Source organism: Lactuca sativa, chromosome 2, assembly GCF_002870075.4.
Source record: "Lactuca sativa cultivar Salinas chromosome 2, Lsat_Salinas_v11, whole genome shotgun sequence".
NCBI lineage: Eukaryota > Viridiplantae > Streptophyta > Magnoliopsida > Asterales > Asteraceae > Lactuca > Lactuca sativa.
This window is the reverse complement of record NC_056624.2, coordinates 67654035-67726123: the sequence shown is the minus strand read 5'-3', so window position 1 is coordinate 67726123 and position 72089 is coordinate 67654035. Positions and strand designations below refer to the sequence as shown.

At 40.8% G+C, this 72089-nt stretch overlaps 1 protein-coding gene and 1 long non-coding RNA gene across 2 annotated transcripts; one reads left to right on the top strand and one right to left on the bottom strand.

Annotated features, from left to right (window-relative positions):
* Positions 1-25096: 25096 nt before the first annotated feature.
* On the top strand, positions 25097-28493 carry LOC111875939 (putative disease resistance protein RGA3). The gene has a single exon (XM_023872467.3). It carries the CDS (start codon positions 25204-25206, stop codon positions 28420-28422), a length of 3219 nt encoding a protein of 1072 aa, XP_023728235.1. The 5' UTR covers positions 25097-25203; the 3' UTR covers positions 28423-28493.
* A 1274-nt stretch (positions 28494-29767) lies between these two features.
* On the bottom strand, positions 29768-31463 carry LOC111875938 (uncharacterized). The gene is made up of 2 exons (XR_006187963.2): positions 30264-31463; positions 29768-30179 (listed from the first exon to the last, which is right to left on the bottom strand). It is a non-coding gene; the product is annotated as an uncharacterized LOC111875938 (long non-coding RNA).
* Between the last annotated feature and the right edge of the window lie 40626 nt (positions 31464-72089).

The following is a 72089-nucleotide window of genomic DNA, read 5'->3' as shown; positions in this document are numbered from 1 at the left end:
CACCCTTGAACCTTTTGGTTCAGCTGTAGCTAGCAGCCAGGTGCGGGGTAGTTAGCCCCGTATAGATCTATACACTCAAGTCACGCTCCCTATCTAAGAGATTCTGGTTATAGTGGCGGTCCTCCACTCGTGTATCTTTGTGGAGTGTTCTCTGAGGACGTGTCTCCAATTTATAGGAATAACAAATTTACTAGTAATAATACAGAAAAATCAAATGACGATCCTCCACTCGCGTATCTCTGTGGAGTGTTACCGAGGACAAAACAATGTACTAAGTTTCATGTTCAAAGTTCAAATGTTATGCTTTTAACCATTATAATGTGGAAACCATTTGTGAAAAATATAAAGTACAACATTTTATAATGTTTTTCACAAATAATACGATAGTGTGTTCTGCATGTTCAAACGGTTATCTGTTATGATTGTCAGTGTTAAAAGCATATGTAATATGAAACACAACGCATATAAAACAAGTTTTGAGTACAAGTATTCCTTGTACTTTGCTTGTATCCCCCCCTGAAAACAGTGAAAAACGTTGAAAAAGGATAGGGGTATGAACTCACCAGACAAGAAAACGTGACAGTTTGGATGCTATGTGTCGGTTCGGGGCTTGATAACGCACGAGGTTCCTTTGTAATATGAAATGATATCCAAATGTATCTAATTAGACTTTAAATCACTAATTAGATATGATTATACACTCCAATATGAGAAAACACTTCAAATCAAGTGTTTAGAGTGACCCGGGTGACATCTACGGACGTATAGGACTTTGGATAATGTGTTTACACTTCAAGAGTAAACTCCTCATGGAGTTTTTGGCCCTAAGACCAACTCCACATGAGTTCATGGCCGTGAACTCATGGATGAGGGGTTTTATGGTGCTAAAAGGTCAATATCACTTGGTGAAGGTTGCTATGATTTAATCTAAGGCATAGGAATGAGTTTAACCACCAAAGGTATTACCAAATGGAGTTTACGGCTATAAACTAGGATTTTACGGCCATAAGCTCCTATATATCCATTCCTTTCATGATTTGGTGGCCCTAGATTAATCATATGTGATTCAAACAAATTTTACAAGCCTTAGGATGAATTTAGGGCATCATTTGACTTGTGTATGTGAGTTTACGGCCCAGGAACCCATTCTTGGGGGGTTTACATCTGTGAACTCCCAAAGGGAAGGTTTTTATCATGTTTAAGGCCCCTAAATCGATTGTGGTTGTTTCTAGACTTTAATCCAAGGCTATTGGTGTGTTTAAGTGGCATTTAAACACTTGAAGTTGAGTTTACTCTCCATGATAATGAGTTTACGGCCCAAGCATGTTCTTGGGTAGTAAACTCATGTTTACTCCCCAAAAGCTAATTTTAAGGTGTTCTAAGTCCGTTCCATTAAGCCATTTAGTCATCTCTAAGCTCCAAAGGTGATTTGGGAGGGTTTTTAGGCTCTAAAACCCAACTTATATGTGTTCACGGCCCAAGAGCATTCCAGGGCCGTAAACACATGTTTATGGTCCTACACATGTTTATGGTCCTAAATGATAGATTGAACACGGATTTGGAAGCTAGAAAGGTTGTACAACAAGTTAGGAAGGTTACCTTGATGAATTGGAGCCTTAATTTGATGATTTGGGACCTTAAGTTTGGATTGAGGAGAAAGGTTAGAGAGAGAGTACTGAGAGAGTGCAAAAGCTTCAAAATGAAGTCTTTTGAACTTTAAATATGTTCTAAGTTCGGGACACGGTGGAATTCTACCCGATATCGACGTTAGACGTGGCTTTTGGTTGCACCTAATTAAGTTGTCGTAACCCGATATGGTCAATTCTAAAAAATTTCCGATTACTAATATGGAGTGATAATATGAGTTCTAAACGCGCTAGGACACCCATTAAGTCATAATAGTAATCTCAAATTAAATGACTTAATTTAATAACGCAAACGGAAATGAAATTGAAAACGACGAATGTATTAACGGAAAGGGTTACAAATGATGGAACGAACTTCGGGTTGTCACACAAACTTCAAGTGGATCAGATTAAATTAGGTAGTATTTGTAATTCTATGAAACTTTTATACATTTCAAATGAATGTTTTGGTAAATGTTTTGAGATTGTATTATATTTTAATGTTTTGAGATTATATTGTATTTTAATATTTTGCAATTAAATTTATCGATTTAGCTATTTTGTAAATATACTGTTTTAAGAATTTGGGAAATTATAGTGGTTAAAAGGAGCTATATGGGCATACCTATAGAGACGACATGGGCATACCTATAGAGACGATATGTTGTCTCTACAGATACCTATAGAGACGACATATTGTTTTTATTGGGGAATCTATTGTCACACCCGCAAACCAAGGACGACGGAAACGTCCGAGGGTGAAGGACTTCATGTATAGTATCATAACCACAATTGCAATAGTAATTTAAGAAAACACAACCAACATACATATAATTGAAAGAGTTACATCATTGTATGAGTTACATGTTTCCAAATCAATTACAATATGTTAACAAAACATGAAATGTTGACGCCTTAACGTCCTATCCTCAAAATGCACTTTGGTACCTGTTTAGTGATTTCCTGAGAATACAAGGTGTTTGAAAAAATGTCAACACAAAGGTTGGTGAGTTCATAAGCATTTTTCTTCAAACTTGATAAAAGTCTTTCTCTTGTAAAAGTCATGTTTGTTTCAGAAAATCCGATATTTTCCTTAAAATTTGTGTAATGTAGTCTTATAATCGAAGACCAAAATGTATAAGTAACCTCTCTTACTAATAGAAAATAATATGTGTTTAAATCGACATAAACGCATTTGAATTAAATGAAATTCTCGTAAATTCTTATGTTTGTTAATACTTTCTGTGAGTTCATTATAACCATGCTATGACCTAGTTGGCCTGAAACGACGTTCTTCAGGCGTCGGAAATGTTTATGACATTTGTCACCGCAGACCTGTCGGTCTAACTGTTGCATACAGTTAAGGTGTGGGTTTGTCAAACCCAATATAGATCTATATAAAACTATCACGCTCTCCCTCCAGGAGACTCTGGTTACAATACAGGACTTAATGGTAAGTGTGAAGCGAATGTCTCACAAAGTCTTTAACAAATTTACGTGTAATGTAATGAAAATCCCCTATTGTATAAATGTACAACTTTTGTATGAGTGTATTATGTAGTGTATCATAAACCATACCTATTATAGTTTATCAAAAACAAGGGTAGTAATGGTAACGTACGTAATCTATATTCAACGTAGTTCGTTCAATTGTTTGAGTAAAATGGATGTACTTTGATTATAACAATCGTGTTATCCTTTATATTTCATATGTATATCTATATCAAAATCCATTTATTAACTGATGCATGTTCATATACCAAGATAAAATATCATTCTTTTGTAATAACATACATTCACATAAGGATATACACCTTGCTCAACATGATACAAGGTGAAAATAATATGTTAGCATTTTTCTGTTAGTAACAGCTTCGATCACTGTTATTAGAAAATTTAATAAAACTTCATAAAAGATCCAAATCAGAATCCGTAAATTCTGGGAGTTTGGATAATGAGTCTAGTTTGTTAATAAATTTTTCCATGACTTTTAGTGACCTCCAACTTAGGTGAAAATGTCCATAAACACAGACTGGTCCGGTTTGGTCCTTGAAATGATAGGCAGTTTTGAAAAAATCACCATAAATTGTATAAAAATCGTATGTAGATGTGCAAGTAGCCATTTTAAATCTAAGAACTTGAACTACTTGCAACTTGTACAGTTTTGAAAACAAAAATGTTTTAGTTGACCAAAACAGTCCGTGAATGGAGTCCAACTTTTCTGATGTAAGCTGTTAGAAATATTTAGTTGTGTTCTTGATGATTTAACTTGTATTCTCCCCCTTAAAACATAGGAAAATATGAAAATGTAGGGGTATGAACTCACCTTGAGTGATGTAAGTGGGTGGATGTTGAAGGAGAGAAGTGTTCAACTCAAGAACACTTGAAGATGCCTAGAAGATTTTCAAGAATCAAACACCAAAGTGATGGAATTTGCGTAAGAATTCTATGATATGAGTAAAGGGAAGTGTAATAATCATACAGAGGATGAATTATACTTACCAAGAGTGTGAGAAAGCTTGATAATCAGCCTTGAATCTCGAAATATGAGTGAGAGGGCTTGAGAGAAAAGTGATGTTTGATACTTGGTGGAAATGAGGAAAATTTGTGAAGTGAAGAGTGAAAGAGGGTTCTCAAGCTCTTTTTGGACGTGAGTTTGCTGGGAAAATGAGTGGGGTAAGGCCTTGAGGTGACTAGGAGTAGAGAGGAGTACAAGGATTGGTCAAAGGAATGGGCATGCGGTGGTGGTTTGTGTCAAATATTATGGCAAGATCCACACTCCACCTCAAGATCTCACTTAAAAGATTTTATTCTCAAATAAATATTTTCATGAAAATATGCCCAAATTATTATTATTTAGGGTCATATATGGTAAAATATGATTTCTGGAGAAATCCCGCGTTAAAATAGTTAAAAACGGACTTAAAATGGAGAATTAGCCAAAAACCGGGTGAAAAACGTACAAAGTCTAGGACTGAAGTCTCGGTCATCAGCAGCCAAAACCGGAGTGCCTTACATCGCCTGGGTACGGTCCAAGGAGAAGGAGTTTGTCACACCCCCAAACCAGAACGGCGGAATCGTTCGGGGGCGGAGGACGTCATATTCAGTATCATAACAGTTCATAGAAAGGAAAGTACACACCACCATAATATAAATATGTTTGAAAAGTTTACATGATTGCAGGTGTTACATGTTTGCAAAAGAAATCAAATATAAAATGGCGATCCAAAATATGTTACTAACGCCAGTGCGTTAGTCTTCAGAAGTAGTTGCTACCTGGCTAGCGGTTTCCTGTGAATACAAGTTATTTCAAAGAAAAGTGTCAACATTTAAGTTGGTGAGTTCATAAGTAGTGTTTTGAGAAGATGTATGTCATTCGAAAGTGTTTGCATGTTTTCCAGAAAAACCCTTATTTTCCCTATAAAAGTATGAGATGCATATGGATGTTCATGATGTAAATTGCAACTATTTGTACCGAGAAAATCCCTTATTTTCCTATTAGTTGTTTGTTTTGTATACAGGAAAAACCCTTATTTTCCTGACATAACTGGCAGTCTTGAAGACCGAAAATTGCAAGCAAGCGACGTGCTTGTAAGTCGTGTCATAGTTTTACATAGTAAAGCTATACGAAAATCACCCTTATTAAATGAAGAGTAGTTTTAATGACTACTTGTTCATAAAAGCATAATACCATAATAATTGTATATCCGAAGAGTTTTATAACCATACTAAACATAATATGCCTGTAGCGACGTTCTTCAGGCGTCGTAGCGTTATGACAACTGTCACCCCAAAAGACGGACTGTAGCTAACAGTCAGGGCGCGGGATCATGACTTCCCGTATAGATCTATACACATTTGACACGTTCTCCGAACGGGAGACTCTGGTTATAGACAGGACTTGTAGCATTATTTTCTAATAAAGAAAGTAACGTTTGAAGATATACACGACTCATGGATTCTCAACTAAGTCCGTAATAAGGTAGTAGTTTGTATGCAAAGTTTAACCTCTTTCACAATGTTTGACAAAGCATAATCATAAGTTCTTTGAATGCATGAAATGACTTAGTAAAGAATGTTACCCTTGATATGATGTGTTTGTATGTAAACGTACAAATAAAACATATTTCTATTTATAAACATATTATATCCCAAAGAGGGTAAAGCTGTGTTGTGAGGGGTTTTGTATCTTAATAACTTCACAAGATAGTTAAAACAACAGTATGAAAAGTATATCAAAAGGTTAATGTTTCACACGAATTTAGTCATGTGTTAACTTGTATTCCTCCCCAAAAAGAGTATAAAACATTTAAAATGTATTTAAAGAGTGTTCAAAGGGGATATGAACTCACTTGATAGTTTGAAGATTGTGAGGTGGAAAACCGAGCAGAGTTTCGTCTCGGGAAACTGATTTTTCTCGGGATTCTCGGGAATCTCGGGAGTAGAATCGGCCTTCGGGACTTGAGCCAAAAAGACCAGAGCTTCGGGTTTGAACGGACACGGAAAACGAGGAAATGCTGAGAGAGAGAGAAGAGAAATGAACCCTTTCTTTGGAAACCCTCGCATTCTATTTATAGGAAGGCAGGTCTGCCTCGGTACGCGGGGCGTACGCTCGTACGCGCTGCGTACGCGTACGTCATGCATGACCGAAGCCTCGACTGCCTCGGTTCGGATGGGACGGGTTCTTGGGTTCTCGGGTCGGATGGGACGGGTTGCTGGGGAGGTGGGTCGGATGGGACGCCGGGTCGGACGGGTCGGACGGGTCGGATGGGTCGGCTTCCTCGGATATGGCGACGTGGACGATCCGAGGCCAATCCTCTCGGTTACGCGGGGCGTACAGGAGTACGCAGCGCGTACTTCGGAGAAGGACGCTGACTCCTCTTCGGATAATATCCGAATTTTGAATTAAATAAATAATTAATTTATTTAATAAACTTCAAAAATCCATATCTTCTTCATACGAACTCCGTTTTCGATGGTCTTTATATCCACGCGTAGGTGAGACTACGATCTACAACTTTCGTTTAGACTCCGTTGGCAAATTCCAAAAATTATTTTTATTATTTATTTTATAACTAATCGTTTTTAAGGAATTTCTTTGAAAAATCATAACTTCCTCATGCGAAGTCAGATTTGGACGTTCTTTTTGTGTACGCTCACGGTTTAATGTTATCTATGACTTTCATTTAGATACCTAAGGCTAAATGTTATCGTATTGAAACTTTGCGTTTTTCGTTTGATCGGTGTTGTCGGTTTTGACAGAAATCTTAGAATGGTCATAGCTTCTTCGCCATAACTCAGATTTTAGTGTTCTTTATTTATTTGGAACCTTTAAGACGATATCTACTACATAGCGTACTCCAAATCAGAGCTTTTGAACAATTCATTTATCGATGATATTCCCATTACATTCAAAAGGGGTTACAAGACTCGGTTTATAATGCCCGGGATAACGGGTTGTAAGAGGCTTCGCTATTCGCGAGAAGTTCTGAATGAACCTGCGGTAGTAGCCAGCGAGACCTAGAAATTGGCGAATTTCTGTAGGAGTCTTCGGTGCTGACCAGTTCTCAATGGCCTTAATTTTGGATGGGTCCACGTGGATTCCCTCTTCGCTTACCACGTGTCCTAAGAATTCGACTCTTCGGATCCAAAATTCACATTTCGAGAACTTCGCATAAAGTTTCTCTTTTCGTAATATCCCTAGAACTTGTCGCAGATGATCGCCATGCTCTTTCTTACTTCGGGAGTAGATCAGGATGTCGTCAATGAAAACGATGACGAACTGATCCAAGTAAGGTCGGCATACTCTATTCATCAGATCCATGAAGACTGCGGGCGCATTGGTCAATCCGAATGGCATCACCACGAACTCGTAATGTCCGTAACGAGTTCGGAAGGCGGTCTTCGGCACATCCTCCTCTAGCACTCGTAACTGGTGATACCCGGACCTCAGATCAATCTTAGAAAAATAGTTCGCCCCTTGCAGTTGGTCGAATAGATCATCTATGCGCGGTAGAGGATAACGATTCTTGACCGTCAGTTTGTTGAGTTCTCTGTAGTCGATGCACATTCTGAACGATCCATCTTTCTTTTTCACAAACAATACGGGTGCTCCCCATGGTGAGAAGCTCGGTCTGATGAATCCTTTTCCCAGTAGTTCATTCAGTTGACTGGATAGCTCCTGCATCTCTGCCGGGGCTAATCGATAAGGTGCTTTGGCTACTGGGGTAGCTCCGGGAATCAGATCGATTCTGAATTCGACTTGTCTTACGGGTGGTATCCCTGGAAGGTCCTCGGGAAATACATCGGGAAAATCGCATACGTCGGGCACATCCTTGATGTCCCGGACTTCGCGTTTCACGTCTACAACATGTGCAAGAAATGCGTGACACTCCTTTCGTAAGTGCTTCTGAGCTTGGATACTTGAGATGATTCTAAGAGTGGTACTAGGTTTGTCGCCCAAGACAAGGAAGGTTTCGCCGGTTGGCAGATTAAGGCGAACGGCCTTATCGTAACATAGAATGTCCGCACGATGTGAACTCAGCCAATCCATGCCAATGATGACATCGAAACTCTTAATCGAGACTGGCATGAGGTTGATTTGAAAGGGATTATCGTTTAGAGTTAGGGCGCAGTTTAAGTATATCTCTTTAGTGCCTTCAGTTTTCCCGTTGGCCATTTCTACTATGAACGGTTCGCTTAATGATTGTGGTATTGGTTTTAGCATGCTTTTAAAGTCGTGACTCACAAAGCTCCTTTCTGCTCCACTATCAAACAAAATGCATGCATACGAGTTATCGAGAAGAAACGTACCCGTAACAACAGTAGGGTCCGCAATGGCTTCATCTTGTCCCATTGCGAAAACTCGGCCTCTTCCGCCGGTATTCCTGTTGTTTGCCTTCGGGCAGTCCTTGCGGTAGTGCCCTGTGCTCCCGCACTCAAAGCAAGCGCGGCTTACTCCGGTATTAGCAGTGGGGGCGGATTGTTGGGTTGGCTCCTTGCAATAGCGGGCTGTATGACCCTTCTTATTGCACCTGGTGCATTGAAGGCCATGACAGAGACCGTGATGGTGGAAGTTGCACTGGTTACATTTCGGTAGCTTTCCATTGTATGAACTTGTGGGGGCAGAGTTGGTAGGTACAGTAATAGCGTGGGTCGCTATCACTTGTTGTTTCTTGTGGTTCTCCTGGAGGATTTGTCCCCTCCTCTTGTTCCAAGGCCTACTCTGTCCCTGAGCCTCCCTAGGTGGATTTGCGGCTGTTGTGATGGTACTCTGTTTCGCTCCGTGATCGATGAGTCGTTGCGCCAGGTGTTTAGCGCTGTTGTAGGTGATAGGGTTGGAGGCTAGGACATGCCCTTGAATCTGGGGTGACAACCCCCAAATGTACCTTTCGACCTTCTTTGATTCTGGGTTGACCATGGTAGGGCACAAAGCAGCGAGATCGTTGAACCTAGCTGTGTAAGCGACTAGGTCAGACCCGACCATTTTCAAATTCCAGAGTTCCTGCTCAAGCTTTTGCACTTCACCCCTTGGGCAGTATTCTTCCAGTAGTAGTACCTTCAGTTCTTCCCAACTCATGGCGTTAGCGACAGTGAGCGTCACTGAGTTCACATGGCTTTTCCACCAAGTGAGGGCTCGATCTATGAAGGTGCAAGCAGCGAACTTAACCTTGCTTGTTTCTTGGCACGAGCAGATCTCGAAGACAGTTTCGGTCTTTTCGAACCATTGCATTAGTGCAATGACTCCGCCACTGCCATTAAAAGTCTTTGGCTTCGAGTTGGAGAACTCCTTGTAAGTACACTCTCTAACATGGCCCTGGCCGGTGCCACTATTGGGATGATTCGTGCTGCTTCCTGTACCTCCATTGGCATTGGAGTTTATTTGAGAGAGGGCTGCTGCTACTGCTGCTGTGATAGCAGCCTGGACCATTGCCGGATCATAAGTTAGTGGTGGAGGTGGTGGTGGTGCCGTGCCCGGCCTGGGCCTTAAGTTTGGACGAGGAGGCATCTTGCTGCCCAAAAGAAAAATATGGAAGAAAATTATAAGTTTTGGCAGTTCAAAGTTGAATGATATTGAATGAACTTCTAACAGTTCTAGGAAGTTGAGTTTAATTGACACTATATTTTAAGCTTGAAAGTAAAGTTTGAATAGATGCACCAATGAATCGAACTATTTGCGCAAGATTAACAACGGTAAGAAAAGCGGTATACCCTTATATATATTAAACATATAGTTGTGTTACAGCGGGGTCTAGACAAAATTCCTTGGCCTCTCTAAAGGCCTCCGGTTACGGAAAATTTTAAAGAAAGTAATACTTTTATCCGAAGTCCTAGTTTATAACAAAATTTGAGAGTTGGGCAAGTACTACTTGCGGTGCGCCTTGCGTTTAGAGCTCGACTCTGTGTCGGACTGCTTCGACTCCATGAGGCGTCTGTCAAACGCAGCCTGTTGTTCTCTTAATTCTGCGAAGGCCGCGTTTGCTTGTGCTTGAAACGCTTCGGCGCGAATGTGGATGTCGTTCTGCATCAACTCTAGGCGGTTGATATCGGCCGTGTGAATTTGCACATCCACATTGATCTCTCGGATTCGGTTGGCTTGCACTCCAGATTGATAGCACTGGTTGGCGAGTTTGCCAACCATGACCGGAAGTGCGCGATCGGCTGATCCCCCGCCTCTCACGTCATAGAAGTCTCGGCACATGCCATAAGGAGGGCGTAAGCTTTGTTGTTGGCTCCAATGATGGAGGTGACTTCCCCACACTGGAGTGGGTCCTTGGAAATTTCTCACGTGGACAGGAGGTTGAATGGGTGGTGGATCGATCACTTCAGGTTCTGAGTCAGTACCGGAGTCATCACCCAATTCTATGGGTTCCTCATCCTCTTCTGGATCATCTTCGATCCATCCTCCGTTGCCTTGGTTGGGAAAGTAGGGGTCATTGGGGTGGTGAAATCCAGCCATTTGACTGTACGAGAAATAGGGTCATAAGAATTGAATAAAGTCGGAACATGCAAAACATGTAAGTTAGTTTAAATAGCAATTACTCCTATAGCATTTAAATTATTGTGTTTGATTCTAATAACGGTTTGGTAAGTTTTTAAAATTTGTTGTCCACTGCAGACACCCCTCGGCACACGTTAGTCGGCTCTCGGACAAATATAGTTGATCAGGCTATATCCTTCCCAGTTCCGATTACGTGTCCCAAGGCGTACCTGTACTGTACAACTCATTAATAATACTTCTAAAAATCGTATGTAGATGTGCAAGTAGCCATTTTAAATCTAAGAACTTGAACTACTTGCAACTTGTACAGTTTTGAAAACAAAAATGTTTTAGTTGACCAAAACAGTCCGTGAATGGAGTCCAACTTTTCTGATGTAAGCTGTTAGAAATATTTAGTTGTGTTCTTGATGATTTAACTTGTATTCTCCCCCTTAAAACATAGGAAAATATGAAAATGTAGGGGTATGAACTCACCTTGAGTGATGTAAGTGGGTGGATGTTGAAGGAGAGAAGTGTTCAACTCAAGAACACTTGAAGATGCCTAGAAGATTTTCAAGAATCAAACACCAAAGTGATGGAATTTGCGTAAGAATTCTATGATATGAGTAAAGGGAAGTGTAATAATCATACAGAGGATGAATTATACTTACCAAGAGTGTGAGAAAGCTTGATAATCAGCCTTGAATCTCGAAATATGAGTGAGAGGGCTTGAGAGAAAAGTGATGTTTGATACTTGGTGGAAATGAGGAAAATTTGTGAAGTGAAGAGTGAAAGAGGGTTCTCAAGCTCTTTTTGGACGTGAGTTTGCTGGGAAAATGAGTGGGGTAAGGCCTTGAGGTGACTAGGAGTAGAGAGGAGTACAAGGATTGGTCAAAGGAATGGGCATGCGGTGGTGGTTTGTGTCAAATATTATGGCAAGATCCACACTCCACCTCAAGATCTCACTTAAAAGATTTTATTCTCAAATAAATATTTTCATGAAAATATGCCCAAATTATTATTATTTAGGGTCATATATGGTAAAATATGATTTCTGGAGAAATCCCGCGTTAAAATAGTTAAAAACGGACTTAAAATGGAGAATTAGCCAAAAACCGGGTGAAAAACGTACAAAGTCTAGGACTGAAGTCTCGGTCATCAGCAGCCAAAACCGGAGTGCCTTACATCGCCTGGGTACGGTCCAAGGAGAAGGAGTTTGTCACACCCCCAAACCAGAACGGCGGAATCGTTCGGGGGCGGAGGACGTCATATTCAGTATCATAACAGTTCATAGAAAGGAAAGTACACACCACCATAATATAAATATGTTTGAAAAGTTTACATGATTGCAGGTGTTACATGTTTGCAAAAGAAATCAAATATAAAATGGCGATCCAAAATATGTTACTAACGCCAGTGCGTTAGTCTTCAGAAGTAGTTGCTACCTGGCTAGCGGTTTCCTGTGAATACAAGTTATTTCAAAGAAAAGTGTCAACATTTAAGTTGGTGAGTTCATAAGTAGTGTTTTGAGAAGATGTATGCCATTCGAAAGTGTTTGCATGTTTTCCAGAAAAACCCTTATTTTCCCTATAAAAGTATGAGATGCATATGGATGTTCATGATGTAAATTGCAACTATTTGTACCGAGAAAATCCCTTATTTTCCTATTAGTTGTTTGTTTTGTATACAGGAAAAACCCTTATTTTCCTGACATAACTGGCAGTCTTGAAGACCGAAAATTGCAAGCAAGCGACGTGCTTGTAAGTCGTGTCATAGTTTTACATAGTAAAGCTATACGAAAATCACCCTTATTAAATGAAGAGTAGTTTTAATGACTACTTGTTCATAAAAGCATAATACCATAATAATTGTATATCCGAAGAGTTTTATAACCATACTAAACATAATATGCCTGTAGCGACGTTCTTCAGGCGTCGTAGCGTTATGACAACTGTCACCCCAAAAGACGGACTGTAGCTAACAGTCAGGGCGCGGGATCATGACTTCCCGTATAGATCTATACACATTTGACACGTTCTCCGAACGGGAGACTCTGGTTATAGACAGGACTTGTAGCATTATTTTCTAATAAAGAAAGTAACGTTTGAAGATATACACGACTCATGGATTCTCAACTAAGTCCGTAATAAGGTAGTAGTTTGTATGCAAAGTTTAACCTCTTTCACAATGTTTGACAAAGCATAATCATAAGTTCTTTGAATGCATGAAATGACTTAGTAAAGAATGTTACCCTTGATATGATGTGTTTGTATGTAAACGTACAAATAAAACATATTTCTATTTATAAACATATTATATCCCAAAGAGGGTAAAGCTGTGTTGTGAGGGGTTTTGTATCTTAATAACTTCACAAGATAGTTAAAACAACAGTATGAAAAGTATATCAAAAGGTTAATGTTTCACACGAATTTAGTCATGTGTTAACTTGTATTCCTCCCCAAAAAGAGTATAAAACATTTAAAATGTATTTAAAGAGTGTTCAAAGGGGATATGAACTCACTTGATAGTTTGAAGATTGTGAGGTGGAAAACCGAGCAGAGTTTCGTCTCGGGAAACTGATTTTTCTCGGGATTCTCGGGAATCTCGGGAGTAGAATCGGCCTTCGGGACTTGAGCCAAAAAGACCAGAGCTTCGGGTTTGAACGGACACGGAAAACGAGGAAATGCTGAGAGAGAGAGAAGAGAAATGAACCCTTTCTTTGGAAACCCTCGCATTCTATTTATAGGAAGGCAGGTCTGCCTCGGTACGCGGGGCGTACGCTCGTACGCGCTGCGTACGCGTACGTCATGCATGACCGAAGCCTCGACTGCCTCGGTTCGGATGGGACGGGTTCTTGGGTTCTCGGGTCGGATGGGACGGGTTGCTGGGGAGGTGGGTCGGATGGGACGCCGGGTCGGACGGGTCGGACGGGTCGGATGGGTCGGCTTCCTCGGATATGGCGACGTGGACGATCCGAGGCCAATCCTCTCGGTTACGCGGGGCGTACAGGAGTACGCAGCGCGTACTTCGGAGAAGGACGCTGACTCCTCTTCGGATAATATCCGAATTTTGAATTAAATAAATAATTTATTTATTTAATAAACTTCAAAAATCCATATCTTCTTCATACGAACTCCGTTTTCGATGGTCTTTATATCCACGCGTAGGTGAGACTACGATCTACAACTTTCGTTTAGACTCCGTTGGCAAATTCCAAAAATTATTTTTATTATTTATTTTATAACTAATCGTTTTTAAGGAATTTCTTTGAAAAATCATAACTTCCTCATGCGAAGTCAGATTTGGACGTTCTTTTTGTGTACGCTCACGGTTTAATGTTATCTATGACTTTCATTTAGATACCTAAGGCTAAATGTTATCGTATTGAAACTTTGCGTTTTTCGTTTGATAGGTGTTGTCGGTTTTGACAGAAATCTTAGAATGGTCATAGCTTCTTCGCCATAACTCAGATTTTAGTGTTCTTTATTTATTTGGAACCTTTAAGACGATATCTACTACATAGCGTACTCCAAATCAGAGCTTTTGAACAATTCATTTATCGATGATATTCCCATTACATTCAAAAGGGGTTACAAGACTCGGTTTATAATGCCCGGGATAACGGGTTGTTACAGAGTTGCGGTCCGAGGAGAAGGAGCTGCGGTTCGAGGATCCTGATGCAAGCGTGGCTGCGGCTCGCTGGCTGCTGTCGGGCTGTGGCTCGTTGTTGCGGCTCGCCTGCTGCGGCTCGCACGCTGCGGTTCCAACTCAAGAGGGTTCGGCCTCTAAGAGGCTTTGGCCCTAGGGGGAGGTTTCGGGTCCTTTGGGGTATTTTACCCGTTCTAACCTCATTTTAAGCAATTTTTGACAAGTTTAAGGGTTGGGATGGCTCAAATGATCAAAATAAATCGAAAGGGGTTTTGAGAGAGATTTTGGGAGAGATTTTTCAACCTTGGAGAGATTTCTCATATGGAGAGAGATTTGGGAGAGATTTCACATACTTGGAGAGATTTCCCATACAAAGAGAGATTTGGGAGAGATTTGCCGTTCTTGGAGAGATTTCTCATACAAAGAGAGATTTGGGAGAGATTTGTCGTTCTTGGAGAGATTTCTCATACAAAGAGAGATTTGGGAGAGATTTGTCGTTCTTGGAGAGATTTCTTGATAAAGAGAGATAGAATGAAAACGATTGAGAGAGGTTTCATATGTGGCATTTGTGAGTGTTTGGCTTCGCAACACAAGGTCCGTAAGCCCCATTGTGCCATGTTTTAGGATCTTACACACTCCAGATGAGTATGCAACATTGTTTTATCAGTTTGGTTCATTGTTTAGCACTAAGGCTAAGGAAAAATTAAACACACGAATTTTCCAAATGATGTTTTCTCATTAAATAGTGAACTATACAGAAATTACATAACGTAAACCCTAATATATAAGGTTTAATTGACTTGACTGGTTTGTCTCGTTGACTTTGTTTGACTTTCACTTGACCCGAAATTGACTATTGTCACATCATCCCCCCATTAGAGGGAATTTCGTCCTGAAATTTACATTTGACAGGGACTTCATGGGTTTAGGAAGAGATGCGGGTATTTTTGTTTCATTTAATCTTCGCGTTCCCAAGTGAACTTAGGTCCTCGTTTCGCGTTCCAACGAACCTTCACTATGGGAATACGACTTTGTTTCGTTCTTTTGACCTCCCGATCCATAATCTGAACTGGTTCTTCCACGAAATGGAGACTCTCATTAACTTCAATTTCGTCAAGAGGTATCACGAGAGTTTCGTCAGACAGACACTTTTTCAAGTTGGATACGTGGAAGGTAGGGTGTACGTTATTAAGTTCTTGTGGTAATCGGAGTTTGTACGCTACAGGACCAATCTTGGCAAGGATTTCAAACGGTCCGATGTACCTTGGGTTTAGTTTCCCACGTTTACCAAAACGTATCATTCCTTTCCAAGGGGAAACTTTTAGTAGTACTCGATCACCGACCTGGAATTCTAAGGGTTTGCGTCGCTTGTCTACGTAACTCTTTTGTCGATCACGAGACGCGTTCAGTCTTTCCCGAAGTTGAACAATCTTTTATGTGGTCTCCCTGATGATTTCAGGACTAGTAAGGGTGCTATTAGGGACTTGCCCCTTAGCTAGCTGGGTATCCCCCACTTCAGCCCAACATAGGGGTGATCCGCACTTGCGACCGTAGAGAGCTTCGAATGGAGCGAATTTAATGCTAGTGTGATAGCTGTTGTTGTAGGAGAATTCAATCAGCGGCAAATGAGTATCCCATGCCTTCTAATGTTTGTATGGTGCGCTCGCTTTTCCTGTCGGCTTGTGGATGGTAGGCCGTACTCATGTCTAGCCTAGTTCCCAAGGATTTTTGTAGGGACTGCCAAAATCGCAAAGTGAATCTACTATCTCGGTCGGAGATATTGGATATTGGTACACCATGCAGTCGCACAATCTCCTTGATGTACGTCCTGGTGAACTTGTCCATCTTGTCGGTTTCCTTTATCGGCAAGAAGTGCGTAGACTTGGTCAATCTGTCTACGATTACCCATATGGTATCAAGCCGACCTGAAGTCTTAGGTAGCTTGGTTATGAAGTCCATGGTTATCCGTTCCCACTTCCACTCAGGTATATCAGGCTGTTGTAGTAGTCCTGAGGGTTTCTGGTATTCTACCTTGACCTTGGCACAAGTCAGACACTTGCCCACATGGGTAGCAATCTCAGCTTTCATGTTCGGCCACCAGTACAACTTCTTGAGGTCTAGATACATCTTATCCGAACATGGATGGATGGAATATTGTGTCTTGTGTGCTTCGTTCATGACAACCTCTCGGAACCCACGAACTTTGGTGTCCAGATCCGGTTCATGAGGTAGCGAGCTCCGTCCTCCTTGACTTCTAGGTTTTTATCCATCCCTCTCAATGCCTCACCCATCATGTTTTCTGGTTTCAAGGCTTGACGTTGAGCTTCCTTGATCTGTGTAAATAGGTGCGAATGGATCATCATTGTTAGTGACTTCACCCGGCGACCCGAGTATTCTTTTCTTCTTAGGGCATCGGCTACAACATTAGCCTTGCCCAGATGATAATGGATTTCGCACTCATAATCGTTCAGTAGCTCTACCCATCTTTTTTATCGCATGTTGAGTTCTTTTTGATTGAGGATATGCTGAAGACTTTTGTGATCGGTGAAGATGGTGCACTTTGTGTCGTAGAGGTAGTGTCTCCAGATCATCAAGGCGAACACTACTGCTCCCAATTCGAGGTCGTGGGTGGTATAGTTAACTTCGTGGTTCTTAAGCTGCCTTGACGCGTAAGCGATAAACTTCCCCCTTTGCATGAGCACACAACTGAGACCTTGATTCGAAGCATCGCAATACACCACAAAATCATCAGTTCCTTCTGGAAGAGACAAGATCGGTGCGCTGCATAGGGCTTGTTTTAGTGTCTGGAAGGCGGCTTCTTGTTTATCTTCCCATTTGAACACCACACCTTTCTAAGTCAGGGTGGTGAGGGGCTTAGCAATCTTAGAGAAGTTCTGTATGAATCTTTGGTAGTAGCCTGCAAGTCCTAAAAATTGTCGGATTTCTGTTGGCGTTGTAGTTGCTGACCAATTTTCAATCGCCTTGATCTTTGAGGGATCCACGTGTATTCCTTTCTTGCTTACCACGTGGCCAAGGAATCCCACTTCTCAGAGCCAAAATTCGCACTTTGAAAACTTAGCGTAAAGCTTCTCGGCTCTTAGAGTCTCCAAAACTAGTCGTAGGTGTTGCCTGTGCTCTTCTTCGCTCCTCGAATAGACCAAGATATCGTTGATGAACACGATAACGAATTTATCTAGGAAGGGTCGGCACACTCGGTTCATCAAATCCATAAACACCGCAGGTGCGTTGGTTAATCCGAATGGCATTACTACAAACTCGTAGTGCCCATAGTGAGTTCTGAATGTTGTCTTGGGGACATCTTCTTCTTGAACTCGCAGCTGATGATAACCCGACCTCAAGTCGATTTTTGAAAAATAACTTGCTCCCTGAAGTTGATCGAAGAGGTCGTCGATTCGGGGTAGGGGATATCGGTTCTTGATGGTAAGTTTGTTTAATTCTCGGTAGTCGATGCACATGCGAAATGATCTGTCTTTCTTTTTCACAAAAAGGACTGGTGCACCCCAGGGTGAAAAGCTTGGTCTAATGAACCCCTTGCTCAACAGTTCATTCAACTGGCTGGACAGTTCTTGCATCTCTATCGGTGCTAGGCGGTATGGAGCTTTGGCAACGGGGGTAGCTCTAGGAATTAAGTCGATTCGGAATTCAACTTGTCATTCGAGTGGCACACCTGGCAGGTATTGTGGGAATACGTCAGGGAACTTGCATACTTCTGGAATTTCTTTGATGTCCTTGACCTCTTGTTTATTGTCTACGATGTGGGCTAAGAATGTGTGGTATTCCTTTCGGAGGTACTTTTGGGCTTTGACGCAAGACATGATTTGCAAATTTGCACTGGGTTTATCGTCATAGATGAGAAGGGTTTCGCCGTTTGGCAGATTAAGGAGAACGGCCCTTTCGTAACATAGGATGTCGGCACGATGAGAGCTTAACCAATCCATACCAATGATGATGTCGAAACTTTTTATGGTGACAGACATTAGATCGATTTTGAACGAGTGGTTATCTAGAGTGAGGGTACACCCTAAGTATATATCATTAGCGCGCTCAACCTTTCCGTTTGCCATTTCTACGATGTATAAATCTTTTAATGATTGGGGATTTTGCTTAAGTATATGTTTGAACTGGTGACTTACGAAACTTCTTTCTGCCCCACTATCGAAAAGTACGCATGCATAAGAGTTATTGAGGAGGAACGTACCAGTAACCACCGAGGGGTCCTTGACTGCTTCTCCATGCCCTAAATTTAGGACTCTTCATGTACCCCCAACATTAGTGTTTCGTGTTTTTGGGCAGTTTCTTTTGAAGTGCCCTATCTCTCCACATCCGTAGCAGGTTTGACTTGCTCCTGTGTTGGCGGTCGGGGCGACTTGAGGGGCGGATTGGGATGGTATTTTACAGATTCGAGCAGTGTGCCCCTTCTTGCTGCAATTACTACAGTGCATTTCCCGACAAGCACAGGTGTGGTGGAAGTTGCATTTGTTGCACTTGGGACGAGTTCCCGCGTATTGCTTCTGTGGGGCTGGAGTGGATGGACTAGTGGCAGCATGAATAGTGACAGTTTGTTATTTCTTGGCGGAATCTGGTGTCGACTGTTTCTTTTTGTTACTCCAAAACTTTCTCTTGTTGTTCCCCCCTTTTGTTTGGTCGGTGGTGGCTATCACGGTACCACGGCTAGCCCTGTGATCGATAAGTTGTTGTGCCAATTCCTTGGCACTCTCAAAGGTAGTAGGTTTCGAGGCTAGTACACTGTCTTGAATCTGGGATGACAGCCCCCAGAGGTATCGTTCCACCTTCTTCTCCTTTGGAGTGACCATTTTTGGACAGAGGAGTGCTAGGTCATTGAAGCGGGCAGTATAAGTTTCAAGATCTATGCCCGACATTCTGAGGTTCCAAAGTTGTTCTTTGAGTTTTTGTATTTCGCCCCTCGGTCAATACTCCTTTAGCATCAAAGCTTTTAAATCCTCCCAGCTTATAGAGTTAGCCACTGCAGGAGTAAGTGACTTAACTCGGCCATTCCACCAAGTAAGAGCTTTACCGGTGAAAGTGAATGCAGCATACTTGACCTTGCTTGCTTCGCGACAAGCACAGATTTCGAAGACTGCCTCGGTCCTTTTGAACCATTGTACCAGTGTGATGATACCCCCGCTTCCATTGAAAGGGTCGGGTTTGCCATTCGTGAAGTCTTTGTAAGAGCACTCCTTCGTATGCCCCGTGCTGTCCCCATGAATTGAATTGGTAGCTCCGGATCCAGAACCACCAGAACCATTTGTACCCATTTGCGACATTGCTGCCACCACGGCTACCGTTATTGCAGCCTAAAACATCGCAGGATTAAACTGCGGAGGTGGTGGCGGAGGGGGCGGTGCTGTGTTGCCAGAAGGCCTTGGTATTTTCCTTGGTGGCATGGTTCTGTCATAATTTAAAAAAAATGACCAGTCGGTAAGACTTCAATAGTAATAACGAGTCGAGTGTTACTTGTTTCATCTCATTTGTATTTTTATCACGATTTTATTATTTGTAAACTATTTGTGTTATCAGGTTATGAAGTCCAGTGCCAAACATTCAATAAAATAAAATAAAATGCATGCCAAATTCATTGATAAACTTTGAGTACATAATGTTTTGGGGAAAATTTGACCTCATAAGGGTCTACATTACATCAATGCAAAAGATAGTTTTGACAGCAGAAAAGCCCTTTGAATAGTGTAGTCACTTAGTCGCAGGGTCAACCTACATACAAAAGAGTAGCACCAACGCGTACTCATAAACTTATACTACAAAGATGTGAGAATAGTAATGAGTTCTAATCACGATGATCCTTCCCTGATGGAGACTGGGATGATGTCGATGCGCCCTGTAGTTCTGCCAATCTTCGTTCGGCTGCGACCATTCTCTCTTCGAGTGCCATGTACCTTTCCTGATACTCCCTTGCTTCTGCTCGAGTAGCGAGAAGGTCCTGAATGAGTTGGTCTCTATAGTGGGAGTCTCGTTCCAGGTCTCTGGTGCAAGCAGTGGTAGACTCTACGATGGCACTCAACTCTCTGACCTGATCGGTCGTCGTCCTACCACGATCATCCATACTCGCTATCCGCTGAGTCATGAAGGGGAGGGCTCTATCAGCCGGTCCACCGTGGATGAGGTCGTAATAACCTCGTTGGTCGCCATATGGTGACCGCTCGCGTTGTTGTCGGCTCCACCTTTCGATCGTTGTTACCCAACGGGGCTCAGGTCCATTGTATCCAAAGCGGTGTGCGGGCACCCTCGCGATGTAAGGAGGGTTGAATACTTCCGGTTCTTCTTCAATTTCATTCTCAACCATGACTATATCATCGTCTTCCTCCTCTTCTTCTTGTTCTTCATCTTCCTCCTCTTCTTCTTGTTCTTCCTCTTCCTCCTCTTCTTCTTGTTCTTCCTCGGATTCCTCTTCGGGTTCCTCCTCGGGATCCTCCTCGGGATCCTCTTCGATTTGTTCTTCGGGTTCCTCTTCAATCCAGCCAGCATTTCCATGATTGGGAAAGTATGGGTCTCCTAGTAGATGAAATCCTGCCACGTCGTCTGCACGAGAAATGGGGGGTAAGAAGCACATAACATATAATAATAATAACATTGCACTATAGCAATATACAAATACTCCTATAGTATTTTAAATGTTTATATTTGGTTCTTAGAGCATTCTTTGTAAGGTGAAGTTAGGTTATTACATTTGTCGCCCATTACGACTATCCCCCAATATGTGTTAGGTTATCAGGCTATATCCTTCCCAGAACTGATTATACATGCTAAGGCATACTCGTAGTGTTCAACTCCTCCTCTTTCACTTTATGTTCTCCTTAGTTATGACACTACACGAGTACGTAATGCATGTAGGTATACTTTTAAACAAGAAACTATTCATTTTCTAAAAGTATAACCCGTTAAAATGTTTTAAAATCAGAGACTCTTAGTCCCAAATGTGTTTATAGTTTGTATATCTTATATTGTTTGATATACTTAATTCACTATAAACCGTCCTCTGATACCAATCTGTCACACCCCCAAACCAAGGATGGCGGAAACGTCCGGGGGTGGAGGACTTCATGTATAGTATCATAACCACAATTGCAATAGTAATTTAAGCAAACACAACCAACATATATATAATTAAAAGAGTTACATCATTGTATGAGTTACATGTTTCCAAATCAATTACAATATGTTAACAAAACATGAAATGTTGACGCCTTAACGTCCTATCCTCAAAATGCACTTTGGTACCTGTTTAGTGATTTCCTGAGAATACAAGGTGTTTGAAAAAATGTCAACACAAAGGTTGGTGAGTTCATAAGCATTTGTCTTCAAACTTGATAAAAGTCTTTCTCTTGTAAAAGTCATGTTTGTTTCAGAAAATCCGATATTTTCCTTAAAATTTGTGTAATGTAGTCTTATAACCGAAGACCAAAATGTATAAGTAACCTCTCTTACTAATAGAAAATAATATGTGTTTAAATCGACATAAACGCGTTTGAATTAAATGAAATTCCCGTAAATTCTTATGTTTGTTAATACTTTCTGTGAGTTCATTATAACCATGCTATGACCTAGTTGGCCTGAAACGACGTTCTTCAGGCGTCGGAAATGTTTATGACATTTGTCACCGCAGACCTGTCGGTCTAACTGTTGCATACAGTTAAGGTGTGGGTTTGTCAAACCCAATATAGATCTATATAAAACTATCACGCTCTCCCTCCAAGAGACTCTGGTTACAATACAGGACTTAATGGTAAGTGTGAAGCGAATGTCTCACAAAGTCTTTAACAAATTTACGTGTAATGTAATGAAAATCCCCTATTGTATAAATGTACAACTTTTGTATGAGTGTATTATGTAGTGTATCATAAACCATACCTATTATAGTTTATCAAAAACAAGGGTAGTAATGGTAACGTACGTAATCTATATTCAACGTAGTTCGTTCAATTGTTTGAGTAAAATGGATGTACTTTGATTATAACAATCGTGTTATCCTTTATATTTCATATGTATATCTATATCAAAATCCATTTATTAACTGATGCATGTTCATATACCAAGATAAAATATCATTCTTTTGTAATAACATACATTCACATAAGGATATACACCTTGCTCAACATGATACAAGGTGAAAATAATATGTTAGCATTTTTCTGTTGGTAACAGCTTCGATCACTGTTATTAGAAAATTTAATAAAACTTCATAAAAGATCCAAATCAGAATCCGTAAATTCTGGGAGTTTGGATAATGAGTCTAGTTTGTTAATAAATTTTTCCATGACTTTTAGTGACCTCCAACTTAGGTGAAAATGTCCATAAACACAGACTGGTCCGGTTTGGTCCTTGAAATGATAGGCAGTTTTGAAAAAATCACCATAAATTGTATAAAAATCGTATGTAGATGTGCAAGTAGCCATTTTAAAGCTAAGAACTTGAACTACTTGCAACTTGTACAGTTTTGAAAACAAAAATGTTTTAGTTGACCAAAACAGTCTGTGAATGGAGTCCAACTTTTCTGATGTAAGCTGTTAGAAATATTTAGTTGTGTTCTTGATGATTTAACTTGTATTCTCCCCCTTAAAACATAGGAAAATATGAAAATGTGGGGGTATGAACTCACCTTGAGTGATGTAAGTGGGTGGATGTTGAAGGAGAGAAGTGTTCAACTCAAGAACACTTGAAGATGCCTAGAAGATTTTCAAGAATCAAACACCAAAGTGATGGAATTTGTGTAAGCATTCTATGATATGAGTAAAGGGAAGTGTAATAATCATAGAGATGATGAATTATACTTACCAAGAGTGTGAGAAAGCTTGATAATCAGCCTTGAATCTAGAAATATGAGTGAGAGGGCTTGAGAGAAAAGTGATGTTTGATACTTGGTGGAAATGAGGAAAATGTGTGAAGTGAAGAGTGAAAGAGGGTTCTCCCGCTCCTTTTGGACATGAGTTTGCTGGGAAAATGAGTGGGGTAAGGCCTTGAGGTGACTAGGAGTAGAGAGGAGTACAAGGATTGGTCAAAGGAATGAGCATGGGGTGGTGGTTTGTGTCAAATATTATGGCAAGATCCACACTCCACCTCAAGATCTCACTTAAAAGATTTTATTCTCAAATAAATATTTTCATGAAAATATGCCCAAATTATGATTATTTAGGGTCTTATATGTTAAAATATGATTTCTGGAGAAAATCCCGCGTTAAAATAATTAAAAACGGACTTCAAATGGAGAATTAGCCAAAACCAGGTGAAAAACGTAAAATCCGAACTCTAGGACCGGAGTCTCGGACATCAGCAGCCAAAACCGGAGTGCCTTACATCGCCTGGGTGCGGTCCGAGGAGAAGGAGCTGCGGTCCGAGGATCCTGATGCGGGCGTGGCTGCAGCTCGCTGGCTGCGGTCGGGCTGTGGCTCGCTACTGCGGCTCGCACGCTGCGGTTCCAACTCAAGAGGATCCGACCTCTAAGAGGCTTCGGCCCTAGGGGGAGGTTCCGGGTCCTTTGGGGTATTTTACCCGTTCTAACCTCGTTTTAAGCGATTTTTGACAAGTTTAAGGGTTGGGATGGCTCAAATGATCAAAATAAATCGAAAGGGGTTTTGAGAGAGATTTTGGGAGAGATTTTTCAACCTTGGAGAGATTTCTCATATGGAGAGAGATTTGGGAGAGATTTCACATACTTGGAGAGATTTCCCATACAAAGAGAGATTTGGGAGAGATTTGTCATTCTTGGAGAGATTTTTCATACAAAGAGAGATTTGGGAGAGATTTGTCGTTCTTGGAGAGATTTCTCATACAAAGAGAGATTTGGGAGAGATTTGTCGTTCTTGGAGAGATTTCTTGATAAAGAGAGATAGAGTGAAAACGATTGAGAGAGGTTTCGTATGTGGCATTTGTGCGTGTTTGGCTTCGCAGCACAAGGTCCGTAAGCCCCATTGAGCCATGTTTTAGGATCTTACACACTCCAGATGTGTATGCAACATTGTTTTATCAGTTTGGTTCATTGTTTAGCACTAAGGCTAAGGAAAAATTAAACACACGAATTTTCCAAATGATGTTTTCTCCTTAAAATAGTGAGTTATATAGATATTACATAACGTAAACCCTAATATACAAGGTTTAATTGACTTGACTGGTTTGTCTCGTTGACTTTGTTTGACTTTGACTTGACCTGAAATGACTATTGTCACATCTATAGAGACGACAAAGCATACCTATAGAGACGACATGTCGTCTTTGCAGATGCATCAACCACGACGGAACACCGTTGCTGTAGCGTTACTGTTGCCCACTGTGTATCCATCTATGGAGACAACTAATTGTGTCTATCGTTGCATCTATGGAGACGACAAGTCGTCTCTATAGCTGAACTTGTGGAGACGACAAGCTGCTTGTATAGATTAATGTATAGAGACCACACGTCGTCCCTATAGCTTCATCAAAGGGGATCAACAAACTTACAGTGACGAATCAGAATAACGCGACATATCGTCACAAAAGGCTACCAATTTCAACAAGTTTTTTAGTGACGACAATCAAGATCTATTGCGACGGGGCTATAGACACAAAAGTTATAGGGACGACATGTCGCCTCATAAACCTGTAGAGACAACTTTTTGAACCTATAGAGACGACAATAGTCGTCTCTATAGCTCTCGTTCAGTCGTTTGTTGTAGTGTAATAATGAAAAAGTAGAAAAGAAATTAAGTGATTACGTGTTTCAATAAAATGCTGATATTAACTCAATTATTGGACACCTTTTAGATTGGATGCCATTTTCCAGCACACATGCCCACAAATTAATACCCGTTTGACTTCTTTCCATTCATTGAATCTCTCTGTGTCCCAGCATCTCATATCTTATCACTTCCTCTCTTTCTTTCACCATTCATCCACTCTGCCTCTCTCTTCTCTACAGTGAAAATGGCTGAAGCTTTAGTTACTATTGCTGCTGAGGGGATACTGAAAAAGGTGTTGTCTATTGCTGCTGGCGAACTTGCCATTGCTTGGGGTTATGAAGAAAAGTTGACCAGTCTTCACAGAACACTGGAGCTGATTCGTGCCAAGTTACACGATGCAAAGAGACAAAAGGGCACAGAGGCTGTGATGGTGTGGCTGAAGCAGCTAAAAGATGTTGTGGGCGAAGCTGATGATGTGTTGGACGAGGTTCATTATGAAATGTTGAGGCGTCAGATAAAGAAACGAGATCAGGTGGCTAGAAAGGCATCGTGCCTTCCAAGCTTGAAAAAGTTTTCATTTCATAATGAAATAGGTCATAAAATCGAAAAAATCAATGAAATGTTGGATACGATCTATACACAAGCAAATGGTTTAGGACTACAAAACGAACGCCCTGTTGACCCTGTTCCAGATCATCTCTATCGAGAGACTATTCCACATTCAGAAGAATTCAAAATTGTTGGAAGAGATGATGATGTACTACGTATCATACAGCTTTTAACCCAATCAAGAACGGAAGAAAAACTTACGATTGTTCCCATTGTGGGAATGGGCGGTATTGGAAAGACAGCTTTGGCTAAGTCGGTCTACAATGATGAAAGAATCGAGCACCATTTTAATGTTAAAGCTTGGCTATGTGTGTCAGTTAAGATTGACATCATAACTCTTCTTAGAAAGATCTATGAATCTCTTGCTGGAAAGAAACCTCAGTCGGACTCTAAGGTCAATTTAATCAAAAGTCTTGAAGAGGAGTTGGGATCAAAAAGATATTTTCTGGTCTTGGATGATGTTTGGGTTGAAGAGAGGACATATTGGGAAGAGTTTAGGAGATGTATGCTAGGTGTAAACTCACAAAATGGAAGTGGCATTCTTGTCACTACACGGAAGCTTGAAATCGGAACAACCGGAATGAAGGCTGATTTATGTCATTTAAAAGGTCTTTCTGATGATCATTGTTGGGACATCTTTAGAGAAAGAGCGTTTGTGGCTGGCACGTCACAGTCTCCAGAACTGGAGGAGATAGGCCGCCAGATTGTAAAAAAGTGTGATGGTTTACCATTGCTATTAAATGTAATAGGTGGCATGTTGGCAAATTACCATGACAAAGAGAAGTGGTTGTCCATCAAAGATAGCAATGTTTGGGATCTAGAAGAAGAAAGGGATAGAGTTCAAAAGAGTTTGGAACTGAGCTTTGATAATCTTCCCAATTCTATCGTCAAGCAATGCTTTGCATATTGTTCCATCTTCAAGAAAGATAAGGTGATGAAAAGGGAAGAACTGGTCCAACTTTGGATGGCTTTAGGATTAGTTCAAGCAGACGAGGAAAAGAACAAGGAGATGGAGGATGTGGGAAATGATATTTTTGAAATGTTGGTAAGCAATTCGTTGTTCCAAGATGTTGAAAGGGATGAGCTGTATGGTCACATCACTCATTGTAGCATGCATGATCTGGTGCATGATCTTTCGGTATCACTTTCAAAACATGAAAGCCTACGTCTGGTGGATGTGACAGATGCTGATATTGCATGTATCCCTCAGGTTAAACATCTCTCTTTTTACCATGAACTGAATGACGATGATGAATTCAAAGCCAAGGTTTCTATGTTCATTGAAAGGAATACAGTGGCTAGAAGTTTGAAAACATTGTTCATCAAAGGTAAAGTTGAGAAGAAATTTTCATTTCAACCATTAAAGTGCATGCGAATCCTAAAGCTCAATGGATGTGGGACAGAGAAGATAGACGACTCAATTGGAGAGTTGGTGCATCTCAGGTATCTTAATTTGTCAAATACCAAGATCCGTGTTCTTCCAAAATCTATTGGGAAACTATACCACTTGCAAACTCTGAAGTTGCAAGGTTGTGATGATCTCAAATTTCCAGAAGCCATGAGAAATTTGATAAGCCTGCGGTATTTCATGTGTGATGAAGATATTCCCACCTATGTCCTGGGACAGTTGATTTCTCTTCGAAAATTGTCTTCCGTCAAAGTGGTTGGAAGGAAGGGACATGGTATTGAAGTGCTACGCCATTTGAATAACCTTACTAGAAGCCTCTGTATTTCCAATTTAGAAAATGTTAGGAGCAAAGAGGATGCTGTCAAGGCAGACTTATCTAGTAAGAAAAATTTAAACAAGATTGAATTCATTTGGAGTGAGTACGACAGAGGTGCCAACAGAAACGACAAGGAAGTATTGGGAGGCTTGCAACCCCCTGGAGGTGTGAAAATATTGACTATTAACAATTTTTGTGGGGACAATTTTCCGGAATGGGTAATGAAGATGGCAGTAAATATTGATGGGAAATGGATGCCACTTGACAAGCTGGTGAAGATCAGATTATCTGGATGTAGTAGCTGCCTCTCTCTTCCGACGCTTGAGCATCTACCACATCTTCAGCATCTTTGGTTGCAGAATATGGACAGCTTGACATGCTTAAGGAGCTCTGATGTTACCGGATCAACGAAGCCTTTGTCTCCATCTTTGAGATCCCTCCACCTATACAGTATGGAAAGACTGGAAAAGTGGATAGACAGAGAACCCAACAGCTCAAAAATGATATCGCCTGTCCTCGAGGCCTTGTCCATTTGGACTTGCCCAAAGATTATTCTATTAGATGAATGCCATCCCCATCCTCTTGTTTTCTTAAGGATTTGGGACTGCACAGGTCTGGTGTCCATTAAGAGCTTACAAGGCCTCACATCTCTTGAAAATTTACTGATCGATGATTGTCCTAGTCTTTCAGAAATAACCAATCTGCCCAACCAGTGTTATTCTTTGAATACTTTGCATATTACCAAATGCGGGAAACTGACTTCCTTGCCTCAGAAAATGTTTGACTGTTTTGCCTTCTTAAATAAGTTGGAACTCGGTCCGTTCTCAAAGGAGCTGGATTTTTTCCCGAGTCTCCAAGGCATCCAGAAGTTAAGGAACCACCTTCACTACTTGGAACTAAGAGGTTGGGATCATTGGGAGTCAATACCTGAAGAAATACAACACCTCACCTCAGTGTATTGGTTAGAAATAGATGGATTCGGAATACAAGAACTGCCCATGTGGTTAACCAACATGTCATCTATCCGATATTTGAGCTTCTATGACTGCAATCGGCTAAACAAAGAAACAGTTAGACGGGGAGCGCCACGGGAATCAAATTTTGTCAGATTAAATAATGAAGTGTGTTAATTAATTAGTTATTTGAGTCTGTTGATTATAGATATGTTGTATCACTCAATAAACTATCTTGTAAGTTCTAATTTTCTCCTCCTTTCTGATCCAATTGTTTGCAGACATTTGTCTTGTTCAAGTATAAGAGACAAGTACAAAAGATGGGTAAAGTCCAAACATTTTATAAATTTGATACTAAATATCCCCAAAACTCTTCTCTCACTTCAAAACATATAGCTACCGATTTTTAATCGCAATTGATCGACGAATTTTGTAACCTTCAGCTGCACTTAGCATTCTTTCATGATTCATCGTTTGAGTAATTCATTGCATGATGGCTCTGGTCCATTGTAACTGATTTGTACTATACGACTAATTTGTTGTGTTGAAATATACCTTGTAATGCAATCTTAACAGTGATTAAATGTCCATGTTATTTGTGTTATTAACATGTAAAGGTTTATGCAACTGAATTAATGTCAGGTAGTCATAAAGCTAAAGTTTAAGCTCTTGGCATGTTAATCTAAAGAACTTGAGGGCCACATAATAAAGCAGAGGGGCTGATGCTGTCAAGTGCTAAAAGTTGGAGGTGTCTAATGATATCGATGTGTACAGTCGACAGTCGTATTGTATGCTTCTTTATATGTTATAAAAGATAAAGGAAATGTGCAATATAGATTAAAAATTATAGTTAACAAACAACAACCCTCAACTTTATACCAATTAATTTCAACATGATTAAAAATTATAGTTAAGAAATAACAACCCTCATCTTTATACCAATTAATTTCAACATGTGTTTGTAGGTTTCACCTCAATTGCTTGGACCTTTTAGAACAGAGCATTCTTTCTCTTGTTATAGTCAAACTCACTCCACCGATAAACATTTCATCAATATATGAACGTTTGTATGTCATTCATTCAATAAACCAACATTGTAAGACTATACAAAAATGCTTACAAAAAAGAGAATATTTGTAAATAAAAGTTAACATTAGTAAATTTCAATATAAACTAAGAGCACAAGCTAGAATATCTTGTCAAATTACTTTTTGGTTTTTATCAATTATTTTATGTAATTGTCATTTAACATTTTATACCTTATTTAGATCATTATAAAAAAAATATCATGCATTTGGAAACATTATCATATCTTGATCAGCATCAATGTTTAAATTTTTTATTACATGGTCTCATGTATATGATATTAATTAGGTTGTGGTTTCCTTTTTAATCTTACAACTCCAGCCTTCTGCAACATCACAAATTATAACAACTGCTATTTAACTAAAATGTCATATGATCTACAAACAAATAAAAACAATGAGTGCTTTAATAAAATTTTACGATTTTTAGCAACCAATTTAGTAAACAATAACATAAACTTGTATCAATATGAATAATGGCTACACACATAGGCAAAAAACTCCAATTTTGTTGCATACATTGGAAAAAAGATGCAACTTCACTACAAAAATAAGTGTTTTGACATCAAATAGAGCCGATTAAAGAAAAAAAAATCATCCCAAATAGGCATGAATGAAAAACCATATTCTAGAAACAGTTGGGTATTTATTCAATGTTTAAAACTGCAAACTGAAAGTTAAGTTATCTTTATCTTTGCCAACATGATCTTGATCCTGTCAAAGTCATTTCACTTCTTCTGGACAATTAGCTTTTTTCTGCAAGAACTGCTAACCCACTTGTTCTTAGCATCCGCAATTAATCCATATTCAGGAATCTAACAACCCACAAGCTCAACCTGTCAGCTGCAACTACAAGAACATATCAATCAAAAAAGAGAACATCATAAAAAGCATTCTGGACATGGCTTCTTCCATATAAAGAGACCCATTTACCACACGTTTTAACAATATCAAGTGTCCTTGGAAATGTGCTGAGCAACATAATTTGTTACTTTCCAAAACAATTTTTTAAGCATCCTCCTGCTGACTTGAACATGGTAATGATCAAATAACTAAATTAATCTAGCTCTGTAAAATTCAAAATGTTGGGATTTTGCAATAGCCAAAGGGCCTAAAAATGAAACATGGTTGCAACAGCCAGAGTACAAATTTCCTTCCTGTAACAAATATAAAACCGAACATAATCATGTGAAAATACGAATTACGGCTTAACAGTATAATGAAATCACACAAGACAGAGGTATATTGTGTAAGAAGGAAATCTATTTAAAATAAATAAATAAATAAAAATCACATCATTCAACTTCGAAATACCCTCACTCTCAATCACGAAATTAGACTCCCAAAATCAGTCACGACATCCAAATGTCTAGTAAAATTGGGAACAGGGAGAAAGGTCTTACATGATTCTCGATGAAATCTAAAGATGAAAATGAACGATGTCTAACACATTTTTTTCGATGCTCAAATGCCTTATCTGCCTTGATATCGATTTCGTTTGATTTCAGTACCCTTCTTTTAGAGGCAGCTCTCATTCGCGACTCTGCTGGACTAACCATCAACAAAAAAATTAAAAACAATTCACAACGAAAATCTACAACTAGAAGATCAAATCAAAATTTGGTTGCCGGAGGTGAACGCAGCACCGAGGATGAGAAGGAAGCACCGGACGTGGGATCGCCGAAATCGCCTGAGAGCTAGGGCTAGAAGGTTAAGTGGAACCGTGGAAGTGGAAGCTGTCCTCGTTTTCAAAAAAATAAATGAGTAAATTACAGAAATGGTCCCTAAGATTTTGTCAAAATTCCAATTTTCATCCCTAAATTTAAAATTTGATAGGTTACAATTTACTCAAAATAAAATAAAATAATAAAAAGCAAGAAAATTTAAATTGAAAAATTTTCAGAAAAATCCTAACACTTTTAGAAAAGTTTCATTTTGGTTTCAAATTTTGTTTTTGAACAGAAAAGTTCTCATTATTTTATTTTGACTGAAATTAACAATTTTTTTCTTTTAATGGAAAAATACATATTATCATGTAAAATCTAATAATCAGGATTATTTTATTCGAAAAACAAAATTTTGTATTGACGTGAAACTTTTCCTAAAATATTGGAACTTTTTTGATAATTTCGCATTTAACAAATTTCAAAAAAAAAAAAAAAAAAAAAAAAAAAAAAAAAAAAATAATGTGATTAAAGGTTTTATATTTTTGAGAAATTTTTTAATAAAGTCATAAATTTTTTTAAGACAAAAATCTCAATTATTTATTTAACTTTTTGAATAAAAAATCTCAAGAAACCGGTTAATTTATTCACTTTATCTCATTTTGACCTATTGAACAGCTCATTTGATCAAATTGTTAATTTTTTCCAAAATAATGGGACTTTTCTATAAATTTCGTTAAAATTTGTATATAATGTATAAATATTTTTTTTACATATTTATGTATTTTTTTTAGTTTTTATATGTATATGTTTACATATTTTTATTTACTTTAAAGGGAAATCTCTAATAAAGTCTTAAAATTTTGGTCTGGTTTACGTTTTAGTCATCAACTAATTTTGTTTACGAAAAAGTCCTAAAAACCGGCAAAAGTTTGCATTTTAACCCTTTTTGACTAATTGGAACCGGTAACAAATTAATTTGGGACTATTTCATAAGTTTACCCAAATTATTGGGACTTTTCTGCACAAAAAAATATTAGGGCTTTTCTGCAAACAAAAAACCTGATTATTATTATTATTATTATTATTATTATTATTATTATTATTATTATTATTATTATTATTATTATTATTATTATTATTATTTCATTAAAAATAAAAATAAGTATACTGTTTTTTAAATTTATTATTATTACTATTGTTAATAATAATACATTTAAATGAAAAAAAAATATTAAAGACGTTTTTTAAGGTTGAAAGTGGAACGGATGGTGATGTTTTAAGCATTGAAATCATGAATGTATTTTTGTATATTGTTTAATAAAAAGTAATATAACTTGTTTTGCTTTATTACACTATATCTGCTATGTTTCAAAAAAAAAAAAAAAAAAAAACACATGAATAAAGTAATGAAAAAGACCAACACATATATTGGTAATTCAAATACTTACACATATAGCACATACTCACTATTTATAAACAATTTGAAAAATCGGTAACTTCTTTAAATTGTTATGTGTTAATATTTTGACTTAAAAAACAATAATAATAAATGTGAAATGACCATATACAAAGTTAGAATATACAATAAGACATTCATGATTTCAATGCTTAAAACATTAGCATCCTTCCACCTTCAACCTTAAAAAATGTCTTTAATATTTTTTTCATTTAAATGTATTATTAACAATATTAATAATAACAAATTTAAAAAATAGTTTACTTATTTATATTTTTAATAAAATAATAATAGTAATAATAATAATAATAATAATAATAATAATAATAATAATAGTAATGTTTTTGTTTGTAGAAAAGCCCTAATATTTTTTTGTGCAGAAAAGTCTCAATATTTTGGATCAATTTATGAAATTGTCCTAAATTGATTTGTTATCAGTTACAACCAGTCAAAAAGTGTCAAACTGCAAACTTTTGCCGGTTTTTAGGACTAAAACGTAAACTGGGCCAAAATTTTAGGACTTCATTGGAGATTTCTCTATTTTAAATGTATAAACGTTGGGTTTTTAGGTTGTTGTATAACCCGTTTATTTTTGAAACCCCATTTGCTATTTCTCGAAACTTCGAATTTAGTTGATGTTTCATACGGTAGTCGTCACCTTTTTCTACTCTCGAAAGCATTCTAAAATGCGAAACCAAAAATGGTCTCCCGGTTGTGCGTTTCCTTGAATCGAATCTTCAGAAATGTCAGCCCAAGTTGTAACCAAAACTAGCTCTTCGTGTGGAAGTCATGCAGTCGGCTTTTGTCTTCCCGGGTGTGCGACACCCTCGTGTGCTTGTTTTTCCCTTTACGTCTTTGTGGGGTTGGTGTGGGTTGAGTTTCGGGAACCATCTATTCTTCTTCCGAGTCATCCAACTCGTCGACAAGTTGGCGTTGTTGGTGGGTTTGGGTTTGAGTTTGAGTTTCGGTTTGGGGTTGAGGTTGATTTGACGATTGTTGATCCGGAAACACAACAAAGTTTGAAAACATTTGCGGCGAAACATTTGGAACTTGCATCGGGTAATATTTTCCAGCATTTTGGTATTGGAATTGTAATGGGGATTGAATGGGAGCATCGAGTTGGGGGCGATAAACTTCTTGTGTTGATAAATCAATAGCAAAAATGTTTCGAGAATGGATGTTTATACTCGAACCATGGCTTTTTTTTCCATTGATGAAGTTGGGGTTTGATTATCGGGATTTTTTTTTTGAGAAATAAATATTTATTATTTTACCGTTGAAAAACGATTGTATTTCAAAAAAAAAAAGAAAAAAAAATTAAACACCCAACTATTATTTAAGTATTTTTTACCAACTATTATTTGTGTCATTTTGTATGTTGTTACGAAACATCGTTTGTAAATAATAAAAATGAAAGTATATCGTAAGAAAATTAATACAAATAAAAATATAAAAAGAAATTGTTTAAGGGAACAAAAGCATAATTTTTAAATATACTAAAGGACCAAAATAAAAAATTACAAAATACAATAGTTTAACTTTAAAATTATAAGGATAAAAACTGTTAAATAAAACTATTAAAAGAAATATATATATATATATATATATATATATATATATATATATATATATATATATATATATATATATATATATATATAAGAAAACATGCTATTTTCAGAAACAAAATCTTAATTTCAAAAAAATATATATTTTAAAACTTGTATTATATGATTTAAAAATAGGAAGTTGATTTGAATTTTAAACATACATGCTTTGGAAATAACAACCGTAACTACTTTTCACAAACTCATTATATATATATATATATATATATATATATATATATATATATATATATATATATATATATATATATATATATATATATATATATATATATATATATTGTAACACCCAAGATTTTGAAAGCTAAGAAAGTAAAGGAAACCCTAAATTTAGGAGGGACTCGGCGAGTCCAATGAGGAACTCGACGAGTCCGAGCGGGATCCGAGTCGAGGATTAAGTGACCAACTCGGCGAGTCGGCCAAGGCGACTCGGCGAGTAGGGTCTGTGCGAGGAAAACTTTAAATCCGGGGCTTGGAGCCTATTTAATCGCCTCATTCTTCTTCCTAGGGCTCCTTTACTGTCTCTCACACCCAGAACGCCGCACCCTGAGCCCCCATTGTGATCATTCATGCTTTTGGCCATTTTTGAGTGATTTAGAAGAAGAAGAAGAAGAAGTGGGAACCTTTGAAGCATCAAGGAGTGGCTTTGGATCCGAAGTTTGGGGATCATTTCAGAGCACTTGAAGGTATTAAGTTGTTTCTCTCCTCCAGATTTTCCTTGGTTATGAGTTTTGGGGCTTTTAAGCCATGTTTATGATCAATCTCGAGCTTGAGGTCCAGATCTGAGGTTGCTACCTCAGATCCATGCTTGTTTCGGTTTAGAATCCCGTAAAGTATCAGTCATTGAGTGGATTATGGAGCCTCTTGGTCTTAAACCTTAGTTTATGGTGCATTTTGCCTAGATCTCCTTCTCTACACGTAAAGTTTGCAACTTTACGTGAGGAGTAGGCTTGGGAAGTGTAGATCTACGGTTTGGAGTCCCTGCATGACTCGAAAGTCCTCTGCATGTTGTGGAACCGAATGGACTCGGCGAGTCCTTCGAGTGGACTCGGCGAGTAGCTTGAAGATGAGGAGGAACTCGACGAGTGGGATGAACAGCTCGTCGAGTCGGATGATGATGGGCATGAACTCGGCGAGTTGGATGAACAACTCGGCGAGTTGGTTGGAGATTGCCTTGTGCTCGGCGAGTCTGTTATTGGACTCAACGAGTTAGATTGAGTGGTCCCAAACCCTTCGAGTTAAGACTCGAGTCAGCGAGTCGAGCCAGGACTCAGTGAGTTGATCAGGTTAGGATTCGGGAATCAGTAGACTCGGCGAGTCAAGGGCTGACTCGACGAGTCAAGTCGCGATTAGAAGGACTTTGAGCATAAGAACTCGGCGAGTCAATAAGTGGACTCGGCGAGTAGGGTTGACCTGGAAGGTTGACTTTGACTTGGACTAGAGTTGACTTGGTTGACTGCCGGGGTCAGTTAGACTAAGTGTTGCATTGATATTGATAGCTCGGGAAGCTAGTAGAGCCGGAGTTCAGTGAGTGGTCAGGCAGCAACTAGTGGGATCATCAGCAAGTTCAGCCAGTATAGGTGAGTTTCCCTTTGTATGAATGGGTCTACGGCCACAATGCCGGCCCATGTAGTTATGAGTAGAAGACCTGGGGGTTAGCCCTAGGCACGGTATGCTAGTATGATATCCGGACAAGGTCCAATGATAGAGGCCGGGTGCCCAAGAGATGGTTTATGTGATAGTTTATACTTAATGTCTGTGTGATACTTGTATGTGCTTGGTAGGGAGGTGAGTGTGGGCGAGGTCCCATATCTCACCAATAGCAGAGTGTGGATGGTGTTCCACATCTCAGTAGCAGCAGCCCAGGGGCGAGGCCCAAGTTAGCAAAGGAGTGAGAGGGGGTTGGGCCCGTATCTCACTATCAGCAGGAGTATGGACGAGGTTCCATGACTCATCAGTAGCAGGACACGGGCGGGGCCCAGAGATAGGCGAGGCCTTAGAGCAAGAGTTGTTGGCATACGTTTAGCTTATGTGATGTTATGTGATATGTGTATGTGCTATTATATGTTAGTGGGCGGGGCCCTGTGATAGGCGAGGCCTAAGTGAAACAGATATGTATCCGAGCTGGGCTCAAAGCCAGGCGGGCCCTGGAGCGGCGGGGCCGTTGTAGCGGGCGAGGCCCGAAGTAGGGGGCGAGGCCTCGAATAGCGGGCGTGGCCCAGTATGTACAGTATGTGGTTATGCATGGTATGTGGTAAGGTGGGGAACTCACTAAGCTTCGTGCTTACGGTTTTCAGTTTTGTTTTCAGGTACTTCCGGTAGCGGAAGGAGGAGCTCGGGGTGATCGCATGGCACACACCATAGAGTAGTCAGCCTGGGAATGTTTACTCTGATAATGAGCATGTTTTTTGAAAACTTATACTCAAATTATGTTTTGGAATGATGACTTTGTTTAAAGTAATGTTTTATTAAAAGAAATTTTTGGTTATTACAAGTTGGTATCAGAGCCTTGGTTTGAGGGATTCGGGCATACTCTCAGGTGTGCCTGAACTCAAACTAAGGGACCGGATAAAATGTTTTCAAAAGCGAAAAGACAGTTTTGTAAAAAGAATTTTGAGAACGAAAAACAGTTTTAGAAAAACAAAAAGAATCCAGAAAGAGAAGAACTTTGACAAGAGAAAAGGGGTGTGGTGCATGCAATCAACCGAGCTCAAGTAAGTACCCCAAAATACTCATACAAGTTTATGTTATGATTATCAGTTGGTAGAACAGCATGCTAGAATAGGACTAAGGATTTAGGGATGATGCCTTATGTGCCTGTTATTTGTGCTTTTGAGCTGCATAGTAGTGCTGATTACGCAGTAGTAGGATAGCCTGTTTAGGTTATGCCTGAGTTATGAGTTTGTGTTGCATGCTAGTTCAGATTCTTGCTATGTGGATATGATTGCTTGAGTATGTTATGGTTAGATTTTCCCTTGTTCGAATGCTGCTTGCTTTGTGCATTGTGGGATTCTAAGTGATGGGAGTTAGCCATTAGGTGGATACGACACGTCACATGCGATCAGGGTTGAATAATCTCAGAGTGCTGGATTTGGTCCTATTGCGCAGCTCTTGTTTGAGTCCAACTGTTGTAGGGACGAGTCTTTTACTTGAAGGATTATCTGAGCCTCGTTGCATGTGATGGTATCCAGGTGATGGCTAATTGGCATCACAAGGAGACCTTCAGCAGCTGAGGACTGGTTTGAGTTGAGTCAGAGGTTTCCCCAGGGTAAGCCTAGGATGAGATAGTGCTGGGAGCAGTATTAGTGGATAAGGGACCTGGTGGAGTCAAAGCAATTCCTGAGGAAAGTACGGATAGATGTGGAAGGTAGTATGGGCCCGTACTACTGAAAGCAGAGGATCCGTACTCGATTTGGGAAAGGCCGAGACAAGACCGGGAACCTGGTAGGGTATGTTTGGTCTCGCATCAGTGATGAGTATTTTGATGGTGGTTGTGTTATATTTTCAGCATGGTGACATTACGAGAGAGACCAGCGGGCGGATCAGGCGCTGGAGAGGGATCAGGCTCATGTTCAGGGGCCGAGCAGCTCGAGGAGCGGATGAGAGAGTTGATATCAGCTGAGGTTACGCGTAGTATTCTAGCTCAGACTCTTGTGATCTTTGGTACGGTCAAGGAGGGTATACTGGAGATCTTGGATGAGAGGCTGGGAGCCTTCTGTACTGTGATGATGGCTTTGATGGGAGCGCGTACTCTGACATTTCGAGAGTTCAGAGCCTGCGGGGCACCAGATTATCATGGGGCTGGGGACCCCATTGCTAGCAGCAGATGGTTGGCCGATGTTGCCAACGCTTTTCGTACAAGCAAGTGTCCCGAGGGGGACAAGGTCAGACTCGCTTCCTGTCTCCTGAAGGACATAGCGAGGGATTGGTGGGAGGAGATTGGTCATGCTTTGGGGGATGATGCCGCGTTGGACGCGATGACCTGGAGCGATTTCTCGGCTAGGTTTAGGGCGGAGTTTTCGCCGATGATTGAGGTACAGCAGCTGGCATGAGAATTTCAGGATTTGACGCAGACTAATGAGACTGTGGCGGAGATCACCGCCAAGTTCAGGGAGAGGGCTCTTCTTGTACCGCAGTATGTCGCGGATGAGGAGATGAAGAAGGCCCGATATCATGAGATGTTGAGGGATGACATCAGGGAGTTCGTGAGCAGATCCAGTTGTAAGACGCTGGAAGATATGATTTCTCGGGCTAGAGAAAGAGAGATTGATTTTGAGCAAATCCAGAAGAGGAAGCCGGATGAGGTTCAGGTAGCTGCGGGTTCGGGCAAAAGGCCCAAGGGATCGGATTCGAGATCGAGGGATCATCAGGACCGCAGTCGGTGCGGAAAGTGTGGCAGGGCGCACGGGGGCGTGTGCAGGAGTGGTAGCGGTGGTGAGTCTGGCTGCTTCAAGTGCGGTCAGACTGGTCATTTCAGCAGGGATTGCACTGTTACCGCCGCGCAGGGATCAGATTTGATATGTTTTCATTGCAACCAGCAGGGCCACAAGAAGGCCCAGTGCCCCAGTTTGTCTTTGGTAGGACGGGTGATGGCACCCGCCCCTGCAACCTTGAGGATCACGGATGGCCGTCAGGGCCGGGTAGAGGCACCTGCAGTAGGGAGCAGGGCTTTTCAGATGACGACCTTGGAGGCGCGAGCATCGCCGGACATTGCAGGTATGCAATTTCCATTTGCAGTTCTTTTATTTTGTGCATGATTATATTGTTATGGTTCTGCATCATTATCGGTATGAGTATTTTATTTTTTGTGTGGTTGATTATGGTCGAGTTACATGCCATCTGCATACCTTGGATATTGGTATGGTGGTTAGGGGATGTGCTCTATTGGAGAAGGTTACGTAGGATGCAGTAGCTGTAGCATGCTTGAGAGGGATTTGGTACGTCTTGCTAGATCAGGGTCGTGTAGTGTCAGAGATGGAATTGGTTAGATCCCTAGCTATGGTAAGCTTGGGTTCCTCAGCAGATTGATTATGGAATGGTAGCAAGGATTGAGTTTTCTCTTTGAGCATTGAGCAACAAGGGGTAAGCAGGATCGAAGTGGGGGAGAATCCTCCGAGTAAGCCAGGGTAGGAGCACGCATACCCAGAAGGAGTGTGCGACCTCCGAGGAGGAAAGGAAGTAGTTCAGCGTTCGACGGATTGAGGATTTCAGGGTTGGGAGTTTGAGAAACTCCCCATCAGCTAGAGCGTGTGTCGGTAATGGTTAGTTCGTGGTTGGGAATTCAGGTTATGGATCGCCCGTATGACTCGAGGGATTCGAAATAAGGATCTTGAGAGCTAATGGTACATGGGTGCCTTCGTATTAGCAGTCAGTGGTGGAAGTGTTGTAAGACTACGGGGCAGCTGTAGCATTCACTAGCAGTCAGCAATGGATGGTGATGTAAGGCTATAGGTAAGCCGTAGCATTCCCTAGTCGCTTCGTTAGCGGAGTTGGGGCGAGGCCCTTATTTTCTAGTGATCAGATAGGGATCATGATGGGTAGTTGTTGAGAATGATAGGGAGTTGCCTGTATAGCCCTAGCGAGGTGAGATCTTGGGAGAGGCCGCTCCGGGATATAGTTGGGTGAGACCCGTGGGCGAGGCCCGTATGAGATTAGCAGTGTAGATGAGACATGGGAGCAGGGTGGCTTAGTAGTATGGTTGGGTGAGACCCGTGGGCGAGGCCCGAGCGAGAGTGAATAGACTAGTGAGACTAGAAGGATAGAGACGGGTGGGACCCGTGGGCGAGGCTCATGAGTTTTTGCAACGTAGGTGGGACCTGGTAGGGACCTTAGTGTCAAGATAGGGGATCGGGGATCCCAGGTTTGTAGTGCCTGAATGGCAGGATTGATTGAGCAATTATAGGTGGTCGAGGTTTCTTTCGAAGTCGCTAAGAGCGACTAGTGATGGTGTTGGGTCTAGCTACCGGTGGGAGCCGGTAATCCAGATGTTTGGTTGGTAGGGACCAGAGTAGTCTCAGTTCATCGGGAAGGCAGATGAGGAATGGTAGAAATATCCAGTCAGTAGAAGTGCGGGTAAGCGGGTTATGGTGGAATTCAGTTCGCTGAGTCGAGGGATGCTCGACACCAAGTTATGACAAGAAAGGAGTGTCAGTGGTTACTGGTGGTGATGACCCGTATTGGATTTAGCGGGAATAATGGATTGGTGAAGATAGGATCTTCGCAGTGATAGAGGAAATAGTTGTCTTGGAGCATTACCTTGGGAAGGCAAGGGAATCGCGTGAGGAAAGAAGGGGGTGAACCCCTATAGGTTCAGTTGTAGTACTCGGAAAGTACCAGAAGGATTGTCGGTTGAGTAAGTTGTGTTTCCAGAATGTTCAGGGTTAGGGTTGACCCGAGATGATTATCTGCAAGGGTTGATGCTAGTCAAAATGATCAGGAGGAAGACCAGCGAAGGTGGGCAGCTGGTGTTGGAACAATTGGTGGAGTATTGGAGGCAGATAGCAGACGGTGGGCTATGGTAAACTTCGAGGACGAAGTTTAGTTTAAGTGGGGGAGAGTTGTAACACCCAAGATTTTGAAAGCTAAGAAAGTAAAGGAAACCCTAAATTTAGGAGGGACTCGGCGAGTCCAAGGAGGAACTCGACGAGTCCGAGCGGGATCCGAGTCGAGGATTAAGTGACCAACTCGGCGAGTCGGCCAAGGCGACTCGGCGAGTAGGGTCTGTGCGAGGAAAACTTTAAATCCGGGGCTTGGAGCCTATTTAATCGCCTCATTCTTCTTCCTAGGGCTCCTTTACTGTCTCTCACACCCAGAACGCCGCACCCTGAGCCCCCATTGTGATCATTCATGTTTTTGGCCATTTTTGAGTGATTTAGAAGAAGAAGAAGAAGTGGGAACCTTTGAAGCATCAAGGAGTGGCTTTGGATCCGAAGTTTGGGGATCATTTCAGAGCACTTGAAGGTATTAAGTTGTTTCTCTCCTCCAGATTTTCCTTGGTTATGAGTTTTGGGGCTTTTAAGCCATGTTTATGATCAATCTCGAGCTTGAGGTCCAGATCTGAGGTTGCTACCTCAGATCCATGCTTGTTTTGGTTTAGAATCCTGTAAAGTATCAGTCATTGAGTGGATTGTGGAGCCTCTTGGTCTTAAACCTTAGTTTATGGTGCATTTTGCCTAGATCTCCTTCTCTACACGTAAAGTTTGCAACTTTACGTGAGGAGTAGGCTTGGGAAGTGTAGATCTACGGTTTGGAGTCCCTGCATGACTCGAAAGTCCTCTACATGTTGTGGAACCGAATGGACTCAGCGAGTCCTTCGAGTGGACTCGGCGAGTAGCTTGAAGATGACGAGGAACTCGACGAGTGGGATGAACAGCTCGTCGAGTCGGATGATGATGGGCATGAACTAGGCGAGTTGGATGAACAACTCGGCGAGTTGGTTGGAGATTGCCTTGTGCTCGGCGAGTCTGTTATTGGACTCGATGAGTCAGATCGCGTGGTCCCAAACCCTTCGAGTTAAGACTCGAGTCAGTGAGTCGAGCCAGGACTCAGTGAGTTGATCAGGTCAGGATTCAGGAATCAGTAGACTCGGCGAGTCAGGGGCTGACTCGGCGAGTCAAGTCGCGATTAGAAGGACTTTGAGCAAAAGAACTCGGCGAGTCAGTAGGTAGACTCGGCGAGTAGGGTTGACCTGGAAGGTTGACTTTGACTAGGACTTTGACTTGGATTAGAGTTGACTTGGTTGACTGTCGGGGGTCAGTTAGACTAAGTGTTGCATTGATATTGATAGCTCGGGAAGCTAGTAGAGCCGGAGTTCAGTGAGTGGTCAGGCAGCAGCTAGTGGGATCATCAGCAAGTTCAGTCAGTGCAGGTGAGTTTCCCTTTGTATGAATGGGTCTACGGCCACAATGCCGGCCCATGTAGTTATGAGTAGAAGACCTGGGGGTTAGCCCTAGGCACGGTATGCTAGTATGATATCCGGATGAGGTCCAACGATAGACGGCGGGTGCCCAAGAAATGGTTTATATGATAGTTTATACTTAATGTCTGTGTGATACTTGTATGTGCCTGGTAGGGAGGTGAGTGTGGGCGAGGTCCCGTATCTCACCAATAGCAGAGTGTGGATGGTGTTCCACATCTCAGTAGCAGCAGCCCAGGGGCGAGGCCCAAGTTAGGAAAGGAGTGAGAGGGGGCTGGGCTCGTATCTCACTATCAGCAGGAGTATGGACGAGGTTCCATGACTCATCAGTAGCAGGACACGGGCGGGGCCCAAAGGTAGGCGAGGCCTTAGAGCAAGAGTTGTTAGCATACGTTTAGCTTATGTGATGTTATGTGATATGTGTATGTGCTATTATATGTTAGTGGGCGGGGCCCTGTGATAGGCGAGGCCTAAGTGAAACAGATCTGTATCCAAGCGGGGCTCGTAGCCAGGCGGGGCCTGGAGCGGCGGGGCCGTTGTAGCGGGCGAGGCCCGAAGTAGGGGGCGAGGCCTCGGATAGCGGGCGTGGCCCAGTATGTGCAGTATGTGGTTATGCATGGTATGTGGTAAGGTGGGGAACTCACTAAGCTTCGTGCTTACGGTTTTCAGTTTTGTTTTCAGGTACTTCCGGTAGCGGAGGGAGGAGCTTGGGGTGATCACATGGCACACACCATAGAGTAGTCAGCCTGGGAATGTTTACTCTGATAATGAACATGTGTTTTGAAAACTTATACTCAAATTATGTTTTGGAATGATGACTTTGTTTAATGTAATGTTTTATTAAAAAAAAATTTTGGTCTTGAATTTTGGGTTGTTACATATATATATATATATATATATATATATATATATATATATATATATATATATATATATATATATATATATATATATATATAGCTAGGTTCATGTGTTTTCGTAAATTTATTGTGTGTTAAAATGCATCTATATAAATTTAGTAAAATTAAATAATTATTTAATTAAATAAAGATATATATTAAATGATTTTCATAATTGTATTTATATTAAATGATCAATATCCATAATTATACTTTTATTTTTTCTTTATAAAAATTAATTAAATTCGCCATTAATGTAAGCAAAAACATTTTTTCAGAATGAATTTACATGTAGGTTTTCATGTATGAGTTCGTGTTTGGTTTCTAGATCTACTAATTTAAAATACAACAAAATTACATGGAACATGAAGAACGAGATTGTATTCTACTACATTATACTCTAATTATTTTAGAATACACTCTCATTCTTCTAGAATAAAATCTTCATTCTGCTAGAATACACTCTCGTTTTCCATGTTCCATGTAACTTTATTGTATTTTGAGTGATTGGGTCATGAAACAAAATATGAACACATACATGTAAACTTAGATGCGAATTCATTCTGAAAGAATATTATTGGTGACATTAATGTCAAATTTAATTAATTTTCATAAAAAGGAATTATAATTATGAATATCATTTAATATACATGTAATAATGGAAATCATTTAATATCTATGTTTATTTGATTAAATAATAATTTATTTTTTACTAAATTCTTATTGGTGGATTCTAGGAATTATAATTATAAATATCATTTAATATAAATGTAATAATGGAAATCATTTAATATCTATGTTTATTTGATTAAATAATAATTTATTTTTTTTACTAAATTCTTATTGGTGGATTCTAGCATGCAATAGATGTGAGAAACCTTTGAACTTCTCTCTCTCTCACTCTATGTCTATGTTTGTGTGTGTGTATATATATATATATATATATATATATATATATATATAAAACAAAATGCAGTTATGTTTTGTCTAATGCATGATTGTACAACTGCTTTATGCATAAACCCTAATTAATGTCAATTATATTCATATATAAGCGTTGTTAAGAGAATTCAGGTCTTTTACACATCCATTGTTTAACTCCATCCCTACGACCTTCCTTCAACCTCCACTTAAGCAGTTCAAAGAACTAGGTTTCCATTTAGGCAAATTTTTTAATAGAGGACCATTTAGCATAAATAGTCTTGATGAAAGTCGTAGTAATCGAAAAACCAAACCTGTGCATATAAAGAACACTTAAATTTAACAACGCGTAAAGAAGTTAAAATTTTCCTAAGTTTTAGCATAGTTGTAACATCCCAAAATTCAAGCACAAAAATTTCATTTATTTCATAAAAGCATTCATTAGAAAATACTGTGCCAACACGACATTTTATAAAACAATGTATCATGTTCGAAACCCATGTCATAAACAAATATCATATCAGAGTACAATCCCAGAAAACTTCGTGCGGAAAATCAGATGTGTGTGTGATGTCATGCTACACCGCCGACTCCTTCCCCTTAGACGAAGAGGTACCTGAAACCAAAAACTGAAACCGTAAGCACAAAGCTTAGTGAGTTCCCCCATCATACCACATACCATAGAATACCATCGGTATCTTTCAACCGGTAATCATCATTGGTATCTTTCAACCGGTAGTCTTCATCGGTATCTTACAACCGGTAATCATCATCGGTATCTTTCAACCGATAATCATCATTGGTATCTTTCAACCGGTAACTGGGGTCTATTCCACCCCCTACTACTAGCATACAACAACAAGGTATATGCATACAATCAGGCATATCCGAGTACTGACCTACCCTTCGGTCCTAAGGACCATTGTCAAGGAAAAACTATCCCTATCATACACGTAACATATCATACAGATATATCTCATAACCGAACACGTATCCATACCAAGATAATTATCACAAAGACAATCATCTTCTAAAATACTCCTACTTGGTGGGCCGGCATTGTGGCCTTAGACCTACCCCTATTGGAAGGTAACTCACCTCAAAAGGCTGAATGCTGAAAAGTTGATCTGCAAATGTTTGACAGCTGCTCCGGTGATCCCCCGACTATATTTCCATAAAACACTTAATCAGACATTGATACTATTCCCAGGGTAAAATGACTATTTTACCCCTGACCGATTTCAAACCAAAGTCATGTCAAAGTTAAAGTCAACTTCCAGTTGACCCGACTCGCCGAGTTGGCTTGCCAACTCGTCGAGTCCATATCCATTCGATTGTCCTTACTCCCATCTCTACTCGTCGAGTTAGGCATTGACTCGACGAGTTCACTTCCTAACTGATACTCACTTGTCCTTCATCCGACTCGCAGAGTTGTATGAGCAACTCGTCGAGTTAATCTTCATCTGATGAACACGTTCTGTCCTCGACTCGCCGAGTTGTATGAACAACTCGTCGAGTTCTATGAAGATTGCCTTGGACTCGCCGAGCACCTTCATGCACTCGCCGAGTCCCATGAACTTCCAGATCAATGGCTTAGTCCAAAACGTTGGGTCACTCCTTGGAGACCCCCTTAAAACTTTCCACACTCAACTGGGTCCTTTCGACCCTCAACAAAATGGGACAGAACCCCTAGACTCGCCGAGTTGGCCACGTCCATTCCCTAAATCTTTGCTTTCTGATGAAGATCCTTTGATCAAAAGATAGATCCAAGCTTCTACAATCGATCTAGCATGTAAAGTTACAAACTTTACGTGCTTGCATGGGACTTTGAGCTCAAAAGGACATAAAACAAGCTCATATAGCACATGGGACCTTTCATGGGTGCAAAAGCAACCTAAATTTGCCTAGTGACTCCTTTCATGACGTGATTCAGAAGCTTAAACCCCCAACCATGTTTGCAAACATGGTTGGCCACCAAAAATGGCTCATAAAAGCCCTAAACCTCCCCAAAGAAGGATCTAACAAATGAATGAGCAAGATCACAACTTTTTACCTTCAATGAGCTGAAGAAGGTGAACAAACTCAGGTTCCCTTGATCTCTACTTTCTTCCTCAAGCTTCTCTCCTTCCTTCCTTAAGATCACAACACCAAAATCAACCAACAAGGCTTAGATTGTTTCAAAAACGGCTAGGGTTTCAGTGAAGGGTGTTTGGGAGCATAAAGGAGTGATAGAGGCTGCATGAGGTCGTTTAAATAGGGTGCAAACCCCTGGATTAGGGTTTCTATCCAGACAGCGGCTACTCACCGAGTCCGGGACCCGACTCGCCGAGTCCGCAACTTAAACGGCGCGTCTCATCCCGCTTCTACTCGGCGAGTCAGTCCTTCGACTCCCCGAGTCGAAGGCCAAAATTGTAAATCATTAACAGATTTAAATACAAGAATACGTACCAAGAACTAGGTGCTACAATAGTAGTATGCGACACAGTAACCATAATTAAAACTGGTCAATTGTTAGGTAAAACAATATAAACATGAATTGAAGACCTTATGAATATGAGTTCGTCGATATAAATGTTGGATTAATGTCTAAGTCCATAACTATAATTGGTAAGACTTGACCCTACCCGACATGGTTCATTTGGGTTGCATGGCATCATGCACTTGGATAGACTATAATGAGAGAAATAACACTTAAGGTTGATTAATATATTATAAGTTCTAATATATTAATAGGATTATTTAATCAGTATTGACCAAGAATTAATCTAGAATTAATTAAGTGATCAAAAGAAGACTAATTAAAGATATGGGTTGATTGTGTAAATCATCCATACTTGTATAGTGGGCTAATGCTCCATGAATAATCAAGTTGGGCTAAATCCCATAGGATGGTCCATGGATGCTCCATGGTGTATTTGAACCCATGGATCCAAGGAAATGGAAGACCATGACAATTAGGGTTTACCCTAATTGTAACAACTATATCAGATCATATTCTTTGGAAGAAATCGGCCACTAATGTGTGTAAAAGAAGGGCTAGCCGATTTCATGAGTTGTGGATTTCTCTCAAGTCATTCCAAGTGTATTTGGTGTTGTGTGAACCATTTGAGGTGTCACACTTGAAGCACTAGGCACTCAAGCTTCATGAAGACATTCTAAATCAAAGAGGTATGTATTCTATCTTGTTATATGCATTGTTTTTGTATGCTAGATTAGGATAATACCTTGGATGTTCATATTTGTATGTATAATAGAGAAAACATAGATCCAAGGTATTTAGGGTTGCATGTACACTTAGGAGTGTTAGAATGCTCAAAATCCAACAGTGGTATCAGAACCTGGTTTGTTTTCTTGTAATACTTGCAAAAGTAGATGGAAAAATCGAGTTTTGATGCTGTCTGCACAACAGACTCGTCGAGTCCATGAATGGACTCGCCGAGTCCAAGGCAAAATGCATCCAACTCACCGAGTTTGTTCATGCACTCGACGAGTTGGACCCCCAGACAGCATATATTTGACTTTTTTGGCTGGAATTGGACTAGGAACATTACGCTAAGATGTTTGTGGACTTATAAACCTATTTTTGATGTGGTAATGTTCATGCTAATCCAATTTCAAAGATAATTTTCAATAGATTCATGTTTTGTATTAGTTTAAGGTTTAGACTAATTACATGAAAAAGTTTGATTTGAATTATCTTGTTCTTATGAGTTGCTTAGATTAATAGAAAAGTTAATTGATTATGTGTTTTCAATCCATTTTAATCTAAGAGTTGATTCTAAAATGTGTTTTTGTAACTTGTCCTCAAGTTATATGAAAAGTCACATTTAAGTTTCATAAAACTCATAAAAGTTGGCAATGGTTACAAAAATTAAGAGTCTTGTCTCATTGAATGGTTTTATGACTCCATAACTTGTCCTCAAGTTATGGAAGTTCAAGAGTCACTTCATTAAGTAATAAAATGTGTAACCTTAATTAATTCCATAAGTTATAAAATAAAGAAAAGTTAATTCTTTTATTAGTTTAAAGTCTTCCATAACTTGTCCTCAAGTTTTGGAACTTGAAGAGTTTTTGGATTAAAACTACTTTAAACACATAGGTTATGGAATTAATTAGTTTTGAATAGTTTCAAAACTTGCCCTCAAGTTTTGGAATTTGAAAAGTTTCACTTATGAATACTTTAGTTCCAAGTTAGCCCTTAGAATTTTAAAAGTTAAAATTCAACCCTTATACTTTATAATATTATAAGTTAATAATATTTATATATATGTATAGGAGTAAAGTCAGTCTTACTATTAGTAGGCCTCATTCACGAAGCCGGTCTATAAGGGGGTATAAGGTTACTACCTAATAAATGGCAGTTTAATGGGTGTCCACTCTCACCCACCGCTTCCTTGACTGGTGGAGGGTCATTAGCCAAACGGGTAGGACAAGGACTATAATTATCCCTTCATTAAAAGTATTAATGATAAACACTAAGTAACTAAACTCTTATTAATACCCAATCTTAGTTACTTAGGAAAATGTGAATTTGGTGCTAACCCATGAAATTACACTTTGCACTTTGCTTAAGTCGTTAGTGGAGCATGTGTGGTTAACCGGCACACTAACCTGGACTTAACAAGGTAGGCAAAGGGTAACTTAATATTTATCATAGTATCGGTGGAGCGTGTGTTGTTAACCGGCACATCGATTAAGGGGTAAATATTAAGGGTACCAAGTATATTTGCATGGTTATTCACACCTTGTTTTGTGATCCTCGGCATCCCAGTCACAAAACCTGAAGGGCACACTCGAGATTGAAACATGCCATTGAAAAGTTCAATGAATCTCAAAAGATCTAGGAGTTTTAAATCCAATTAAAACCTAATAATACATTTCGTTTATCTTGGTGGAAGTTGGTGAATTGTCATTCACCTACCTTCAAATATTTTATAGCTTGGATTACGGCATCCCTCTTCCATGTTATAAAAGTATTGTGTTGGGTCCTAGCCTTAATATTTCATATTGGGTGTTATATTAAGGACTTTAAATCAACTATCTTGAATATCTCCCAAAAGATGATCTTCCCAAATCTCTTGAAACAAGCTTTCCTAAATGAAGATGATGTCCCATGGAAATCATACTTCTTTCACCTCCTCTAATTATTCTCCCTAGCCCAGAAGTTCCTGAAAAATTTAAGGTCACTCAAGCCCTATTGGCAAGCAAAGGTCTATGTGTGATCACATCTTGGAGATGTAGTCACATATTCACAAGCCGGGAGAGTTGGGTGTCAAAGTCTTGAGAAAGTTGGTGGCTCAACTACTTTCTAAGTCACATAGTGAGTTCCTTTGGGACTCATATGAAACAAACTATGACAAGACCCTTAATGATCTTATCTATTTGCTAAGATCAACTTCCTAAAACTTGATGGGCATTGACAATGATGAGAGTGGATATCCAGTAAAGCTCTCTCTTCCCAATGGAAAGGGATCGTCCATAGTTAACTTGGTTGACCAAATGGTAAAGAAAAAGGCTAAGTTTGTGATAGTCCCATGTATCATTACCAAAGTGTCCATATGTTCAATTGCCAAAGGAAGGGGCATTGGTTGCGAAGCTGCCAAATTTACCTAAGGATGTTAAAGTCAATAGTTTGACTCTACTTCAGGTAAAGTCCACTATCTAACTCTGCTAAGTTTCTATTCTGAGATTCTTGATACATAATGTGACTAGGTCACATGTTGATGTTTTAAGAGTAAAAGAAAAGTGAAGAAACTTAAAGAAAAAATATGCTGAATCTGATAGCGTAGATGGATTTCTATCACATAGTTTGAAGATCGGATTCTTGAGCTATGTAACAACTCAAATTTTTCAAACAAATTTTTCATTTTTAGAACATAATATTTTCCATTAAAAACAAGGCATAAATAGTTTAATTATTCGATCAATACAATTATTCAAACTCCCAAGATCCTAAAACAATCTTCAGTGTGTATCGATCATGCCGGCGCCTTCCCACGGTCCTCGCTAGTACCTGAAACACATACATACACAACAACTGTAAGCATAAATGCTTAGTGAGTTCCCCAATATACACTTACACACATACGCCTTTCCAGGCCCTGACCTCCTGGTCCTCATTACAACGCCTTCCGGCCCATAACATAATCGCCTTCCGGCCCATAACATATTGCCTTCCGGCCCGCAAATCATACATAGCACATATAACACTTAACTTACCACATATAGCATACATATCCATATAACACTTAACTTTCCACTTATAGCATACATATCCATATAACGCTTAACTTACCACTTATATCATATAAACATAATACATAACATACTTGACCTTCCGGTCACACAGTCAAACCCTTCCGGGTGGAGTATAGTGAGAAGACTCACCTCGTAAGTGCTGAAAGCTAGCAACTCCTGAAATCACTCGCGCACAAACCGACGAGCTACAACCCTCCTATCACATTACATAACTCATTAACACTCATATCAGCTAAATGTGACTATCCCTAAGAAGTCAGACTTAGGTCAACTCTGGTCAACGGTCAACGGTCAACCCGACTGGACTCGGCGAGTACCATGGCGACTCGGCGAGTCTAGCCGTCCTCACAGATTCCTGAATATTCCCTTTCTACTCGTCGAGTATACCTCTTGACTCGACGAGGTCCTCGTGGAAGAATCGCGGGGCCACCCCGACTCCACTCGCCGAGTCTGATGAACAACTCGGCGAGTCCCAGCACATCTTCAAGCTACTCGCCGAGTCTGAGGAACAACTCGGCGAGTCCATGCCATGCAGACGAGTAACTGCTTCCTGGGATATGTCTCGTCCCGAAGTACACATGCATGGGACCTTCTGGACCTCTAAAGGTCCTAATACAAAACTATAATCGTGGGGTAACAAGGCATTACTTCATCAAATCACCAAATGGGTTCTATAAACCCTAATTTCATAATTACATCAAAATAACAGAGCAAACACGAATTCTTACCTGGATGATGTGTTCTCTGTATTCCCAACCTCAGAATGTGACCCCCTTGCTGCTCTTTTAGCCAATCCTCCCTTTTCCTTGTACACCCACTCTTCTCTAACCAATAATGGCCTAAGATCCTTGCTCCTGCTGCACTTAATCGATTTAGGGTTCCTTTCAGAAGGCAAAAACGAACAATGACGGCCAATGGACCCCTTTTATACGTCCCAACCTTGAACGGTTAGGGTTTCTGCTGAACAGCGTCGACTCGCCGAGTCCATATCTGGACTCGTCGAGTCCAGTCGCGGACCCGCGACCAAGTCCGCGATCCTACTCGGCGAGTCTAGGCACCAACTCGCCGAGTCCCCTCTTAAATCACCCCAAAAACATAATTTTAATAATACCTGGGGTTCCGGGCTGTTACAATTCTCCCCCACTTGGATTAGACTTCGCCCTCGAAGTCTCATTCTGCAAATAGTTCCGGATGCCGCTCCCGCATTTCGCGCTCCGGTTCCCAAGTCATTTCTGATCCCTTACGGTGTTGCCATTGAACCAACACCAGAGGTACTTCCTTGTTCCTCAGAACCTTGATCTTCCGATCCCTGATAGCCATTGGTCTCTCCGCGTAATTCAGGCTCGCATCCACCTGAATATCCTCCAATGGAACCATTGCCGACTCATCGGCTATGCACTTCCTCAACTGCGACACATGAAAAGTGTCATGGATCTGACCCAACTCCGCTGGCAAATCCAACCGATAGGCTACCCGGCCTACTCTTGCAATCACACGAAATGGCCCAATATACCGGGGCCCCAATTTGCCCCTCTTCCTGAATCGAATCACTCCTTTCCAAGGAGAGACCTTCAGGAGGACGAAGTCGCCGACTTGAAATTCAAGCTCGGATCGGCGCCTGTCTGCGTAACTCTTCTGTCGGCTCTGGGCAGTCAATAATCTTTGTCTCACTTGTTGAATCTGCTCTGTCGTCTGGAGTATGATCTCCGTGCTGCCCATCACTCTCTGTCCCACCTCTCCCCAGCAAATGGGGGTCCGACACCTCCTACCATACAACAGCTCGAAAGGTGGCATACCAATGCTCGAATGATGGCTGTTGTTGTAGGAGAACTCTGCCAATGGTAAGTACGCATCCCAACTACCCCCGAAGTCTAACACACACGCTCGGAGCATGTCTTCCAGCGTCTGAATTGTCCGTTCGCTCTGACCGTCTGTCTGGGGATGGTATGCGGTACTAAAATGCAATTTAGTACCCAGCTCCTCATGGAATTTCTTCCAGAATCTGGAAGTAAAGCGCACATCACGGTCTGACACAATCGAGATCGGCACCCCGTGCCGAGACACCACCTCTCTAACGTATATCTCCGCCAATTTCTCCGCCGAAGAACTCTCACTGATGGCAAGGAAGTGTGCACTCTTTGTTAACCTATCCACGATCACCCAAATTGCGTCAACTCCCCTAGCAGTCCTCGGCAATTTGGTGATAAAATCCATAGTAATCTGTTCCCACTTCCACTCGGGGATCTCCAATGGCTGTAACTTGCCATGCGGTCTCTGGTGCTCAGCCTTAACCCTACAGCAGGTCAAGCACCTCTCAACGAACCATGCCACGTCCCTCTTCATACAGGGCCACCAATATTCCTTCCTTAGATCCAAATACATCTTTGTAGCACCGGGATGGATCGAGAATTTCGATTTATGAGCCTCTTCCATCAACGTAATACGCGTACCGCCCACGAACGGCACCCAAATCCGACCCCGAAACGTCATAAGGCCTCGACCATCCTTGACAAACTCTGAGACTAGCCCCACAACCCGCTCCTTCTTCTGCATTTCTGGTCGCACAGCCTCAGCCTGTGCCCTACGAATATCGTCCAATACAGGAGTCATCACGGTCAGTCTCAAGCACACATCTCGCAATGGAGTGCTCTCCGCCCTGCGGCTCAATGCATCGGCTACCACATTAGCCTTGCCTGGGTGGTACAGGATCTCGCAATCATAATCCTTGACCACATCCAACCACCTCCTCTGACGCATATTTAGGTTGGGTTGATCCATCAAATACTTCAAACTCTTATGGTCCGTGTATATCGTACATCGAACCCCATACAAGTAGTGGCGCCAAATCTTGAGAGCGAACACTACTGCCCCCAGCTCTAAATCATGCGTGGGATATCTCGCCTCATGAGGCTTCAGCTGCCTCGATGCATAAGCTATCACATGACCCCTCTGCATCAACACTGCACCCAATCCCGAAATCGATGCGTCGCAATATACCACGAAATCTTCCATCCCTTCTGGGAGAGCTAATACCGGGGCTTCGCACAATCTCTGGCGAAGTGTCTCAAAGGAGGTCTGCTGCTCGGGTCCCCATGAGAACGTAACACCCTTCCGGGTCAATCTGGTGAGTGGCACTGCAATCTTGGAGAAATCCTTGATAAATCTCCGATAATACCCTGCCAACCCAAGGAAACTTCTGATCTCAGAGGGTGACTTCGGCACCTCCCAACTCATCACCGCCTCAACCTTGGCCGGGTCGACCAATATCCCCTTCTGATTAACCACATGTCCTAGAAACTGGACCTCCCGCAACCAGAATTCACACTTGGAGAACTTTGCATAAAGCTTCTCCGACCTCAATACCTCAAGGACCTCCCTCAAATGCTCCTCATGCTGCTCTCTCGATCTCGAATACACTAGAATGTCGTCGATAAATACGATCACTGACCGATCCAACATCGGCCTGCATACCCTGTTCATGAGGTCCATGAACACAGCCGGGGCATTGGTGAGTCCCAAAAGGCATCACCACAAACTCATAATGCCCGTATCGCGTCCTAAACGCTGTCTTCTGGACATCTTCATCCCGTACTCTCACCTGATGGTAACCCGACCTCAGATCGATCTTGGAAAACCAAGATGCTCCCTGCAACTGATCGAATAGATCATCGATCCTCGGCAACGGGTAACGGTTCTTGACCGTTAGCTTGTTCAACTCCCGGTAATCAATGCACATCCGGTGTGAACCATCCTTCTTCTTGACGAACAAAATAGGTGCTCCCCATGGCGAGCTGCTCGGCCGAATGAATCCCTTCCCCATCAACTCCTGGAGTTGCGAGGACAACTCTTGCATCTCTGGAGGTGCAAGACGATAGGGCACTTTAGCAATAGGTGCTGCCCCCGGAACCAGATCAATACTAAACTCTACTTGCCTCACAGGCGGTACTCCCGGCAACTCCTCGGGAAAGACATCTGAAAATTCGCGCACCACCGGAACTTCCTCAACTGACTTCGGTTTCTCGGAAACCTCCCGCGTATCCATCACATACGCCACAAAACCTTTACAGCCCTGCCGTAGACACTGCCTCGCCCTAGCGGCCGAACAAAAAGCTGATCCCGAACGGGTACCCTCGCCGTACACCGAAAGAACTCCCCCTCTAGGGTCTCGTATAGTCACCAACTGACGCTCACAGTCAATGACAACGCCGAACCGGCTCAGCCAGTCCATGCCCACGATGACACAGACATCCCCCATCGCGATAGGAATCAAGTCAATCGGGAATCCAACCCCGAAAATCTCTAGTACACATCCCCGAAGAACCTCCGTAGCACAAATCACCTTCTCGTCAGCTATAGAGACTCTCAAAGGTCGACTCAACGACTCACGACCAACACCAATATGCTGACTAAAGGCTAAGGACACAAAGGACCTACTCGCACCCGAGTCAAATAACACTAAGGCAGGCACAGAGTTCACAAGGAAAGTACCTACGCATATAATAATATAAGCATAACATCTTGACATTAAAATAAGTACATGAATTACAACATACCTGCCACAACATCGGGCGCAGCGCGGACCTCCTCCGCAGTCAGCTGAAAGGCTCTCCCACGAGCCCTCGGGGCCTCGACCTTCACCGGTCGAGTCTCAGTAGTCCTGGCAACAGGTGCAGATCCCTGACGAAGCTGAGGGCACTCGGCCTTCCGATGGCCGGTCTGGTTGCAATGAAAGCAAACCATAAATCCCTTGGGACACTCCCTAGCAATGTGTCCCTCCTTGCCACACTTGTAGCAAGCACCGGCTCGAGACGCCCCATCATGACCCTTACCGCACTTTACGCAAGTGCGGTTATTCGAACCTCCCGTCCTCGAATCGGCGGACTTGATCCGCTTAGCTGCCGGCTGAGACTGAGCCGGTCGCCGGTCTGCCTGCTGAGACTCGGCCTCCTCCCTGGCCTGAGTCTCTAACTCGATCTCACGCTTCCTGGCATTCGCCTGAAGCTCAGCAAAAGTATGGTAAGTGGAGTTTGACACAAACTCCCGGATCTCCCTCCTCAGAACACCCAAGTACCGGCTCATCCGAGCCTGCTCTGTGGCCACTAGCTCGGGGCAAAACATCGCCCTCTCGTGGAACTTCCGCGTGATCGCCGCCACCGAATCAGTACCCTGCTTGAGGGCTAAGAACTCCTGAACCAATCGTTCTCGCTCCACCGGGGGAACGTACTCATCCCTGAACATGGTAGTGAACCCCTCCCATGTCACTGCCGCAGTCTCTGCTAAAGTGAAGTTCGCCGTCACGAACTTCCACCAGTCCTTGGCTCCCAGACGGAGCTGGTTCAAAGCGAACCGTACCCTCAGGTGCTCCGGGCATGAACAAGTGTAGAAGCACCCCTCTATATCTGCGATCCACCTCATCGCAGCAATCGGATCCTGCGTCCCGTCGAACTCTGGTGGCTTCGTGTTGCTGAACTCTCGGAACAGCAATGAATCACCCCCCTGTGGCCTAGCAGCGGCCACAGCTGCGGTAGCTGCAGCGGTTGCAGCCTCAGTCAATGCGGCGTACCGCTCGTCGAACGTCTCCATAAGGGTGGTCTTGACAGACCCAAACATCTCCGGGATCTCGGCCCGAATCGCCGCCGCCACCTCCTCGTGGATCATCTGACGAATATCCTCGTCACTCACGCCGCTCGTACTCGCCCCGTGTCGCGGTCTAACCATGGTATCTCTGAAATGCAACATAAAATTATCAGAGATTCTATCAAGTGTAATTGCACTTGATAACGCGACCCTACCCCGTCCCCGACATCCAGGGATTCTTACTTGGGTCTCCCACTGACCCGGTGTCCTCGGTAGTACGGGCCCAATACTACCGATCACACCGCATCAGTGTTCATCCCAAGTCCTCCTCCCCAAACTTCGGATAGTGAGTACTCTACTTCTGATACGCTCAAGCTACCCGCATACTAGCAAAGCATCACATATAGACAACTTCCCTAGACTAAGGCATCACAAATCAGGCCACTCTAGTCCTAACATGAATACCTAGTCTTCTAGCATGCATGACAATTCATATCATATAATATTGTAAGGTATTTTGGGGATCTTTTACCGTTCGGGCGCTGACTGATCGTACACACTGCTTCTTCCTTGCTTACCACAAAACCATTTACAAAAGTTTATGCCTTTATTTGAAAATTTTCCTCAAATCCTCAGTTTGAGTTCAGTTACCCCCGAAGGTGCACCCGAATCCCTCAAACCAAGGCTCTGATACCAATTGTAACAACTCAAATTTTTCAAACAAATTTTTCATTTTTAGAACATAATATTTTCCATTAAAAACAAGGCATAAATAGTTTAATTATTCGATCAATACAATTATTCAAACTCCCAAGATCCTAAAACAATCTTCAGTGTGTATCGATCATGCCGGCGCCTTCCCACGGTCCTCGCTAGTACCTGAAACACATACATACACAACAACTGTAAGCATAAATGCTTAGTGAGTTCCCCAATATACACTTACACACATACGCCTTTCCAGGCCCTGACCTCCTGGTCCTCATTACAACGCCTTCCGGCCCATAACATAATCGCCTTCCGGCCCATAACATGTTGCCTTCCGGCCCGCAAATCATACATAGCACATATAACACTTAACTTACCACATATAGCATACATATCCATATAACACTTAACTTTCCACTTATAGCATACATATCCATATAACGCTTAACTTACCACTTATATCATATAAACATAATACATAACATACTTGACCTTCCGGTCACACAGTCAAACCCTTCCGGGTGGAGTATAGTGAGAAGACTCACCTCGTAAGTGCTGAAAGCTAGCAACTCCTGAAATCACTCGCGCACAAACCGACGAGCTACAACCCTCCTATCACATTACATAACTCATTAACACTCATATCAGCTAAATGTGACTATCCCTAAGAAGTCAGACTTAGGTCAACTCTGGTCAACGGTCAACGGTCAACCCGACTGGACTCGGCGAGTACCATGGCGACTCGGCGAGTCTAGCCGTCCTCACAGATTCCTGAATATTCCCTTTCTACTCGTCGAGTATACCTCTTGACTCGACGAGGTCCTCGTGGAAGAATCGCGGGGCCACCCCGACTCCACTCGCCGAGTCTGATGAACAACTCGGCGAGTCCCAGCACATCTTCAAGCTACTCGCCGAGTCTGAGGAACAACTCGGCGAGTCCATGCCATGCAGACGAGTAACTGCTTCCTGGGATATGTCTCGTCCCGAAGTACACATGCATGGGACCTTCTGGACCTCTAAAGGTCCTAATACAAAACTATAATCGTGGGGTAACAAGGCATTACTTCATCAAATCACCAAATGGGTTCTATAAACCCTAATTTCATAATTACATCAAAATAACAGAGCAAACACGAATTCTTACCTGGATGATGTGTTCTCTGTATTCCCAACCTCAGAATGTGACCCCCTTGCTGCTCTTTTAGCCAATCCTCCCTTTTCCTTGTACACCCACTCTTCTCTAACCAATAATGGCCTAAGATCCTTGCTCCTGCTGCACTTAATCGATTTAGGGTTCCTTTCAGAAGGCAAAAACGAACAATGACGGCCAATGGACCCCTTTTATACGTCCCAACCTTGAACGGTTAGGGTTTCTGCTGAACAGCGTCGACTCGCCGAGTCCATATCTGGACTCGTCGAGTCCAGTCGCGGACCCGCGACCAAGTCCGCGATCCTACTCGGCGAGTCTAGGCACCAACTCGCCGAGTCCCCTCTTAAATCACCCCAAAAACATAATTTTAATAATACCTGGGGTTCCGGGCTGTTACAAGCTACTTCTTAAGAGTTATGATATATTGCTTAGGAATAAATAACAACAAAGTTTTCATGTGTTTTTGCATTGTAAGGATAGTTTTTCCATAAAGTTTTAAAATAAAAGGAAAAATTTTGATTTATTTATTTTAAAATATCCTTACAATGGCATTTGTGGAAATTTTGTTTCTTATATGATTCCATTAAGAGCAAGAGTGGAAATATGAATTTGATTCTTTTGTGGTAGTGTCTAAATGTACCAAATAAGGAAAGATTCTCATCACCCAAGTTTCGGTTGGATAGAAACTTGGAATCATGCAAGTTGTATAGCATGATGAATGAGAACTTTCAAGCATTGGAAAAAGTAAGACTAACTACTTGTTCACATGGGTGTGTGAGTCAAGTAAATGACTAAGGGATCGAGTACACATTCTTGTGCATTGATTAAGTCCACCACAAAAGATCGTTTAGACTATTCATCATTATTTACTAAGGTTTAGTAAATATGGTTATAACTACATGCTTAAGTGTAATTCTGAGACATTGGAAAAGGTTCCAATGTATGGAAGAGCGAATAATAAGAAACAAATATGGCAGAAAGATAAAAGTTTCTCAAATCTGAAAAGATGGGAGAGTACTTTAGTAGCATGTTATATGATCATCTTAATGATTAAGAGACCTTATCACAATTCATCCTCTAAGTGCATTCTGATGGCTAAGAAGAGGAGCTATGAATTGTTGAAATGGTTAAATCAAGAAGATGAGTCATATTTCATTCCAATACAAGTCTTAGAGTCATACTCTAAGAATGTAACTTGAGTGACATGGCTTAAAGAAGGTTTAAACACTTGTCAAATGGAAGAGTAAAAGTTTTCTACTCTTGTACATTTGGAATTGTTAAGTTATGTTTTGGATAAAACAAAGACCAACTAAGGCCAATTATGTGAAGTGTTTGTCTTGATTAGAATCCACACTATCTCTTGGATGTTTGACAAGGAAGTCTTATATGTCAAGAGGACAGTAGGAGTCTTAAAGGTCTTGAAAGTCTCAAGAACTAATCAAGAATAAAAACCTGAAGTTCTTCACTAGCACACGACTTGAGGTTTATAACCTATTGTGTTGACATATTCTATGCCCATTCCATTTAAAGTTGGCTTTGCATATAAGTTCTTAGAGTTCTCAATTGGCTGCATAACAACTTGGAAGCAATGGCAGGCCCTTGAGCTGCCAGGTGGCAAGAAATTAAGATTGAGTTCAGCCCATATGAGTTTGAATTTGTCATTATCTTTGTCTTGTGACTATGGTTTTGACAATTCACATAGATAAGAACACATACACCATTAAATCTAAGCGTCATAAGGTTTCTCTCTAATTCATGAAAATGATGGTGAGGAAACACTTTCACTAAGTAGATTTTAGCTAGATAGAAATTGTGATATTTACATTCTCAAAGTCGTTAGTGGAGCGTGTGTGGTTTACCGGCACACTAACATGGACTTGTGAGAAGTGCCAAAGGTCTAAACAATCGAGACTACGATTACGACATCCCTTTTCAAAGTTCTAAAATTGTTTAGACACACCTGTGAGCTATCTAAGAGAGGTGTATGATTTTGATAAAGTTTTATCAAAACAATTTAGTATCAAAAATCTGAACTTTGGTAAGAAAGTCAGCTAATTTCTGAGTACATGTCAAAGCTAGTGGGAGCATAAGTGTTATGCTAATAATCATCATGTTAGTGGGAGCATGATAATGATGATAAAGGTTGTAAGTTAGCAATGTTAATTATAGAAAACAAAAAGTTTCAATTGGGAAAAGAGTTGTTTTGCTATAATTAAGGGAGAGGAAATTATACTTCTACTCAAATCTAAAAGCTTAGATTGAGGTTTTAATCGTATTTAGTCAAGGATATATTTATGAATTTCATGTTGGAATGGCTCAACATAAGGAAATTCTATATATGGGTCCATTATTTGCGTTCTAAAATTCGATTATGATTACGACATCCCTTTTCATAATCTGAATTATGAGAACTTGGCAAATAGAAATGGAAATATTATAGCAAAAGACTAGTTTAGTCTTTATGTGAGACATCATGAATCGTGTCCCATATGCTTCGGATATAGGATCGATTACATGTGCTATATTCATCCTTTCTTAAATTTTCCAAATGCCTGGGCATTAAGAAGGGAAAAGGTCTAGAATTGGATATGACTAAAAGGATTAAACAATTGTCGAGGACAATCTAAGGTTTGCCAAAGATTGGTTGCTCAAGGACAGTTGGAATCATAGTGATAATTTTGGAAGGACCATATTGACATAATCTGTAAGGAGGCAACTCTTGTTCAAAAGTAATAGTCAAAATAGAATATGGAAATGTTTCAAAGTTAGAAAATTTCAATTTGTGTAAGATTAAGGAAACTTAATGCAAGAAGGATGTTTCCAAGGAGTTGATCTCCTTTGGAATGCTCTGTAATGGTTGTTGTCAAGTCTTTCTGACTTTGTGCATAATCATTACAAGAGGATCAATGCATATAAGTTTAGAATCTAACAGATTGTAGTAAATGGCATGAATTTGGAATTCTTTCATTTACCGTAAGGAATTGGGAATGTGAAATGAGGATCATTGGAGTTATGTTCAATTGATCTATTTCACAAAGTAAAGATCATAGACAAACATAGTATGCATACTTGGTGTGTGGCATGACTAGTGTTTAGAAAACATAGTGTACATGTTTGGAACATGGGACAACTATTGTTTTAATTCAAGAATAAAGTTGATAGCTGAAACAGTATACAATGAATAATGTGTAATCATATGGTGATAAATAAAAGGTGTTTTATTTATGTTCATAGGTTTTGATACCATATTAGATTCTATTATTATTGTGTTTCATTTTGCATGTTTTGACTTCCAGAATAACTAGGTCGTTCTTCCTGATTGACTAAGTTATTCAAACCATCCACAGTCGGTCATATGTTGGAAGTAGATATGAATTAAGACTGTCATGGGTTGGCTTGTAGAGGTCTAAGATGTTGGACAAAAGGGCTACAAACTTCATGAGTGCTCATAAGTTCTGAGTATTGGATTCAACCCGCGCTCATTGGAATCACTTCATGGATTTTATCACGAGTGATCATGAGATGATAATATCTTATATTCTTCAAACCTAGAGATATGAGTTGTTACTATGAGTTGGTTGTACATTGATTGCACGAAAACGCATTCGGTAACTCGGTGTTATAAAACATGCCTTTGTGTATGATTCAACAAGTAGTAGAACAAGCCATATGAGTCGAAGTTTATCCATTCCTTTTACCTTCAGGATAAAAGCGATATCTATGGGCCCCTCGATGATTTGATGATGACAAATGGAAGTGCTCGGTCGGGCCAGGACTGATTTAATTTGTTCAATCAGTCAGTCATCATGAATCGGAAATCGGGAAACAACAGATGGACAGAGAGAATGATTTATAATCCATGTCTCAGTTCATATGATATCTAGAATGGAGGAATATATGATCCCTTATCTAATGGACAAGTCATTGACAAAGGTTAGAGTTCATCGGCAAGGTCAGAGTTCGACGGAAGCTTTTGAGAGCTACGATTGCCAGTCAGTTCTTGAAGTCATACTTGCAATAATAGTTTTAGACTTATCCAATTAGGAGACTGTTGGATTAATGTCTAAGTCCATAACTATAATTGGTAAGACTTAACCCGACCTGGCATGGTCCATTTGGGTTGCATTGCATCATGCACTTGGATAGACTATAATGAGAGAAATAAAACTTAACGTTGATTAATATATTATAAGTTCTAATATATTAATAGGATTATTTAATTTGTATTGATCAAGAATTAATCTATAATTAATTAAGTGATCAAAAGAAGACTAATTAAATATATAGGTTGATTGTGTAAATCATCCATACTTGTATAGTGGGCTAATGCTCCATGAATAATCAAGTTGGGCTAAAACCCATAGGAAGGTCCATGGATGCTCCATGGTGTATTTGAACCCATGGTTCCAAGGAAATGGAAGGCCATGACAATTAGGGTTTACCCTAATTGTAACAACTATATAAGATCATATTCTTTGGGAAAAATCGGCCACTAATGTGTGTAAAAGAAGGGCTAGCCGATTTCATGAGTTGTGGATTTCTCTCAAGTCATTCCAAGTGTATTTGGTGTTGTGTGAACCATTTGAGGTGTCACAGTTGAGGCACTAGGCACTCAAGCTTCATGAAGACATTCTACATCAAAGAGGTATGTATTCTATCTTGTTATATGCATTGTGTTTGTATGCTAGATTAGGATAATACCGTGGATGTTCATATTTGTATGTATAATAGAGAAAACATAGATCCAAGGTATTTAGGGTTGCATGTACACTTAGGAGTGTTAGAATGCTCAAAACCCAACAATAAAGACAATCAAGAACAGATGTCGTATGAAGGTGTTATGATTTTTATATAGGTTTTAATAGTTTAAGCCCTATAAAAATATAAATAGATTCTAAATGATAGCTGTAGTCCCCGTAGATAGCTACGCGTGAATATATAAAGAACATTGAATACATAGCTCGTTTGAGAAATATATGATTTTTAGAAAATAATTAATTCTCGTAGTGCGTGGTGTGAGCAACGCTTCTAGAAGGTAGGACAACCACCCGAATTGTAGCAAGGCAAAGGAGAGACGTTGCAGAAGTGTGAGACACGCCTCTAGTCTACTTGTTGTGTGCCCCCTATTCTCCTATAAATAGTTTCTCATTTGTTCTCATTTCCTCACACTAACTCTCACATCTGTCTTTGGATCTTTGACTCCTACATTCTCTAGAGCTTTCAGAATTTTGCGGAATCTCATTTTAGCATGACTCTGAGGCAGAGAGTTGGACAAATAGAAGTGTTTGGTATCGTGGTTGGTCCCGTAATTTGTTAACTTTTCACTAAGAATTTAAATAAGTTAGGATACACTTATTATGCTTTAAGTGTAACTCATATTTATATTCATTGTCATTGTTATGAATGTATAAATAAGATTTATCAGTGACTCTAGTCATACTATTGATTGATCTACTTAAATGAGAGGTGTCTAGAATGGACGCATTTGGCTTGGTTGTTGGATTTCAGATAGGCTATAGGCTGAAACTGTCCTGCCTCCCAACTGTCATGCCTGACTGATCCTTATTCGATATTTATTAAGATTAGTGAAAGATCTAGGTTTCATTACTAGATTGTCATATGGATTAATTAGTTATAGTATTATAGGTTAACACTTGATATAAGCATTACCCACCAGTTGAATTGTCAGAAGGATAACTGTTAATCGTCTAAGTAATTGTCTAGGTGAGTTATCTCACTATACTATGCATACCAATATATGTCCATGTATGTTAGGACAGAGAGCTAGTAGAGTAGAGATAATAATATAATCTCTATGTGCTTAAGTGTAAATGTACTTGAAACTGGTAGAAAGGATAAATGTGCCTATACTAGTAGAGTCTATAGTATAGTCTGTATGTACGTAATTGTTGTGATATTAGAATTATCTATGAAGATTTAGTTAGGGGATGATGGAGGAATAACAAATGGGTCGGGAGTCTATAAGCCCGCGTGTTAACAAAATGGCAATTAAGTCGTAAGTACACTTAGACCCGTGTTCACAAAATGGCAAGTACACCGTAAGTACACATAGACCCATGTTGACAAAATTACATGTAGGTCATAAGTACATATAGATCCATGTTAACGAAATGACATGTAGGCCATAAGTACATAAAGACTCATGTTGACGATATGAAAAGTAGACCATGAGTACACATACACCCGTGTTGAGTAGATGACATGTAGGCCGTAAGTACACATAGATCCATGTTGACGAAATGACATGTAGTTCGTAAGTACACATAGACCCATGTTGAGGAAATTACATGTAGGTCGTACATGTAGACCCATGTTGAAGATGAAATGGTTAGGTCGTAAGTCTAAGATACACATATTATTAACGGATCGTGAGCCATTATTGGTATGCATGTATATGTATTGTATTATATGGTATTTTGGGGGAACTGACTAAGATTCATTCTTACCATCTTGAATATAAATGTTTTGCAGGTGCTTCATTGATTCGTGAAAAGGGAAAGGTTTGAATGCACACATATGCATTCACAACATGTTTTTTGCATTATGTAATTATATTTTGATATATCAAATAAATAAAAATGAAAAATTTGGGTTAAAACCAGGACGTTATAGTGGAAGTGTTGTACATTTAATTTATAACATTATCACCTTTCATTTAACAAAGAAAAATAAGTACAATTTTTATACTGATTTTAATCATTTTGTTGAGCCAGTGGTTCCATTAATGTCAATATATTGAACATTTGAGCTTCTTTGAATGTAAGGGGCTAAATAAAGAAATAGTGTGATGGGGAGTGTCATAGTAAGCAAATGTTGTCATATTAGATAATTTGGCCATAAAAAGAAATGTTAATTAGTTATTTAAGTGTGTTGGTGTACCATTCATCCCTTCTTATGTTTATTTATAATCTCCTTAGCCATCCTATTTTATGAGAGATCGTTGTTGTTCAACAATTTAAAGAGACAAATAGAAATATTGTTGTGTAAAAGTCCAATCTTTTTATGAATTTAATTTTTACAACACTTTACACTAAAATTCGTAACACTCTTCAATTCTCTAACTTATCACTTAAAGCGATAGTTTTTGATCGCTATTAATCAACCAAATTTGCAAGGTTCGTTTCTGCTTAATTTTTCTTGTATAATTTATCATCATTGGGATTTTCTTGCATGATGAGTAACACCTGATTTTTCAGGTATGAATTTCATGTGTACTCTATACTGACGAATTATCGTCGACATAGATGGGGTATTTTATTAATTTCTTTATTGAATGAACAAAGGAATGACGTAGATTTTCTTAATCCTGTATCAAGGACATGTTGTTGGTATATGGTTCTATCTTCATCAGTAGGGCATCAACTCTTATTCACAGCTGTGTATAACAAAACAAGTCTCAATCTCTATCGACCCTGTGATTCTACCCCTGACAACCACCTCCGCTGACGGCCACTCCGTTTTACCGCCGATCTTATGTAAGTTATACAACATTCGTTCTTTTCTGATTTCACTCGATTTTCTGTTACAATTTGAGTTATTTAGGTTACATTTTTAAGATTTTCCATGACTGCTGACCAAAGCTTGTTGTCGATGCTAGTTTGCTTCTCCCCTTACATTTATTCGATTGTTGTGTTTAATTTTCTACTTTCTCATATACAATTTATTTTTGGTGATGATTGACCACCGGTACCAGCCACTCAAATTGTCTTCGACCACCGACCAACACCTATTTACGCCCATCATAGTTTGTCTTTTTCAAGGTATATCATTTTTTTCTAATTTTGTTTTTTTTTCCAGTGACCACCAACAAACATTGAAGGATCACGGTTTACCACTGACCACCAGTGTTTGGGCACCATTCAAGAAGAACATGTAACGTTTCTATATTTGGTTTCATTGATATAGTAATTAATAGATAAAAAGCTTAACTGAAATGTTTAATTTATAAGTTCTTATTGTGTTTTCTGTTTTAATCATAAGTGATTATGTAACATTCCAAAAATACAGTCCAAAAATTTCGTTTTAAAAAATCATTTAAGAAAGCCATAATCCATCAAACATCCCAATAAAATCGTAAGTTATGTATTTCAAATCATCATACAAAATGCTATGCCAAAATCATGTCTCAAAATATCAGAGTATAAACATCCCAGGCTAAACAAATGGTGTGTGCACTGCAATCATCCCGAGCTCTTCCCCTTGCTACTAGAAGTACCTATAACCAAATTTGAAAAATGTAAGCACGAAGCATAGTGAGTCTCCCCGAACTACCACATACCATACACATAATCATATACTGGAAACCTTGGGCCTAGCCCGCTGCATCGGGCCTCGCCTGGCATCGCACGAATCCAACATCAGGCCCCGCCTGGCATTGAGCCTCGCTCGGTATACATATCTATTTCTACTAGGCCCCGCCTATCTCTGGTCCCCGCCCACTATACGCATACATACATATAATCATAATCATGCTAATACATAACACTATAACTGCTAGTCTCAAGGCCCAGCTTATCTTGCGTCCCACCCCTACTACGCTAATAATGAGATATGGAACCCCGTCCACCCTTAACTAGTGATGAGATATGGGTCCCGCCCACACTCACCCCCTACCAGGCACATACAAGTATCACAAAGACAAAAAGTATGACTAAACATGCATTTCTTCCTAGGATACCACCCGACATCGAACAATAGTTTGGAAACATACATATAAACCTTCATCGGGCCTCGCCCGACATCGGACAGAAATCCAGAAACATATAAACTACATCGAGCTGACCCCGACCTCGGATCTAAATCCGATATACACTAATATACATAAACAGGCCGACATTGGTGCCTTCGACCTGTTCCTAACGGAGAAAAATCACCTCTCAAGCTGGCTGCTGATATCTCAAGTGAGGAATCTCCCATGGTTGCCCTAATGACTCACTGACTATAAATTCACAAGGAACACTTAGTCAAAACCTGAAAACCATCCTAAGGGTAAAATGACCATTTTACCCCTGGTCAAAGTCAACGCACTGGTGAAATTCATAGTCAAGGTCAACTTCCATGTAACAATCCAAAAACACGGTCCCGAAAATTTCTTTTTAATTAATAAAAACCATAATAACAGATCATATCATTCATAAACAAAAGTTGTTATATCAAATCAGAGTATCGTCTTAAAAACATGATCTTTTATCAAAGTATAAGCCTCCCAGGCTAAAGCTTCTTGGTGTGTGCGATGCAGTCATCCCAAGCTCCTCCCTCCGCTACCGGAAGTACCTGAAACCAAAACTAAAAAATGTAAGTACGAAGCTTAGTGAGTTCCCTAATCTACCACATACCATACATAATCAGATACTGCAAGCACTGGGCCTAGCCCGCTGCATCGGGCCCAGCCCGACATCGGACAAATCCGACATCAGGCCCCGCCTGGCATCGAGCCCCACTCGGTATACATATCTGTTTCTACCAGGCCATGACTGTCTTCGGGCCCTGCCCGCTACTCACATACAACAATAACATATAAACATGCTAACACAAACTACTAAACTATAACTGCTGGTCTCAAGGCCCCTCCCATCTTGGGCCTCGCCCCTATTCTGCTACTAGTGAGATATGGAACCCCGTCCACACTCAGCTAGTGATGAGATACGGGCGCCCGCCCACACTCATCCCCCTACCAGTCATATACAAGTATCACAAAGACGATGAGTATAACTACACATACACTACTGCGTCGGGTAACACCCGACATCGAACCATAGCTCGGAAACATACATATAAACCTTCCTCGAGCCTCGCCCGACATCGGATCTAAATCCGGTATTCACTAACATACATAAACGGGCAGACATTAGTGCCATAGACCCATTCTTACTAGAGAAAACTCACCTCGCAAAGCTGACAATAGAATCCTGCAAATACCCCTCGCTGCAAGCTGCCCCAAACTTCTGATCCCTCGACTCCCCGAGCTATCAATACCAAAATATTACTTAGTCCAATTCAATAACCCTTCATAGGGTAGAATGACCATTCTACCCCTAAGCCAACCTAATCCATAAATAAGGCCTAAAACTAAGGCCCAATACTAGGTAAGCTTCCCAAGCCCACTAGTGGCCCACTAATGGCCTAATTTGTTAAATCGGGCCCAATTCCTATAATAGGCCTTATCCTAAGTTGAAACATTTCCTTGGCCCATATTATCAGACTTTTGATGGCCCAATAAGGCCCAAGAACCCAAGGCACGACCCAAACCAAGTCCCAAAGATGCAAAGCCCAAACTGACAGATTACGTGGGGCGTACATTTCCGTACGCTAAGCGTACTAGCCATTAGTGTGTACTTTGGGCGTACCTACATGTACGCTCAACATACTCCCCGTGTTAAGTCACTTTCAAATTAAGTGCTTAATACTCTACTCTAGAAGCTACTAACATATATCCAAGTCCTTTTTCACGTCTTAATCCAAAAAGTCGACTACTTGGTGGCTTGCAACCCACCAAAAGAGCCCAAACTTGAAATGTAACAACATACTTCCATGGAAATGGCTAGATCTCATGCATGAACCCATTGAGAAATTCAAGATGGAGACTTTACTGCTTATGGGACCCTTTTAGCTCTAAGGGTGGCAACCCTAAGCTCAAACACGAATTTTCATCATAAAGGTCCATTCTTTGGACTAAAAGAGTCCATAAAATCTTCCTAAAAGAGATCTAAGAGAACAATCATCAAGCTCAGAACTTTATACCTTGAAAGATTCTAGAAAGAGGCAAAAGTCTAAGATCTACAACTCCTTCTCTGATCTATCACCTTGTTTTGCTCCTTCCTTGCTTGAAAAATGGTTTTATAACACCAAAATGCTCATTAATGGCCACCAAAGCTTCAAGAACACTCAAGGGAGGATTAGAGTTTCGTGGTGGCTGTCCAAGGGTGAAATAGAGGCTCACCTTTTAGGCTTATCATTCTTGTTATAGTGGCATGCCCTAAAAGTCAGGGTTTCTGGACACTGGACGTACGCTGGGCGTACGCCAAAAACACCCGTGACTTTATGACCTTCCACGCTGGGCGTACCCCAGCCTTACACTGGGCGTACTCACGTGCTCACCACCTTGCATGCATGGTCCTTCTTTGCCATCTTTCTCCCTTAAGGACCAACATTTCCAATAACTTCAAAGTGATATAACTCCTTCGTTTTAAGTCCGTTTCTGACGAACTTAATATCCACGAAAAGGTGTCGAGAAGCCCTACGCTTCTAGCAACACACCCTGGATCCAAACCTCTCGAATAAAAACTTCAAAACCCATAAAAGACCAGAATGCCCTTAGCTTAGGCCTCTAAAATCCATAAAAACATATTCAGAACAGGGTCTTACATTCCAGTTGGCCCAACTCGTCGATTCACCTCCTAAATCATCGAGTTCTTATGCTATTTAGACTTGTGATAAACCGAGTTAACTTATCGAGTCCCACCTGGTATAGAATCAGGACAAATCGACTCAACTCATCGAGTCCCCTTCAGGAATCGCCGAGACGCCTTGTCTGTTTGGGCTATCTTGATAGATTAAGTCCCTACACTTTATATCCAAGCTTCATACATTACATAAACCCAAAAAATGTGCTTTTAAGGGTAAATTTTCCAACTTTACCCGTTAATACCTTTTCTTAATGGGTTTAGCTGAAACACTAACTCCATGGGACCTAAAACTTGGTCCTTAAGCCATCCATGCACCACACTAAGACATACAACCATAGATCTAAACCCCTAACACTACTTGGACATGTAAAGCTCCCACCTTTCTCTTCATGCATGGTCTTTTTTGGCTAAAAAGGCGAAGATGACACTCCATGGCTTGCATGGGGGCTCTAATGGCATTAAGTTTGAACGTTTATGCCATACACCCCTTTCAAGGTCTTAGATTTGGAAGGTTACTCACTTGGGTCGTCCATTCTCCAAAGGTGATCATTCTTGGGCATAAAACCTTATAAAAGAGGAAGGAAGAGATCTAATGAACTGGAGGTCAAGATAGAAACTTGATTACCAGAAAATGTATCTAATGAAGTGTAGTTTCTAGATCTACTCTCTTCCTCTTGATCCTTCTAACTCCTTCTTCTTCTTTAAGCTTCAAGGACACACAAGATTACTCACAAATGGCTCACACACTCAAAAAATGTTCTAGGGTTTCTTGGATTAGGGTTTGGGACTTGTGGGCTGAAAATGAGGCTGTGGGGTGGGGATTGTGATGTTTAGATGGGGTGCAAAACCCCATATCCATGGTTTCGCAAACCCAAACCAACTCGTCGAGTTGGTCTCTTTACTTGCGACTAAAACTTATTCCTACTCGTCGAGTTATCCCATTTGGACTCGATGAGTAGACCTTCAATTTGAATAATATCCTTCCTTAATTAGCCTCCTAGTTTCCGGTCATTACAATTCTTCCCTGCTTAAATTGGACTTTTTCCTCGAAGTCCGCTATAGACACCTACCCTGTAAACAACTCACATGCCATTGGCACTCGCCCGCCCAGAAGTGTCACCCTACCTAAGGCAGCTGAACCCAAACATCGGAACCTTCTGAACCTGATGAAGGGCCATCTTTACTGTCATACAAAGGATTGCTTCTGTCTTTCCGAGATCTGAAATCTATACTTGTCTGTCTCCCTGACAAATGACTCATGCTGAAACATCGCCATGCCAGAACCTCATCGAATAACTTCCCTATAGTAAAACTTCTCGCCTTGATTAACTCGATGCTACCATAAAAAATGAAATTCCTGTCCATAACCAGTTGTAGAATACTTATACTTGACAGAAGGCTCAGATAATCCTTTGAGTACAAGATTCATCCATGAAATGGTTAGACTCATACAAAAGTTGCGCAACAGGGTCAAATCCATTAATATGAGATTATCCAATCCAACTGTAAGTGTCTTCGCTCTTCGATCAGCAACTACCCTTCTTACAAAAATCCTCACATCACTACTTCTAACTAAACAACATGCTATATCTTCTCTACCTTCCCAAGGAAATGGGACCCCCAGGTCCAAACTTATCTGTCCACTATCTGGAACATCGAACTCCACTCGATCACTGACCCACTAATCACCCTCTCAGTCACTCCCAGCGATTTCCGTGTAAAACCTCGAATACCGAAACTACTCTATCCACAGTACCACTCGTGGCTCTAGAATCCCCGATCCTGTATCTCGATCCCACGATCTCTGCCAGGTCCCACCTTCTTTGCTACTAACGCACGGGGCATCACCCAGGGGTCTCACCCAAACCATACTACTGAGTGGTTTTCCCCCATGTCTCACCTATATAGGGCTACGTAGGTACCACTTCCTCAAATTATATCTACCTATCATTCCCTGATTCTGATCATGCTATCTAGGAGGTACGAGCCTCACCCACGTTCTGCTGACTAGGAGGTACGGGCCCACGCCCACACTCCGCTAACTAGTAGATACGGGCCCCAGCCCACACTCTGCTAACTAGCTGCTAATGAATGTTGCGGCTAACCCATAGTCTTACAAAATTTCTCATGCTGTCTGGCTGCTAGTGTATGCTATGGCTATCCCGTAGTCTTACAACACTTTCCACTTCGATCATGTATACGACCTATATTCCTGGCTAAAATCGCATTCTAACTGAAATCCCCATTCTAATTCCTAAGCTAGCTAACGAAAAAAGATGTGAAATCCTATGTTGGGAAGTTTCCCAAACTCCAAACTCACATACCCCTCGATCTCATCAGCCACTCGAGCCGCCTTCCTTCCTAACGAGACTGCAAACTCATCCTAAATCCACACTTCCTTTTGTTCCTGAACCCTTAGATAACTCTCCCCCACTTTGGTTCCACTAACATCTCAAAGCATGCCTGGCTGGAATGGTACCTAATCCTTTGTGTCATCCAGTGATCAATCTTGCTGGCAACCAATGCTTACCACTATTAGTGCTCCCAAAACCGATTGACACTAAAGAAGTAAGACCCCTGAAGACTGTCGGAATACTTCCCGGTTCCAATCACATATGCTACAGCTACCGCATCCTGAGAATTCACTTTATATGGATACCTCCCCACACTACTACCCTAAGACCCATGGTATGCAGATGGCATATAGTTCGAACATAAGCAGGAAGTATAATCCCGAGATACAACTACTCATATGGATGCGAGAAAATAATAATAAAATCATAAATAAAAACTGCTGGAAAGTAAAAGATAGACACCTGCAACATCAGAAGCTGCTCGTGTCTCCTCTATAAGCAACTGAAAATCCCTGCTTCTTTCTACAGGCACCTCTGCCTGGCCCTGAAGGCTGTTGGTGATCCTCAATGTCGCAGGGGCAAGTGCTATCACCTATCCCGCTGCATTCAATCTTGGACATTGGGCCGTCTTGTGGCCCCGCTAGCTGCAATGGAAACAGACCAGGTTTGATCCGTAGGTGGTGGTAGCAGTACAATCTCTGCTATAATGACTGATCTGGCAACACTTGAAGCAAACAAAATCGCCACCACTACCCCTCTTACACGCACCCTCGTGTGTCTTTCCGCACTTGCCATAACGG

Excerpts from the sequence above, each read along its gene's own strand:
- LOC111875939 (XM_023872467.3), top strand. The coding sequence starts at position 25,204 with ATGGCTGAAGCTTTAGTTACTATTGCTGCTGAGGGGATACTGAAAAAG.